At 41.8% G+C, this 58,968-nt stretch overlaps 1 protein-coding gene across 2 annotated transcripts; it reads right to left on the bottom strand.

The window, feature by feature from the left end:
- Positions 1–10,869: 10,869 nt before the first annotated feature.
- sdr16c5a (short chain dehydrogenase/reductase family 16C, member 5a) lies at positions 10,870–43,644 on the bottom strand. Of its 2 annotated transcripts, none has more exons than XM_079173881.1 (7): positions 43,551–43,644; positions 40,649–40,976; positions 37,490–37,621; positions 35,773–35,872; positions 29,485–29,629; positions 26,296–26,421; positions 10,870–13,301 (listed from the first exon to the last, which is right to left on the bottom strand). In XM_079173881.1, the coding sequence occupies exons 2-7, from the start codon at positions 40,967–40,969 to the stop codon at positions 13,205–13,207; spliced, it is 921 nt and encodes a 306-aa protein (XP_079030007.1). In that variant the 5' UTR covers positions 40,970–40,976; positions 43,551–43,644; the 3' UTR covers positions 10,870–13,204. The 2 variants fall into 2 exon arrangements, with proteins under 2 accessions (XP_079030007.1, XP_079030008.1); XM_079173882.1 differs by lacking the exon at positions 43,551–43,644 and adding an exon at positions 43,362–43,528.
- Positions 43,645–58,968: the final 15,324 nt, after the last annotated feature.

Raw genomic sequence — 58,968 nt, 5'->3', positions numbered from 1 at the left:
AGAAAATTCACATTTGAACTAGTATTTTTTATTTGTACTTAATTACTAAAACTAACTCATGATTTATTAAAAAGAAGAACTATATTAAACTATACTTTAAATGGACTGACCCATTCATTCCTTCAGCACTGTACCTTTGCAAACAGCGTGGTGCGTGGTCTGCTGTGTTAGATGGATGTGTATCAACATGTAGCTAGATTGGGTCATCCTCGTGTCTTATTATGCTTGTGATGATAAAGACACATTAAAGTCACAGACTCAGCCATCATGCTTCACTGTACCGAGCGTCTGTCCCGTCAGCCAGCCTTGAAGCTTGACTAGCAGTACCCCACTGCCCCCTGTTGGCAGAACATCAGTAACACACTCAGCAATGATCACGAGGTCAGGCTGCACGTTATATTGACCAGTCAACTCCACGTCTATCAGGAAATCATTTCCCTGTAAATATTTCGAGTTTGTGTATGTAGATCAGTTTTTAATTTGACCTCGTCAAGATGCTGGCATTTTCAAAATAATATCACAGATATTTTGTTGTACATACATTTGACATTTAATAGCATTCATAGCCTACATTATATTAATAAAGGTCTCACATGTAGACTGAAGGAGTGGAACATGAAAGCATTACTTTCTCTCTCCCCCTGCTAAGGCTTCACTCCAGATATCCACTCCAGACAAGGAGCGTGTGACGACCGCAGGTGAGATCCTCACTGGACCCTCTGCAGTTTGCATACCAGCCTCATGTGGGAGTGGACGACGCCATCACCTACCTGATGCAACGAGCTCAGTCGCACCTGGATGAACCGGTGGCTCTGTGAGAATCACTTTCTTTGACTTCAGTGCATTCAACACCATCCAACCAGTGCTGCTGAGTGAGAAGCTGCGGGTGGTGGGGGTTGACGCGTCCACCGTCTCCTGGATCACTGACTACCTCACGGGCAGACCACAGTTTGTCCGACTGGGCCGTGTGCTGTCTTATACGGTGGTCAGTGATACTGGAGCCCCAGTCAAAGCCAGAAAGTTATAGAGGTTTTCAGTACGGAGAGGTCACGGAAGGTCAAGCCAAATTCTCATTTTGGAACCAGCTGTTACAGCTGTTCTATTCTAATTTTATATACTATATAACTATATATTTCACTTGTTTTATCACTAATAGTGTTCAATCTAACCTAACACAGCAGTTTGGCATCATTTTGAAAGCCAGAATCCTCTCTAAGGCTGTAAACCATGGATGATTCTCGTCTTAGCTCCAGCCTTCATGTGTGTGTTGGAAACTCAGAAAGCCTATGATTGGTCAATTTTAGAAAATGACACCATACGAATGCGGTACTGGAAGCCTGGTGTTGATTGAGAGTCTTTAGCCAGTAAAAATCGAAAAAACACCGCTCACCCCCGAGCCTAAAATTCCATTTGCCAAAAGTCTGACCCCCTCCCCCCGGGTCCCACAAGTTAGGTTGACCCCCCCCTTCACCAGGAAACAGAGGAGAGACACAGGACATGCATAGGAGCAGTGTTTATCCGGCAAACGGGGAATTATGCCGGTCTTTTCGTGATTCTTCGTAAAGGTAAGGTCCTGCTTGGATTCTTTTTTGGATAAGCGGTTTGTTGTTCTGGCGTTTGTTTGCTCACAGCATTGTACTGGTTTCACGGAGAGAAATTCTGAAGATAGCTCTGGTTTCTGTGTCGAATGCTCTGCGATGTATTGCTCGGCCATGTAGCCGTTAGCTTTGTAATGTGGCGACTTGTGGCGGCAAATACGTGATATTGTGGTATATCTTCTAGTTGCTTATATTAGTTGTGTATAGTTGTTTGGAGTGTGTAAAAAGTGACTTACATGATGGTGTTGCCCAGATGTTGCTGTTTAATCTGGTATATAACATGTATACATGCATTTTTTTAGCTCTCAATATGTACCTTTTTTCGACGGTATATGGTACCCCCTCTGAGCCCGAGAGCCCCCACATTTGGGGGCGTCGTGCAGGAGGTTTTAATAAACTGATTAAGAAGGCCGGCTCCATCATTGGCTGCAAACAAGACTATCTGGAACAGGTGGTGGAGAGGAGGACTGAAGAAATTATTATCCATATTGGATAACCCGGACCACCCTCTCCACCGTCTACTGCAGGGACAGCGGAGCACTTTCTCCAACAGACTGATCCAGCTACAGGAGAACATTCCTGCCCTCTGTAATAAGACTCTATAACAAATCACCTCTGGCCAGATCATCCTCCACATAACTACACACCGCTACACTGTTATTTGCTGGTGGTTGATTTTTGCACTAATGTTTTAAAACCTAGTTAACACTTAACACCATTTCAGTCAGGAACACTCTCGTTATAGATTTTAACCATTTATTGCAACAAATGGAATACAGTTAAACTTGGCGATAATGGCTCTGCTCTTTGAATGCTCCCCGGATTAGCCAGCAGCTACTGAGCTAAGACCGGGAGCACGAGCAATAACCCCCCTGGGTTTACAGGACAGAGGTACATTTTTTAAATACATTTCAAACATTTGCCAGAAGATAAACTAACAAAGAGGTGGAGGCTGGGGTGGAGGAGGCGAAGCTTCGCCAGCAGTGTGGTCTGTAGCAGCGTAGATGTAGAATGAATTAGTGAGAAGGAAGCCATATTTAAATAAACCTCCGTGAGTGAGAGTGGGCTGTGATTGGTGCGTAGCCGATCGGAAGCTATGATTCAATCGGCTGGCTGTCAGCTGGTTACAGCTGGGGCGTATAACTTCCGTGTCCTGCATGAACTTACGCTAGCTTCATTCCATTTCATTGTATATACTGTGCATTTTTGTTATTTTATCTCCTATATTCTGATATTTAATATGTCCTACTCTGTTATTTTAGTGTATATATTGTGCATTTTTTTAAATACTTAATATTTGTTGTTACTCTGTTACTTTGTATGTCTTGCTGCTGTAACATTTCCCCCTGGGGATGAATAACATACATATCTATCTATCTATCTATAATTTACTGAATAAAACAGAATAGACAGAGAAAGGAAACAGGAAAGGGGAATAAACCCGTCTCACTACTGATTTCCTCGCCCACCCAGCACCACTTGAGATTCAAGTTTGTCTTCAACTTGTGTGTTGTTCAAGAAAAATAAATAAATGGTGAACATATTTTAAAAAATCCTTGTGGAGCAGGATAAAAAGTCAGTCTAATTTACAATAGCTGTATGCTATGTTGTGTTTTCAACGTTTTCTTTTTTTAACAATGGTTACAATAGTAAACATGCAGACTGTAGATATAAAAGGATTCGCTGGTGAAATTTGAGTTCAATCAGGAGAGACTTTAGTAAGAGTTAACATAAATATATTGCCATGCTGCAAGTATAGACTACTTTATAATGTTATAACATGATTATTAGGTGGGAGAGATGCCATGAATAGACAGAAAGGCATTCTATTTACTTTAAAACCTACATTACTCTAAATTTCATAGTATTATATTCATGTTAAAGATGTGGTCATTGACTTGATCTTATGTCAAAGCAATGCAATTGTAAAAGAAAACAGAAAAAACAAAACTCCATGCTGTATGGATATATTTTAACCAGCTAATGAGGTTATTATTTAACATCTTCTTTTGTCGCTTGTCACAAATGGTATTCACTCAGTTTGAGTCAAAGTGTGCAGTCAACTCTTCATCCCTGTGGAGAAAGACGAGCTTACGAAACATCAGGCTGACCCAAGACCAGGGGGGGCAATTCTTTTTCCCAAGGGGCCACATGAGAGCAGGGACTGTTGTGGAGGGACCAGTAGACTGACCTGCTCGATATTATTCCACCTCTTTATAAAAAGCAGTAAATGGTTTGGTTTTGATAAAATGAGTGGTAAGAGTAAATATTAGGATCAGTGGTGGAATATAACTAGTATATTTGCTGAAGTACTGTACAAATTCAAGGTACTTTACTTGAGTATTTCTATTTTATTCAACTTTGTACTTCCACTCCACAACATCTCAGAGGGAAATATTGTACTTTTAACTCCACTACGTTTGTCTGGCAGCTTTAGTTACTCGTTACTTTTTACATTACCATTTTTCAAACATTTCCTAACTACCCAACCTGAACAAGAGTGTATAAAGGAGTTCAAATGAGCTGCAGCAGGAATAATGATCCAAACAAATACACATAATGTAATATCCATATATAATAGAAGAATACAGACGGGGATCATGTTTCTGATACATTAGTACTTTTATTACTATTGTTTGTGGTCCAATGAGCTCATTTTCTGTTTGTTGGTTCAGTGAACGAGTGACTGAAGTCAGGCTGAGTGTGTGAGGTGAGATGTGAAGCTGACGGGTGATCTCAGTGAGAGAGGATCTGGATCTGGATTTGTTAAACTCCATCACGGAGAATGTTTGTTCACATATGTAGGTGGATCTAAAGAGAACCAATATCTTCTGAGCATGTTGCTTTAGCAGCTTAGCTACAAAGCCTCAGATGTCCGTGCCGCTCTGCATCACCAACACATCCCAGGAAGCCGAAATGACCTCCGGGGCAAGCTCGGCATGCCGGAAGAAACACGTCGGGCCGACTCGGCTGAGACTCGGGATGAATTACGCCCCAGAATCGTGCCAAATACACCGGCCCGATTCCGGCTGCCGACACTGCTTTATTGGGATAGCAGTGACGCTGCTGCTCACACACATCCACGAACGTTCTAACGTACATAAATTGATATAAAAAAACAGCTGCAGTCGCCTTCAAAATAAAAGTAAAGCAGTTGTATTCCGTGCATGATGTACAATTATTTACATTTTATTCCTAATTTTCCATCGAAGTCCGATCGGTGACAGCCAACAGGCCGGATATGGCCCGCGGGCTGTAGGCCTACAATGACCAGGTCTGACCCAAGAGAAGGTTTCAGCACAAGGTTGTTGTGGAAAAGGTTCCACAGGAGGGCAGTAGCAGTCCAGCTAAGAGACAGAGGGGCTGTACCCCCCCACCCACACCTCTTCATCTGCTCTCAGTCAGCAGGGACCACAGACGGTTTACATACCTCAGGATGAGGAACACCTCAGCTCTGAAATATAGCTCGATACTTTATTAATACTGTTAGTAATGTGGCTCGGTGGGTGGCTGTGTAATAGCTTCTCATTATCCGTGCATGGTGCCACTCATGAGCCAATTTGCCGAATAAAACTCCATGTCCTGGCTCCAGGTGTACGCTGGAGTTCCAACACTGTTTAACATCAGAACCATCACATGGTTCACATTTTGATTGGCTGATCCACATTGAGGGATGTTTGTCAGAAAAATAAATGTATAGCAACAGACCTCCACACTACTTATCAAACAAGGATAAAGATCTTTATGTTACTGAAAGTTAAATCTTCACTCCCTGTTCCTACTCTCTGTACAACGAAACCTTTGCTAAGTCCCGCCCTCAGAACGCAGACTGGCCAATCATAACGTAGCATCGTCCAGCGCCGACCAGGTCCCAACAACTATCCCGCTCTGCTCCATAGACTCTCATCAGTGGTTTCAGATGTTCTTCATCTTCAGGCTGGTTTAGTGGATTTGGAGCTCGTCATGGTTAAACGTGTGATAGTGATACTCGTTACCCGGAGAGGTTGGGAGGAGATTTATGTTTTTAAAACGTTACGTTTTCTATGTAAAAAGCTGACATAACGTTAGCAGAGTACGTTAGCAAATCATTAATTAGCGTTAGCATTTCTATGCTACGTTACCTACTGAAGGTATATTCTGAATGTCTACATGCTGCTTCTGCTTTTTAATGATTGTAACAGTGAATACAGAGGAACAGTTGTTCTTTTATTTCATTGTCGTCTGTCTGGATCACCAGGTGATGTGGTGGTTCACTTTTACACTTTGACATGTAGCTTTAGCTTCTATCTTTATCTTTTTGACCTGTCTTCACTGCTGAATCAGTTTGACATCCTGGATATATCCTTCAAACACATATTGTAGACCGTTCTGTCTGCTTCTCTCTGACATTTCTTTGTTTTGTTTTGGCATAAATAAGACATTTCTTCAGAGAGTGCAGTTAGTGACAGTGTGGGCTCCATGGTAGCTCTGACAGCTTGATGGAGAAGCAGTGGGGGCGGGGCTTAGTGAAAGGTCAAGCTTATGGAGCTAAATCCAGGTCAAAAGTTTTGATCATTTGAAAAAAAAATGTGAACCTGAAAAAAATACAGCAATGTATTCAAAATAAAAATAAGTGAATGAAAAGTTTTTTGGGGTTGAATATAATTTTGATTCAACACTTTCTATACACCATATTCACGTGATTGCACAAATTACGTTAGTGCCAAAGTTCTGTTGAGCAAGCTGTGTTAGCCTCTACTTGGCATGAATCACAGTAAATGAGCAATAAACTATGACGTATTGGGCCGTTATAAATGAACCCTTACCAATCATTTAATGCATTCTAGTGTTCAAATGATAAATGACCTCTGTCAAACTAAATACCATATGTTCTGGCCCCTTTGTTTGTTTGTTTTTAAGTTACAATCATTTAGTTGAGTTTATGTCTTTTTAGTCAGTTTCTCAAACTATATTTAGTTTGATTCTTTTTTGTACTACAACTTTTATTTATTTTAATTTCATAAATTTATATTTTATTTAGTTTGATCAAGTATAAGGATAGGCACGTTTTCAATATGGAAATGTAGTTGTGATGAACAGATCATGGTAAGTTTACAATAACCTGCACCTCCTTATCTAAAATCATGATCACATCAACACTCAACGTGTTGTGGGTCCTGATCCACTGAATTATCAAGCTGCACGGTTTCATTTCAGGGTTTAAGGACCTGCTGCTATGACAACTGTTCCAGGTGAGTTTAAAGAAAGCCTTATGTCAAATCGTACAAAGAGCGTAGAAGAAGAATGGCACGTTGCATAAATGTGTTGTTAAGTCTGCTGTTGACAGAGCAGGGCCCAACCTTTAGAGCCCATATCACATCAAATTATATAATCATCTCAGGGTATATGATGTTTTACTGTTTAGTTGTATTGAATAACACATGAACAAGTGGATCAACCTCTATTGAAACAACTCAGTATTTTTTTACTCCTTTTAAAAGTAGCGCTGGTGTGCAGGCGTGATGCCTCGACACAAAGACTGTCAAAGTGATGTTGTGTAACGTTTCAATCACAGAGAGCCTGTGGAGCCTGCCTCTCCAGCTGAGAGCATCTTTCACTGCCAAATGCACCGTCACACTGTTCAGACCCTCCTGGTAAATTCACTACATGTTACTAAACTACACAGTACAGCTGTACTGTCACGGGACACCCATCAGATGCACGATAAGACCACAACACGTCTTCACAAGTAGGACCTAACGTCCACAAGGGAAGAGGAGAAGAGGCCGGCCAAGACGCACCTGGCGACAGGATCTCCAGGCAGACACAAGAGACTGGGCTACACCTGGAATCAGATAGGAAAGAAAGCAACAGTCTTGGATGATCTTGGATCTTGAATCATTTTGAAATAAAGGGGACAAAAAAATGCAAGTTGGAACCATAATCAGCACTCATTTCATTGGCTGAGTGCTGATCATGTGCTTGCTTGGCTCTATGGATGCCAACAGCACAGTATGCAGGGCTGCAGGGCTGACATATGTTTGTAGGCCAACAGGAAGTTAGCATCACACCGGTTTGTTGAAATCTCTTCAGCTTGTGTTAACCACAGAACCACAGACCTCATGTCAGGCACCTAACCTAGCTATTCTTTTCTTCTTTCAAATTGTTATTCAAAAACAAAGCATTTCAAAACTTTGGGCAGCAGATTAAAATCAGATGTTCTTCTTACATAAACATGATGAGTGTAATACTTCCTTTACTGTGTGAGGGTGCAGTTGATCGGTTGGGACTGTTACCAAGAAGTGTAGTGCCGTGTTTAAAGGGGATGTTTAGGGGCGCTAGTGAGCAAGATATGGAGTAAGACACAAATTTCAGTGCTCCTGCAGAACCGACAATATTTTTTATCAAAAAACAGCTAATGTTACAGAAATACCAGCCTCAACGCTCACCGAGGACAACTCAAAGAGGCCAAAAGCTGATTTATGCAAGCTACGTTGTTTTGAATGACGGAAAAGCTTCAAAAATACAAATATAAACCGACGGTAGCTCATTGCGGCCAACAAGAACCACGAGACAGAGCCCGCCAGGTGACCCGGACCAACCCTCCTCTCTGAACGAATGAAAGCGGACATTTTATTTCAAAAGATTTCAAAAATTATAAGAGAGGAATTTAAAAGTGCGCTAGCGGAAGATTTCAATGCCCTGAAGTACGAATTACAAGCGGCGGTGCAGAAACAGAAGTTGACCACATGAAAGCCGACATGAAGGGCAGCTTATCAACATGGGCCGACGAGGTGGTCGCACAAGAAGCTACGATAACCAGCCTTCAAAGACAGGTGACAAACTTTAACAGACCAATGCGAGAATATGGAGGGGAGAATGAGACGTGTAATATCCGAATAGCCGGCATTCAAGAACAACCGGACTCAAGCTCCCCTAAAACAGTTGCCAAAGATGCTAAAGATGCAGATGGACGGGACATAAAGATCGACCGATCACACCACATATTCGCCACCAGGAGACCAGGAGACCGGGAGAAACCACGAGTGATCTTCACCAAAGTACACAATGATGGAGATGCTGTCGGGGCCTGAATGGCCATTACTCTACACAGTCCTTTTCTGTGTCTACTTTTCTTTTTCTTTCTCTATTCCTTATCTTAGCACACCTATAGCAGAGTCAATTCAATCTCGACTGTGCACCGTTCTATCCATCTTTCTTAAATATCCTTTTCTACCCCACCCCCTCACTCCACATCACAAGATACATGACCCATGTGCTGCCTGTTTGCTTCCGCTTCCCATCTCTCTACACAAACTCCCAAAATAAGCAAGTTGCATACCGTACATAATGGACCCACTAAAAGTTATAAGTTATGATGTCAAAGGTCTCCATAGCCCTGTTAAGAGAAAGAAATGAACAGTTGAAAAGGTCTTGGGCAGATAAAGTATATTACTCTTCACACCGGTCAGGGAGTATCCATACTCATACACATACAAATTAACTTCACACAAACACTAGGACATAAAGACACAGAGGGGAGATATATCTTAGTTAATGGATTAATTGATGGCACAAACGTGTCCCTCATAAATGTATACGCACCTAATGAGGACGAGCCTGGCTCTATCAGGACGTTGTTCAATAAGATCCCCTTCCATTCAAGCAGACATACATCCTATTCAAGGATTGATTATTTCTTCACCACTATGGCAGAGATACACAGGACAGTGGACATTGAGATTCTGCCTGTAACTATATCCAACCACGCACCTGTGGCATTAAAATGGGATAGAGGCCAAAGACCAACATCTAAACAATGGAGACTTAATGCATCTCTCCTCCATGATAAAGAACTTGCCTCCTTTATCACAGCAGAACTCAAGGAATACTTGCATATCAATACCTCGGCCGAAACGACACCTCTTACATTGTGGGATTGTGCCAAAGCATACAGTACATCAGAGGCCATATTATTTCATTTACTTCTGCTAGGAGAAGAGGAAAAGAGGCTAAACAGAGAGAACTGGGAGATAAAATAAAAGACTTGGAACATAAACGGTCTCCTAAACGACCTGAACGCAACCCGGAGAGAACTCAACAGCCTATTATCAGATCAAATTGAGGGAAGTTTAAGATTCACAAACCAAAGACACTATGAACACGGTAACAAGGCAAGCAGGTTATTAGCATTGAGATGAGGAAAACAGCAATCATCTAAAACGGTACAGAAAATCAAATCAAAAGAATCCTTTGCAGAGTTTTACGACTCTTTATACAAAAACACGGATACTCTGATGATGTAGTTCCTAAATCCTATAACGTTAACTGAACTGACAGAATCAGCAGCTAATTAGATGAGCCTGTTGAGGAATGGGAGATTAAGCAGGTGATCAACGATCACAAATAGTCAAAGCCCAGGACCAGATGGATATATTCATGCATTTTATAAAACCTTCAAGGATATGTTATCACCACTAAGAGCATACCACCATGCATTAGAATCTATGGCACCGTCCTGGACTGAGGCAACTATAACGTAACAACTGGAATCATCCATCCTGATCAGACGGGATTCATCACTGGAAGATACTATGGCGATAACTTACGAAGCTTATTAAACAAAACATCCCATCAGAAAGAAGAGAAAACAGAAGCAACGATTATGTCCCTCGATGCTCAAGAAGCATTTGACCGGGTATCATGGCAATATTTATTCCAAACAATAATACGGTTCTAATTTGGCACCAACTTTTGAAATTGGATACAAACATTATTTTCCTCACCGCAGAGTGAATGGACAAGGCTGCCCTCTCTCCCTCCTGCTGTTTGCTGTTAGTGTCGTATTCTTATTCCCGTTCTTCTCTTGGAGTGAGCACCATTTGATGTCTGTGCGTTGTACACTGTACCTGAACACCATGTGCACCAAGACTACATACAGCTGAAAAAAAAACAGCTGTTGATCAAAGTGAAAATCTGAAATAAAATCAATCATTTATCATTGAGGACCTCAAACGGTAAAATTACAATGTAAACACATGAAATATTTTCTTCTCTTTTTGTTGTAAACAGTGAAGAGACAGGCTGGAAAAGAGGAAGAGCGAGAGGAGGTATGACATGCAACAAAGGTTCCCGGCTGCATTTGAACCGTTGAGACGTTGCAGGTGCTCCATGAATTCTTCTCATTCACCACTGAATTCAATTATGACCCAACAAGACTTGACACATTGTAAGCAGAAGGTAACTCACTTCAGCCATGATGCTGAACAAGAGACTGAAAACACAGATGTAAAACATTTGAAATTGGAATTTATTGATCAGAATTCTCAAACAGGCAGTCACATGTACCTTTAGATTCATATCTCCACATGGCTTCTTTCTCCATGACTTCAGCTGTTTGTATGATTTAAGGCAACATATGCTACTCTTAATTAAAACCCATTCCGTACCGATAGAGGAGCTCAAATGACTTTTACAGAAGTTGTGTTCAGTACAAAAACATCAACTACAAATGAGATACACACATATGATGGCAATCTGTTACATATTACATATTAAAAATGGAACATCGTTAATTAAAACAAAGGTTATGGACTCATATGTATTATAACCTTTATAATATCATCATCACGTGGTCGTAAATGACAGGACCACTAATGTGGAAATTATATTTTAAGTGCAAAATCCATACATCGTACTTCAATAAACCTATACTTCGGGTTTGAAAATGTTTTTTCATCCACAGGAAAAAGACACATTACCTTCTGAACATAGCAGTGAGACCGATGCTGTCACACAGCAGCTCCCTGTGTGTTCTCTAACTATTACTACCACTACTCTACTATAGTAGTGCTGCATGTAGCATGTTAAAGCGTTTCAAATTAGCATTAGCTAGGTGACCTGAGGTACAAGAGGAATAAAGAGTTAGCAGATGTAGCTGAAGTTCACCTACTAAAGCTTGTGGTCATGTATTTGTGCTTATCCGCTCCAAGAATATAAGGAAGCAAGAAGAGAACAGTAGAGGGGTCTCCACCCCCCTCTAGCTAGCTGCAGCATGCTAGTACGTGGCTAGCTATTACAATGCTAGCGAGTTACAGCTAATGTGTTAACAGCGAGTATATTTAAGTGGTCCAAACTTTATACGGTGAGGTATCAGATATCTAAAATCGTTTACTTCACTGTTCCTGAATATAAGCGCCTGCTTTTTTCATTTGAAATGACGGACAGAGAAACTCTGAGCAGCGACGAGACGAAAACCTCACGGACGTGATTATTATGGCTACATTCAAAACAGGGTTAAATGACACTTTGCCAGAATATTACTTCATGTCAGCGTTGTCCACGTTATCAAAAAATATCCAGCTTTTTGAATAAGTGTATATAGATAGATCAGACAGAACGTCTTCAACAAGAGTGAAGTGTTTAGTGCGCTGCTTTTTACGTTGCTGAGCGCCTCAAGTGTGTCTGCTCTACACGCCTTGTGTATCTGCAGGCTGTGCGTCTGCTCTACGCACCTTGTGTATCTGCAGGCTGTGCGTCTGCTCTACGCACCTTGTGTATCTGCAGGCTGTGCGTCTGCTCTATGCGCCTTGTGTATCTGCAGGCTGTGTGTCTGCTCTACGCACCTTGTGTATCTGCAGGCTGTGCGTCTGCTCTATGCGCCTTGTGTATCTGCAGGCTGTGTGTCTGCTCTACGCACCTTGTGTATCTGCAGGCTGTGCGTCCTGAGCGCCTCGAGTTGATTACCTTTAACTCAGAGCGGGAAAGGCCCTCAACGTCAACAATACACATTTTTAGGAAATACAGAAAACTGCAAAGGCGCGCTCTGTCTGATGGGGGTTCTGATGGGCATCCTGTACAGTAAACAGGGTTCTGTGGTGGTGAAGACAGAAGCTGTTTCTGGATCTTTGTATCTGTTAATACAAAGACAGTGAGTCCTGTCGACAGTCGGACAACATTGGCAGACTGTCACTGCTATTCTACCAGTCATGAACAGAAGAGAACAGTTGGACCTAACCTACTCTTTCAAGCAGAGATTCCTTTAAATCCCACTTTGTGTTCTTTCCATACGCCACCCTGTTGTGAAGCAGTTAAACTCGAGGCTCTGGTTAGTTTCTTTGGTTTGGTGTTTGCCGTGGAAAGCCACACCACAAAGCACGGACACATTATTACACCGTACAGAAGGGACGTTCCTGTTCCCGCCTTACTGTGCCGTGAGGGTCTGACTGGCTTGTGGAGGCCAATCATCAGCGTTGGTCCTCAGCAAGTAGCAGTAGTAGATAGAAACGCTGGACGGCTGAATTTAAAAGGACATTTCTTATAAGAAATACTATTATATTTATATTCAATTAATAACTGTTATTAATAAAATAACATTTCAATCAACGAATGATAATGCAATTTAAAAACAAGTACATGAAGGAAATTAAAAGACGGATTATACATTGTGAGCTATCGAGAGCTTGTATTCAAGCATGAGCCCTTGAAATGAAGGAGGAGGTAAAGTCTACAGATCCAATCCAACCTTTGGCCTGATCTGTATTATTCTAGGAAGATTACGATTAAAATGCACCTCCTTCCACTTCAGTCCCCCTGGACTTCTTCTCCTCCTCTCCTCTCTCCTCCACTCACTCCTCTTTTTTGGAGCGTCCCCTGAATGTGTCCATGAGGCTGAAGGCTCCCAGGTACTGGCCCAGCAGAATGCCCTGCTTCATGGGGAGGATGCTGTGGAGAGAAACACAACGGCACAGCAGTTTAGCGGAGGAGTTGGGATTGGAAATAGAAATAGAGTCTGTTCACCAGTGTTTCATCAGAGTCACTTAAAGTAGCATGTTTCAGCTAAAGGCACATGTGCAGAGGAAGACTTGGACTCAAAGTGTGTTGAGCCTGGATGCTAAAGAGCCGGTGTGTTTGTTAAGTGCTAGCATGCTAGGTCTTACTTTTATTCACGTCAAGCTCCCTTTTGATTTGTTGGAAAAAAGAGAAATATTTTATCTGTAATTATCTGTTTCAAATGAAATGTTGCCAGTAAGGTCAGGCCGTTTGCTGATGGGTTATCTTGGCAAAGGAGAAGTCCCCACCAACACAGATTTGAAACAAATGTATGGATGTTTGAGAGAAAAAGTCTTCGATCTTTTATCTAATTTCATGGAAAACATGGCTTCTGGATTTTTGCCAGTTGTCTTCTTGATTCTACACAGTTCATTTTGTGTGTACGTCCTCCGGCGTTTCGGTGAACAACGCAACAAACAGCGTAAACTTCCTGTGAAGACGGAAGTTTATTTTGAAAGGACTTTATGCATGTCACAAGCGTCTATTGACGGGTCGTCCCTGACATGTCGTCCCTGACGCATCCAAAACTTTGGCTTGAAACAATAGAAACATCTGTCAGTATAACGCAATAGACAAACAGCAGCCTTTAAACTATCATACGGTCACACTGTTAATAAAATACATCTCTTAGATTGTTTCAACACAAGCATGACGGAGGATGGATTACAGGACTGACAGCTTTAGCTCGCTGTGATGAACTGGACACTGAGTGTGTGTTCTCCATAGACTTTAACTGCACCTTAAGGTGCTTAGACGTCATCCACACAGTATGTGTATGTATGCAAATCCTTCTTTTTAATTTCATATTGTTGTCACATTATTCTATGCTGCATTTCTTATTGATTTTATTTGATGTATTTATAATAAAAAAGCTTTTCTATTTGGTTGGTTTGATGATGGCGTCCTCTCATTAGCATTAGCACACTTGGCTGCACCACAATAAACAGAGATTGCCGTCATTATGCTAAGTTATGTTCCTGCAGAGTGACACATAATGACTGTTTACAGCGTGTAGTTGAGTGGTGATAATGTTTCTGCCTTTCACACTGTCGTAGACGTGACATCATGGCACATTTGTTTCAGTTCATTGTGCAAACACATTTTCATCTGCTTTTGTGGCAGAACCGAACAAACCGACGAGCCACGTTCCTCACATCTGCCACGGTTCATGAGTTTTTGAGCATCTGGTCAAAATAAAACATCGAGACATGTTCTTTGTTTCTTCTTCTGCTTCTTAAATGGGTTAGCATGGTACAGATGCTGTAACATTAAATACATCAGACTGAAGCATGTCTGCGGTCTGATGTTCTGATGAACAGCGTGTTGAAGTGGTTTTCATCAAAACAACCTGTAAACTAGCGACTCCTCCCGCTGCACAGCTCTGTAGAAATGTTGGATTCTCGTCCGAGCCACACATTCAGGATAACTTCTGCATCATGTGACTCTAGCAGGTCCACAAGGTTTTTTTTAAACTATCGCCAAAACTACACCGTTTATCAAGCCAGAAGCTGTCAAACCTGACACAATCAATATCTAATCACAAACACGTTGTTGGACATGTCTCATATAGAAACTGCGTCAAACAAACCGTTCTCTAAACATCCTGTAAAAAACCATTGAATGCTGAGCTCAGAGCCATGAAGCCATGATTGATTTGTCTGAGAGGAGAGGACAGGCTGGAAACACGTCATCATTCCATTTATTTCCACCATTAGCAACACTTCAATGTTGGGAATATAGATTCAACTGATTTCCAGTTTTTGTAAAATAAAAATAAACGAAATTCAACTTGCATTCTTTCTTTTTTTTTATGATGTATTGCATTATAACTGTTTCATACTGCACTTCTAGCCACGACTGTGCTGGACGTATATAAAACGAGGCCACAGACACGATGTGAAAGGAGCAAAAGAACCTGTTGATGGAAGTACCGTGTATTTCTGGAGACGCATTCCAGGGACCGACAGCTTTGTTCGTGTCAACAGTAAGAATGAAGTTCCTAATGGAGCAACGTATTTGTGCTAATGTTAAATCATTTGTTGGAGTCAGAATGCTGCCTCCCTGCATCTCTTCCTAAATGAGCCGGAGTTAGCGGCTTCTGGATGACTGACGACGACTCTTTTGTCTTCAAAGAGCGAGCGGAGACAAGGCTGGATAACCCAACAGCGCATTATTAAAAGCTTGAGCACAATGGCTTTTATGTAAAATGAACAGAGGTGACAGGCAAGGCGCTATCCCTGTTTGTGGGAGCTGTGTTCCAGAGAGGAGAGGCTTTCTAATGGAGAATAATGGCTCTGTCTGCAGACAAATGGACCAGAGACGTCTCTCATCAAACGTACTTAAAGGGCAAAAGGAGTCTGCTGAAGCACCGAGGGGATCACAGATATTACACCGCTTGAATCAGTTTGGGTTAAGTGATGGGAGTGATTCGCACTGCCCTCCTCCTACTGGAGCCAACGCAGAGTCCCATGTGTTGCTTTGTGGGAAACGTAGGCACCGTGACTAAGCCTGCTCTTAAGAAAGCTGCATCCGTTTGTACTGACCTCCAGTCAATGATGCATTTGCTGGTATACAAACTACAGGTGCAATGTGTAATACCTCCAAACACATAGGGGGCAGCATTTCACCTCTACTACTGCGTCCCACACAATGGAAATAGAAACACATCGGGGTGACGGTGAAGCTTGGTGTTGTAAATATCTGTGCTGCACCAAACAAAGTTACTTTTCGACAATTGTTTCAAAACGTTTATTTCATACAGAACATACGAGCGCTGTGACTAAATCAAGTGTAATGAGTCAGTGGGCTGTTTGAGTGTCATTTGTAGTTCCGCCACAAGCGGAATACAAATACAACATTATTGTAAACAACCACAAAGCTGCAGCACGTGATGATGTGTACTGTGTGATGGAACATTTCTACGTAATGTGTAAATGCTTAAGAACTTGTACTTTTGCTCTGAACTCAGTAGATCTTCATCCTTTGTGTTAACATACGTGCTCAAATGTATCTTACTGTTTGTGTGATAGAAACTTGATATTCTTATGTGTATTTCATATTCTTATCAAATACAACTGTGTTATATAACTTGTGGAACAACGCCTGCATGGGATGGAACAGGCCCCCCACCCTTTGATCCTTCTCTTTATAACTGTACGAACACTCCTGCAGACTCAAGAGTGACTCTGTGTAACTGAGAATAAATACTTTTATGTGACAAGTTTTGTTTGACAATATTCTTCATTTCAGCTTTTTAAAAAGACTCAACAGCGGGTCAATTAATTTTTCCACCACAAATGTCCAATCATTCGCTTCACTGTCCAAACATCTACAAATGTACGTGGGCATTGTCAAAGTTAACATTCAACAGGACTTTCTGGCTGTTCCCCAGCTTTAGAAACAGAACAGAGGTCAGAGTTCACCTTCACATTACATTTTACACTAAAAGAAGTCAACCTGAACTTCAAAGACCAAATTGTAACTTTCAATTTGCACTGAAAACATCACTGGCTCAATTCCAGCCGGGGACCTTCGCTGCATGTCACCTCCCCGCTCTCCCCCAGGGTTCAGCCTGTCTCTTCACTGTCAACTGCCCAATGAAGGCCGACATGCAAACCTCTTCACTCTGCTGGCATGATGACGCACCACATGGTCGGAGGGATTCAAGTAGCATTTATGGTCATTATGCCACACAGGGTTGCACAACAACATGTAGTTGTAGCCCATTTGCTACACAAGAAAAACATGACAAAAACAAAACCGTAGAGCCTTCCTGCCGTGCATCAGGAGGAATGTAACGTTGTAGCAACACAACAGCTGCCACCACACCCGGAGATTGTGCCGTATACTTCACTGCAGGTTTCCAATGTTTGGGGAAAGACCGAACCAGCAGGTAAGATATTGAAGAAAACGATACGCAGCCACACAAATCCTCAACATGATGCTTAACCACAGCCAGCTACTGCCATCACTGTTTGTCCCCACCAAAAAAAACACTTTGAACTGTCCCTCTGCGTTTTATCAAGGATCATTTCAGAAATGCGCATCTCCACAGCTGCACCATCAAGTAACACAGTACATCATCTATGAAAAACTGCTACGAGAGGGAGATTTGATAAGGTTGGAGCAACGTTTCCGCTTAAAGCCAGAGAGCTGCAACCCAGCCGCGGTGGAAAAGAAGGACCCTTTTAAGTGTTTCTACCACCAAGAATGACGAATAAACTGATCATGATGTGTATAACCAGAAGAGTAAACCTTTAACTGACAATGTACACTCTAACTGATCAGAGTCAAACAACGACACGGCCATGTTGTAGGTACATTTAAAACCAGGATGGTCAGAAGGCTCATTAACAGCGATGAAGTGACATTTCTGACCCGGATTACCAGTATCAGCTCCATAAAATGCTAATCTTAATTGATCTATCTGTTTTAAACACCTGTTTCATGCATAAACCGGCACATAAAACAATTGCAATCACTATTGTAGGTGGGGTGTACTTGTTCAGCTAAAAAACAGCTCCAGAGAGGAACATTATCATGCTTCATAAGTCGCATCCAGCGCCATAAAGACACCCAGTGTCTCCATAAAACGGACGGCCCTTGATGGTTGTATGAAAGGCAGCTTGAGGCCTGTGCTTTGTTTGACTGAAGGCCAGAAACACAGAGCAGAAACATCTGATTTACTTCTCATATTATGTCTCTGTTCTTTGTAAATGTATCACCTCCTTAGATGTGCTCTTGGTGTGCTGCAATGTTGTTCCCACAGACATGAATCCATCCATGTGCTTTTCATCCGTCAACTCTTCTGTTAATATAGGGGGACAGCAGGTAGAATATTTAGTGGTTCTTCCTTGTGTAACAACTGGCAACTGCTCTTAGAAACAACGGTGCAAACTAGAACCATATAGGGTTCTTCGGCTTCTCCTGATAGGAGAACCCTTTTTGGCTCCTGGTTGAGCCTTTAATAAAGATTCCATCTAGAACACAACATAAAGGCTCATACCTAGAACCATCTGTGAAAGGTTCCACTTAGAACCCCCTGAGGATCTACAGAGAACCCTTCTATGGTTCAAACTTTCTGGAGGTTCTAGAACCTTTTCACCCTCTATTTGGTGTTCACACCAAACACGATTAATGCGGCGCGAATCGTGTTAATCGCGTCATTCGCACCACCGGTCTCGCCGAGGACTATTTGTGTTCATTCACGTGAATCGCGCTGGACGCGCCGGAGAGGGGGCGCGGCTTATCGCCCTGAAAGCCGTTCAACTGGCCGCCATCAACCGTGGGAAAAATAACCTGTATTTCTACTTAGTACGTGTTGTGGAAGTCCCAGATATCACGGAGAACTAAACGCCGTCATGTCTGGGTAGTAGTAACATAGTCCAGAGGAGCACCGTGGATTTTATCAAGCTGTTCACTGTGTCTAGCAAGCCACACGTCGGCTGTTTACTGCAGCTGTATGAACACAAAATAAACTGATTTGGCTGTGATTTAACGGCAATCAACCGACAAAAAGGGACTCCGAAATAACTACGTAATGATGCCGATTTGTACTTGTTTTCTCAATGGAGCTTGGATCGATCGGTGCTAGGCTATGCTAACATTGTAGCAGCTCCATCAACACTCAACATAACGTCATCTAGACGTAAATACGGCAGTGTCTATTCATTGTTTGCGCCATATGATTTACACACACACATGTATACACATAGTTTGGTCTCTATTGATATGAGGTATCGTAGAGCTCTGGGTGAACACAGATGGCTACAGTATTTGTATCCTGATTCAACAACGGCAGGACGTCAGTGATGACAGGAGAAACATCTCAACTTGTTTGAGTCCACAAAATGAAGACAAGCCACACTGTAATTAAAGGGGAAGTACACCAATTGTGTCTGTCTCCAGGTGTTGGGTTGTTCTACTGCATATATTAAAAAAAGTAGTATAAAGCATTTAATGTCTCCAGTGATATCATTTGAGTCTGGAGGTGTAGAGTTAAAAAGAAGTATTTGACCTCTCTGCTGGAGGATCCAGGCTAAATTAGTTGCTATCAGCACAACACACCTAAATCTCCAACCGAACTCTCGGCAGCAGAGTTGCATTGTGGGTAACGTAGGCGCCAGGTTTAGATAAGGAATGCATGAAATAAAAAAGATGATATCCCTGGTTCTTCACGTGTCCATCAAAGTTGTAGTAAATTGATGCTTAAGCCAAGGACATTTTTTAATGATGTGAAAGAACCAATTTTGTGAATCTGTGAATCGTTTCAGAGCAGAAGACGATAACAGCCTTGATTCATTCACCCCACCACTTAAAGATGATCTTTTATATGACCTTAATGGCACTTGATGTACTTTGAAGATGGAGCACGAAGGTGAGATGACGCATCTTTGAGAGAAGGTTATGGTGCTACTGCAAAATCATGGAGTGAAGAGATTCTTTCTCGACACTCAACGCTGGATTACCATGTGTGCCAAAGGCCCAAAGTCCACCAGGACTAAGGACTACTTTCTGTTCCGTCAACATAGCAAGGTTAACCATAATGTAATCAATAATGTACAAATCTGTGAATTCATACACACAGATATAGATCCTCACATTCTCACCAGCTGTGAATGCTTCCATTACCTTTCCAGCCATTGGCACCAGCCCATGTTCCACATTAATTCAAGACCAAGTTTCCAGCCCCATATGCTTTCACTGATTGCCACTATCCACATTTCATCAACCCTAATGTTCAGCCCAGCCCCCGCTGTTCTCTCCGTCAGCCTCTGCCTTTCACTTCAATCATCCAGGCTTCCTATTATTTGGTCCCTCATAAAAGCATTTGTATTCTATACATGCTAAAATTGGTCTGTTATTCATATTTTGTTCTGTAGTTTTGTGATTCATTGGATCTGGGTGGGTTGCCTTTAATGTCTTCTCTGTTTATGTCCCCTCTATAATTGTGATAAAAGATTGTATAACTAAATTAACCTGAACTCTAAATGTGTACAACAATGATGAGGGAAACAAATGGCTGGCATTTAGAAAAGACAAATAGACTAAATGGAAATGCTTTTGAAAGTGAAGTGATAATTGAAAAATGTCCACCACACTGCCCTTACACCGCCCAGTGAATCACTGCACACTGATGAAGTCAAAGAAAAGGTCCAGCTGAGATGGCCTCAGGTTACGCTTTGATAAATGAGGACATTTATCAAAACTGCCTACGCACAGTTGTGCCATAACTGTGCTCGTGGCCGTTTTGAAAGCAGGATGTGGGATCTATCAGTTTGTAGTGATGCTTGAGAATGTGAGTCAATGTCAGCAGACACAGTGTCAACCAGAATTATTCACCGCACTGAGAGGAAGTAAAAGCAAAGACCATACACACGGAATGGAACTGGAGAAATACTGTTTTTCTGAACACAGATGCTCCTTAACATCAAACAGCAAGAGAAAGGCTTAGTCATATGATGACATGCTAGGCTACAAGAAATGTATTATTTATCACTTAATGGAAGCAAGTATCTTTGCCGCACTCCCGATCGATGTTGAGCTACCATCAACAGAACCCCCGGATGCTTTGTTCACATTAAAAGCCTAGAAAGGGACGGCTGCTAGGAGAGGTGGAACATCGGACATGACTCTGTACCGACGGACATTATACTGAATTTATCAAGACAACAGGTAAACATGGAAGAGCTGTGTTTGCATTGACTGAGGAACAGGGGAACTGGATAATACTAGTATAAGCCTTTCCCAAATAAAGGCCTACTGTAACTATCTCTGCCACTGGGGGAATGAAGGACCCAGACCTTTCTTTAGAGTATACCTGGAACATCTACATGCATATCAAATGCATGTATAAATGTATAAATGCAATGTAAAAATAAGGGATGACTACATGTAGCCATTTAAAAAGGTGCAATGTGTAAGATGCAGCCATCATTTTTAGTTAAAAACATTAAAAACATGAGCTTACATTATCAACAGAATGTGAAGAGGTTACAGGGTTGACTATATTACAGATGTCTATGTTTGGTGATGCAGAGGCGTCTACTGAATTGAGCATGCTGAGCAGATCGCCCCGGCCCGTCCTGTAGTACCACTTGTACCTCGGGAGGCGATAGTGAGTCACTGTAGCGTCCAGTCTGTCCTCAGTCCACCATGAGAGGACCGAGAAGTAGAGCTGCCCCGAGAGCTCGGCATTATGCATCCAGGGTCCGTGTTCGTTCTGAATGTTTGTTTATTGGATGAAATCCAAAGTGGAAGAAACGAGAAAACGACTCACAACCCTTAGCTCGTCCTCCCCGCCATCGGGAGGCTGCTTCGCCAGGAGGACATGGGCAGACGTAGCAACCCCCGCTTAACAGTTAGCTTGATAACACATTTCATATTTAGAGGTAAGGCGTATGTAGTTTTTTTCCATTTATTTAATTGGTTTGGATGTTTTATCATGCTGTTTTTGTGTGTGTGTGTGTGGATGAACCATGGTTTGCCTGCTGGTGAGCACGATGTATGAATATGGTTTCCACTTTTCTAATATCCTGACCTGACGAAGAAGTCTTTAACAAACGTCTGTGGTGTGCAGGCGTTACCTTTTGCCTTTTTGATGCGTGTGTGTAATTAATCTTATTCAACTTCAAGTTTAAAAATGATAGAATCATTACAAAGTGAAGTGCACAAGTCTTTCAATAGCATAGAATCACGATGAAACCATATATTGAGATATCGTGATACACAAGAACAGCATCTAAATTGATACCAACTGAAATTTCTCAGAAAATCTGATTATTGTGCACTTAAATTCTTGATTATATGAGAAAACCCTCTGTATTTTATTCACGCTAGGGTGTAGAAAACCATGTTTCATATAGATGATTTATTTAACTACCCAAAAACATGCAATTTTGTGATAAATATTGTTATTGAAATATGGAATGACCTGTATTGTAAGAAGATGTTGGCCATTTTGCCCAGCCCTACTTCCAATTAGCCTCAGTGATAGTAGTGCTACAAACCACTTCATCATAAACACACATGCAGATTCATGAAAGAAGAAACAATCTTTATTAAGCACTTAATATCACTCAATATGTGCTTTTGCAGGGACAGTTGACCAACACGGTGCATTCATTTGGTGCATTTTAGTGAAGCATTACGTTTGTCATTTGATACTGAATATAAAAAATAACACCTTTATTCAATTGACACTCATATTCGATCAACACCTGTACAAGCTTTTGTCAAACTACAGAACTTGTCTGCCCAACTACTCTTCATCTATCGATGGCATTACAAACGGGTTCAGTTGTGTCTGGGAAGCAGTGCGAGTCGTTCATGTTAAAAGCAGACTAAAGTGTCTGAGGTCAAAGGTAAGCTCGCCGCCAGCTTTGCTCTCCAGTGCGTTGTCCCCGGTAATCAATAGACAGCTTTCAGGCTGTGAGTGCTGCATGCTGGAGCCACAACCACCAGAAGAACAGCGCCAAGTAGTGCTCCTGGATAGGTCCTTTCTCTGTGTGTGTGTGTGTGTGTGTGTGTGTGTGTGTGTGTGTGTGTGTGTGTGTGTGTGTGTGTGTGTGTGTGTGTGCGTGCGTGCGTGCGTGCGTGCGTGCGTGCGTGCGTGCGTGCGTGCGTGCGTGCGTGCGTGCGAGAGACTGCAGTGTTTATACAGTATTTTGCTTTACCTCAACTTGTTTGCGTTCATTTTTAATCTGAAGTGAACTGTAGTAAACAAAGAAAAGAGACCCCAACACACTAACAGTATGGCACGCCCTAGTAACTAGTAATAGCATTTGTAGATATTAATATTTGCTTTTTGATTAGATTTCCAATATCCATCATGCGAGTAGCAATTGTAATTAAAAGCGATCTACATGTCTCACTAGTCAAATTGTTCTTTCTTGATACCAACAATTCATTTCTTACTAATGGAAATGTTGATTGTAGATATCTTGAACCAATTACAACTTTTATCATCGACTTCTATTCAAACTCAATTACAGATTTCTGAAATGTCATTTTGACATGTTATTCCAAACCAACATATCCATAATGTAACTTCAACTATTTGCACTTCTGATTAAAGATGTGTACAACTCAATTCTCACCAGTCAAAATGTTAGTTGTGGATTTCAACAGTTTAATTCGTATTTGTGGTAATGACGATGCGTAGAATTGCTCATATATTACAGATATCATAATGGAATTCTAAAATTCAAGTCAAAATGTCATTATTGGATTGTCAGCTTGGAGTTCTACCTCGTGTCTTGTAGAATTACATTTCATATATCTGAAATACAATTGCAACAAGTGGAAATTATATTCTTACAAGTAATAAGTGCTTATATTTGAGATATCTACAATTGCTTTTATAACTAGTAAGATATCAAAAAAGTGAAATGAATTTAAAGATATCTGTAAATCAGTTTGGACTCGACGAAATGTCATTTCTACATGTGAACATATATTGTGACACATATTGTTTTACAGACATCATAAATTGCTACTCGTCAGCTCTACTGATTAAATGTTACAAAGGCTGGCCGTATATATATCAAAGCTCCCCATGGCCCGGTACACGGTGAGGTGGCTGCAATATAAGAAATGTAACGTGTGCACTAGTGCTCCTGGTAGTGCGCACTTGTGTTAGTGTGGCAGTCTACTTGGACTGACATCCCCAGGTAAGAGCTGAGGAGGTAGGTCAGCTTCCACTGCAGAGCACTGAAGAGGATGACGGAGGGACAGGATGAGAACATGTTCAGCTCAGACGTCTTCTAACTGCTGCAGGCAGCGCATTCATTTACCTCATCAGTACATAGGATCCAACGCACTGGTGTCAGTACACACACACCTGGTGCCTTCTAATGTTCTGACACCGGTAATGTTAGTACAAAACCTCTCTGCCTCTCGTGTCTTTTCACTTTGTGATCAACGATAAACACCCTAATGGTGACCTTTCCCCCCCAACTTCTGGTATTGTTGGAAACTCTGAATCCTTCAGGCTGATTTTGCACTCAAACCAAAGCTTGCCGAACATTAATTTGAATAACTTACATTAGTGGCTCACAAGATCAAATGCAGTGTACGGGATTAAAGGCACGTGCAGGGAATCGGATAAACGAATCACGGACGACGTGTATGATGCGTTTTAATGGTCTTATCCTTTGGTCTTCATGGAAACATGGTGGACTGCCATGTTACACAAACACAATTATCTAATTTGTCAGGAGGACCAATCTCAATCATCCTCACAGGATACACCAAATACGGGCTAAAAGAGCGCTGCTAACCAACAGAAGCTCGTTGTTCTAGATGATTAGTGCCACAGAGGTAAAAGCTGGAATCAGCGCCTCTGTGACCCCCCTCGCAATAACATCTGTACGCCTGAACAGCAAAACAGAATTCATGGGCACGGCTTGCCATTACAAGACCGAACGTAACCAAGGCCACCCCTCGTCACCGGAACACGGATGAGTCATCCTCCACCCTGGAACAGAAGCTACTTTGGATTTTGCAGAAAGATTTCATAAGTTATTTCTCAATTCTCACTATTCATTGAAGTGGCTGCTGTATGTATCAACTACAGACGCGTTTCCACCAAGACGTTCCTCGTCCTTTGGGTCCCGGGACTACGTTTCAAGTAACTATGAGGTTTACGGCTCCAAAGTGTTAACTGATGCATGTTGTAATGAATGAAGGGGAGGAGGAAAAAGTAAGAGAGTCTGTCTCCACGGTTATTTATTGGAAATAACTTTGAATTCTGTCATTGACAGCACCGCCGCGCTGTCTCTCTCTCTCTTCTCAGCTCGCTCACACAATCTCTCTGTAGAGAAGGCGACAGCAAAGCCTCACTTTACTTTGATGTCATCAAACAAAGACAAAAGCTCTCCCCTCGTCCTAAGTCGATACTAGCGCACTCCCTTGTTTTATGAATGAAGCGGCACTGTGTGTGTGTTTGACCAATCACCGACGGGAATTCCTGCCAACCCCAAAGTTCCTGTACTTCCAGAAAGTAGTGTATCCCGGCCAGAACCTGTTTGGAGGTAAAAATGTCCCCTAAACTTAACTAAGACCCTGGTCCCTGTGGTCCAAACGCAATGAGTTCCTTATTAACTTCCTAGTCCCTTGGGAAAGTTCCTGCGGTCAGAAAGAGGCTTCACACAGTGAGCACCATTACAACCTACTTTGAGAATGGGATTCTTCCCATGCTGCCAGAATAGTACCTGATTGAGACTGGTCGCAGCAGTTACTCCTGAGAGAGCTAGAGCACTACTTTGACTGCAGCGTTTGCCAAGATCCCCCTCCTCCCTTCAAATGTTTGACCTCGACTATACTGATTTGTCTCTGGAGGGGTGTTTTCACATTCCTGTTCTGAAGCAGGAGATGTCTGTGCTCTTCCCTAAAATCTGAGATTCAAAGTCAGAGATTTGTGTATTTTTTACGTTGTGTGGGAAAACCATGTTAGCAGAGTAGTTTTATATCCTTTAAAAAGTGTCTGGAGGGGAGCTTTACAAACCTTTTCCATTATATTTCCAGACAAACGTATCAAAGCAAGAACAAGGATTTACAACCTGAAGGCTAAACGCTCAACAGACCACCTGTTCTAGTCAGGCTGACCTCTGACCCTTCATGTGACCTCACGTCAGGGAGCAGGGCGACCAGTCACACTCTATACTGTCACTGTGGTACAACCATCAGTACGATGAAGTTAAGTACGACATATCACTACTGTCAAACAATAGCAAGAGACCTGATATGGCATATGTGTTGGGAGACATGAACCAACAATGGACAAACTTGTGTTCTATGCACTGCTGACTCAGTAGATATGAACTACCCTGTGTGTAATGTCAGTGCAGTCATGAGGAAGAAGACAGAAAGGTAGGAGGACACTCACTTCTTGAGAGCAGTGATGAGGTAGATGCTCTTGGGCAGCAGCAGGAAGACCTGGTCTGTGAGCACAGCATTAATGATCTTCTTGGCCACATACTCTGGATTCAGGATTGGCAGCAGCGTTGGCCACCTGATGAACACAAGAAAAAGGATTCAGAGAGAAAATAAAAAAATACAACTGTTAACAGCACTGAACCACCTACAAACAGTTATTACATTCACCTTCTCTTTGAAATATTACTACATGGCAAAGACATTTGAATCCCTCCTAAGCAGCTCAGAGTGTGTTGTTGTTGTTCTGTGTTGTTTAAAAGGGTACAAGTGTGAGGGGTGGAAAGTGACAGGACAGGTGCTGGCGTAAAGCATGTGTCCAGCTGGCTTCAGGGGCCTGTTGGACGGATGAGGGCAGACAAGTTTCCAAACACCTGTAAAACCTGACCCCAGGGCATCCGGATGTGTGTGTGTGTGTGTTTTTGTGTGCATGCATTTGTGTGTAAGGGCGGGTAAAAAAAACACAAAGACACTCAGTCCCAGTGTCTACAAGTCTCAGTGTCACCACAGAGACCTCGGGCTGGTGGCTCCTCTCTTGTTAGAGCGAGTTCTGTTTTGTGTTACTCAAAAGTAGGAAATTAGAAGATGCATTGGTTTCTAATGAGACATAAAACACCTCACCAATGTAGAGTTTCGGGAATAAGGGAGCGACTTGAATATAGGTTTGTGAGATAATAAAAGCTGTCTTTGCGACAGATAAGTCGTGACATCATTATAGGAGCAGTGCGGATTCCGTCCCGGCCGTGGAACAGTGGACCAGCTCTTTACCCTCGCAAGACTACTGGAGGGGTTCTGGGAGTTTGCCCAACCAGTCTACATGTGTTTTGTGGACTTGGAGAAGGCTTTCAACCGGGTCCCTCGGGGTTCTTGTGGGGGGTGCTGCGGCAGTATGGGTTGCCGGACCCGTTACAACGGGCGATCCGGTCTCTGTACGACTGCAGTAGGAGCTGTGTCCGCATTCTCGTCAATAAGTCAGACACGTTCCCGGTGGGTGTTGGCCTCCGCCAGGGCTGCCCTTTGTCACCAGTCCTGTTTGTGACTTTCATGGACAGGATATCTAGGCACAGCCGGGGGGTGGAGAATGTCAGGTTCGGGGGTCTCGGCATCGCCTCTGCTGTTTGCAGACGATGTGGTCCTGTCGGCCTCCCCGGATCGTGACCTCCAGCATTCACTGGGGCGGTTTGCAGCTGAGTGTGAAGCGGCGGGGATGAGAGTTAGCACCTCCAAATCCGAGACCATGGTGCTCTGCCGGAAACCGGTGGATTGCTCCCTCCAGGTGGGGACGGAGTGCCTACCTCAAGCGAAGGAGTTCAAGTATCTCGGGGTCTTGTTCACGAGTGAGGGTGAGATGGAGCGGGAGATCGACAGGCAGATCGGTGCGGCTGCAGCAGTAAAGCTTGGTGAAGAGAGAGCTGAGCCGGAAGGCAAAGCTCTCAATTTACTGGTCGGTCTATGTTCGAAAGACAAGTTTTGCACCACATCATAACGTCACCCCCTCTCACTCGCCTTAATAGTAAGTAAAGTCTCTTCTGTCTGTGTATTCTAATCCTACTGCTCTATGTCATGCTCCGTTACAATCTTCCTCTCGGTCCCTCTCCTTCTATACAGTCAGTTTCATTTCCCGGATTTATTTTGGTTCCGGTTTATTCCGTTGGAGGGTCCCTGGTCTTTCAGGGCTGTCATTCTAAATAAGACTGCTCCTAATAGACAGAAAGGAACTCTTACACCTACTCTGCCATGACAAGTAAGTTCATCTCACGGCGGTCTTCTGAGCTTTGGTCATCACAGCCGGATAATTAAGCCCACAGCCAGCACCGCTTAGTGGCAGATACACACACACACACACACACACACACACCTCAATGAACAAAATCTATAGGGAGCTATAAACGCTAAAGCCGAGGACTGACCATGATCTCAGAGAAAAGGGAGAGTTGAAGGAAAAATACATTTGAACCATTTGCATGATTCCTTAACAGTGACATGGCATTTTAAAAGAGCAGAACACAATAAATGGTGGAGGACAGTGTGATCAGAGCGAAGAAAACATAAGTGAGGGGAGATGGAGAGAACTTGTGTGATTGGTTGATTTGAGCTGAGGTGATGATGGCCAAACGTCTGAAGTCATCAGAGTGATGCAAAGAGAGACCAGAGACCTTCATCGTTATAGTCTGAGATGTGATTCGTGCGGATGGCTGCAGCTCTCTTCATAAATAAGGTTAGAGGTCACGTCCACGGTTGACTGCGTTCATCACAACTCGCCATTTTTAGGGTGCCAATACACGTTAACACAACTATGTTAATACAACTGTAATACTGTAACAGTTCGGGATGTCACGAGAACCGTTACTTTGGCACCAAGTCGTTAAAAAAATGATTCCGTAGCTAAGAACCGTCAGGGCTCCAGACTAAAGGTGTCGATAGAAAACGTGTGTGCAAAGCTAAATTATAACGTTATCATGTGTTCAGATGTAATCTTGTAAAATATATATTTTTTTGTGTTAAACTTGAATAAATCCAGTTGTTTGAAGGAGACGTTTTCACAGCAATATGAAATAGATATTAGTGAGGGAATTAGAAGAAAAACCAGTAACCAAAGGGGAATAAAGGAGTGTATGTTGGGACTTATGGGATTTATTGTTTGACTTTGTTGTTTTACCGCGTATCGAAATGTGACATCCCCAAAAACAATAACACTATAACAGTTCTAAACCCAAGTATACAGTCCTGTATTTCCTCACCACCTCCACTGGCATTTCTACAGGTCATGGTTTGATTGGTCCAGTTTGACATTAAATGTTGTCATGTTGTCAGTCCAAAATGTCTTTACCTCATCGTTTTCTCCTAGTAGACAATTTGTGTGAAATTGTAATACACATGAATTCTTGAGTTATGGCTAAAAAAAAAAAACGGTTTTGTGAGGCTACAGTGATCTTTCACCACCGAGTTCTACTCCGTTCATCCTGGAGTTCAGGTGCACTTTGGTGCCAATGTGAAGAAATTCCCTCCAGGCGGTCCTGAGCTATCTCGTTAACGGGAACGGACAGACGGACGGACAACCTGAAAACGTAACGCCTCCGGTCACGGCTGTCTCCAGCGTGGAAGCACAAAAAACAGCCAAACATCACGTGAAGAGACCTACTTGGTTTGACATCCGTCGAACATTCCAGTGTTGATGAAGTACGGGCACACAATGGTGGTCTTGATGCCATCCTTCCCGGTAGCCAGCAGCTCCAGACCCACAGACTCTGCAAATCCTACTGCTGCAAACTTACTGGCACAGTAGTCTGCAGGGAGAGGAGCAAAAAGTATTTTTACAAGTTAACAACTTATTCCCAGATACACTTGTGCTCACTCACTTGTGAAAGAACTATAAAAGCACACTAGATGTGAAAACACTAGGGCTGCTTGATGATGACAAAAAAAGCTCAGAATCATTTTTGATTAATACTGAGATGATTATACACACGACTACTCATTGACTATGTAGACTTCATGCATTCAGAAAGAAAAAAACATGTTTGCACATTTAGAGATAACGCATCAATCTGGTGCACTTTGAGCACAAAAAGAACAACTTTGACCTATTTAATCATAATCACACTGGTTGTATAGATATGAATGTTGATCAAAAAAAGTCACACCCACAAAGCAAAGTACGGACTTGTGAACTTTTAGAGTCTGGACTTGAAGTCTGGACTCCCAAGTCCAGAGAACGCAGTATGGACAGTTGGAACAGCAGCTTACTTGATGACATTACCACCTCAGCTGGTCTTGCTAAAGAGTTTAATCAAGAGCAAGAGAGGCAAAGTTCAAGGTGCCATGTTATGTAGGAGTAGTAGTTGTAGTAATTTGAATGCATACTGCATGCAATGGTACATACTTTGCGTCATCGTTTGCATCATCGTTTCAAAGAAAGCTGTTTTCCACAGACAGGACCGACTCGTGCACATTTACAGCCACCACGTAACGTGTGCTTATCAGAATACAGCATTTAGAGGTTAAGAAGTATCTTGTGCCGTGGTTACATCTATTACACAATCACTGATAAGGCACTCACATCTCTCTGACAAATATGGGTGAGAGGGCGACTCACTCAGAGTGATCTATTGACAGTAATATTCTCTGGTAAAGAACAGCTCGTCTGATGAAGTCAGCTGAAGCCTACACGCTGACAAATTCTCTCAAGATAAAGTTCCATAAAAGTCATTAAAGAGACAATTCTGATCGGGAAACAAAACTAGAACTGATGAAATAACATTTATATTTACAATCAACACTTGAAATGAAGACGGCACTTGCAAACACAAGGTAGTACAAAACGTAAACCATACTTTGGTGTTTCATTTTTACTTTTTGTTATTTTTTACAAAATGTACAAAAACACTGGCAACGCGGAACGTCTCGGGTAGATAAGAATAAATATGAAAAAAAAGTAAATCATACCCTCGAAACTAAAAAGGCAATCTTTGAATTGACATCAGTTACTAAACTTGTGTACAAGATATTTAGCTAAAGCTGAACTATAGAGGGAAGGTCCCAACATGAAGATGATCATGTTGAAATGTGTTCACATTCAATTAACATACCTTAGAGCGGTGGCTCTCAACCTTTTTCCACTGATGTACCCCCATGTGAAATATTTTTTCACCCAAGTACCCCCTAACCAGCGCAAAGCATTTTTGGTTGAAAAAAAAGCTCATCAGTGTCTGATTTATTGTCAACACTGAAGATTGCATTGTTTAGTTCAGGGGTCGGCAACCTTTACTATCCAAAGAGCCATTTTATCCTATTTTCACCAAATAAAATGGGTCTGGAGCCGCAGAAGCTATTTGATGTCACAGCTTCTAAAGTTTTGTATATAGTTATATTATATATACAAAAACTATAGTTTGTTGTATTTGTGAAATTATAGAACAAGAATAAAGACAATTCTTGACATTTTATTGCTACCTGTTTTGGATTTGTCTATTGATAGGGTAGCCGAGGGTTAATGTTGCACCAATAGCCTACTTTATGATAATAATAAAATAATAAACACGGGCCGTAAGCAGAGAACACTAGGCAACTTGCACCAAAACTATCTCGACTGATAAACAGCACTAGTGGTAAGACAAAACTATTATACATTTTGGGATGAACTGTCCCTAAATCATTAGGAAACGGGTGATTACTTTTCTGTCCATCGATGAAATCCTGCAAACTGACGTCATAACACAGACCCGGAGTTACAACATACACATGTAGCACAGCAGAGTTAGAACATATCTATCTGTACAGGAAGAACGGGACACAGACTGTTTCACTATAATAAAGATAGGATAAACGGTTGAGATCCTCCTTTACACAGAAAAACTAACTACAGAGTTGAAGAGACTAAAGACACACATGCTCCAGTGTACAGACACTCTTGGAGGGACTGATCACACAGAAACGCTTCAAAAACGTCTCGGGCAAAGCGTGTCGGGGAGCAGGGATGCACCTCATATGTGATCAAGGGAAAAGATGTTGGTCAATGTCTCAGTCTGTCCTTCTAGACAGTAGCCTACCTTAAACTACCACGCCATGAGATATGAATACCCCCTTCCCTCTAACAGTCCAACAGCTAACTAGCTAGCCACCCCTACCACATCTACTGGCATGAAAACAGGCAGGAGGCGCTAAATTAGTTAAGTCTGCGTCTTGCTTCAAATCATTGTTTGTCTGGGCCAAGTGGGACATTGGCGCTGAAAAGGCGACGATAACTTTTATGTATCTAAAAACCAGGCCGTCATGTGTCGGGGACTAAATGGAATCAAGCCGATGTCAAGCTTTTGCTTTTATGTTGTAATAAAAAAACGTTAATAAACTTTCGACCACATTTGTCGTGACGCGGCATCAAAACAGGAAGGCAGTGGTAAAGTAGTAAAGCCCGCCTCTTGTTTGATTTGATTGGTTGCCTGGGCCAAGTGTGACATTGACGGGTGATGCGACTCTGTGCCTGGCGCCGAAAAGTTGAGAATATCAATGTGATCTTCTATGTGCATCTAAAAAAACAGCAGAAAATTGCAACACGCGGGAACAAAAGAGGGACGCTGGGCCATAAGTGGATCGGGGCCTACCATAGCGTAGTGTGTGTGTTCAGCCACTCAGAGGAACACCAAACTACAAGCTTTTATCAGCTCATTTCAGCCAATGTCATTTTACAGGACCGTTCATGCCGTCTCTCTCTGAATACACGATGCAGCACGAGGGATCAACCATCATACTAAAGCATAAATAGGCCTACATGGTCTCATTAGTGAGAGGCGTCACGTCGGAGGACCGCTCTGCATACATTGGTCAAGTGTCCAACACTTCTCTTTATTAGTCAGCATATCCTGGTCTAGTTATATGAATCTTACCCACTGTGTCTGTCTCTTTCATATTGTTTGGACTTGGGATATTTCTTTCTTCATTTTGTTTTGTAAGTTTCCAATTCCCAAAAGTAACACCAGGCACTTTATACAGAGTATTATAGATGACTGTTTAATACCATAGAGTTTTCATATTGCAATGAGCAATGGCTCCAACCAAGTGCAATTATTCTATGGTGGCGTTTGTTTATGCGGAACATTTAATACGTTTTTAAAACGCAGAATAATCTGCTTATTAGCAGTTCAATCAACCTGCTTCCTCTAAAATTGGGTCGCTATAATTTAAGTAATTTCATCTTGAGTATCAACAAAGTCAAGTCTAATGCAATATTCATATTATTCAAATATAATTATACAACATATCATTGTATAATACAGCTACAACGCACAGTCAGTGGTAAACGGACGTATGAATTATAGCCAGTATTATAGAAATATATTTATAGAAGTTTGTTTCATAGTTTCCTTAATTGTGTTTCCATCATAAAATATGGATGGTTCACTCAAGTAGTCTTCAACTAAAATAAAAAATAAAGTGCCATCAAATATAGGAAGCCATCAGTTCACCAGCTATATATCCATTTATGAACACATAACTTTAACTATTTTCTGGTTGAGACCAGAGGAGAACTTTTAGGATGGATGGTAAATAGAGTGCATTTATTTCAAGATTTTCTACCTTACCAGATATCATTCACACACGCCACTATAATGAACGCCACTAGTGAGGTTGTTAATTTGAAATTATAACAAATATCAGTCGTGTCTGTTATGTGAATTTATTCACAAACAACATTTGTTACATTGTTGACCTGAAACACAACAGATGTATTAACTTTGAATGAAAGACGTTTGGGACGTCATGATAGCAGAAATGTAGTGGTAGATACCAATACCAGTGAAACCCCATGATTCTCCATTCCAAATTTGTTACCAAGGTAAACAAACTAAACAATCAATACTCATGTTATGCAGCTAAAGAGGCATAAGAGTCATAATTCCCTCTACTATTTATTTCATATTGCTGTGAAGACAACTGTATTCAAGTTGCTCCGGAGCAGAACAAGCTACGTAGCTAACTAGCCAGCCTGCCGCTCTGTTCCAGGCGAGCTGGGCCAAAACTTCAACATACAAATTTTAATCCAATTTCAATCTTCATATACATAAAAGATGCGGAAGTGTCTTAAAGCTGCATTCTCTCTAATGACCATCAGGGGGCGACTCCTCTGGTTGTATAGAAGTCTATGAGAAAATGACTACTTCTCTCTTGATTTATTACCTCAGTAAACATTGTAAACATGAGTTTATGGTCTCAATCTCTAGTTTCAAGTCTTCTTCAATACAGCATGATGTTCATTTAGTAAATGATGGTCCATTTAGAGTCAAACAGACCATAAAGCAGGGGATGCTTCAGGGCGGGGCCCCTGGGGTCCTGCGATCGCTAATATAGAAACAAAACTGTTGTGTTAATCTGGATTCTTTTACTTAAATCCCCCTCAGACGCTCTCGTCATGTGCAGCACTCTCCGATCATGAACGTGAATAGACATTTCGTCTGCAGTTATTATGAGTTCTCCATATAAATTATTCATATCTTTTCAGATTGTTGAGAATGCTCTGTAGCCCATTGTACATCCCTGGAGACATTCAGAGCCCAGTGTTTGTTCCGAGGGTCCGTCAGAGTAGCTTCAACTCAGCCTGTAATAACTGTCCCCTGGTCAGTGGATGCTAATCGTAGCTCATTGCGCTCTGGGTACACGAGCTGTAAACTCATCCTGGGGTTTTAAACCAGCAGTGTTGTGAGTAATGCAACCTCTGGGCAGAACAAGGTAAACAAGCCAGCAGGCAGCAGCTCAGGTGAAATATTCCCACCGACGAGAGTGTCAGAGGGGGATTCAGGCAAAAACATCCAGAACAACACAACAGTTTTGTCTCTATATTAGCGACATGAACCTGGTCTCTAATGTCCCGCTGTTATTGTTCCAAACGGCTTTGAAACTTCTGCATTTTGATCATGTTGGGTTTGAAGAGAGGCTGCCTCTCCTCTCCACAGATTTACTAGATGATACAGTAGGACACTAAAGAGCATCTGAACACGTTAAGTGAATAAAAGCCATTTTCACTTCAGTGTTAAGTGCTTCACTTTAGTCGATGCCAGAATTCTGAAAATGTGACGGGACTCGTATTTTTCTACAGCACCACAGGTACCAGGGGGGCTGCATCTAAAATCTGAAAGGAGCCAGTTAACTCTTGACTATTAGTCTTTTGGAAAACCAAACCAATGGGGGTGGTAAATGGACTGCACCTATAAAGCATTTTTTCTAGTCTTAACAACCATTCAAAGCGCTTTTTAACACAAGCAAGCATTCACCCATTCACACACACACACACACATTCATACACTGGTGGTAGAGGTTAGCATACAAGGTGCCTGTTTTTCCGTGTGTAATACATTCACATGCATACTCTCATCAATTTGGGATTTTCTATCCTGCCCTGCCCAAAGACACTTTGACATGTGGACCACAGGGGCCAGGGATTTAACCACCAACCTTCAGATCAGTGGACGACCACCCTAAATCCTGAGATAATAGCAGTACTTAATAAATTTGGCCCCAGCATGCCCCCACCTGACATTTCCAGACAAAGCACCCTAACGCTACATTGTGAAAAACAAATCCATGTGGAAATCAACAGGAGAGCTAGTTAACGTTAGCTGTTGGCAGCAAAGTCCTGCATGGCTAAATAACAAACCTAACGGCTAACGTTAACTGAGGTTGCATTGAGATACATTATGATGTGTTCAAGCTCTTCTTAGTAAAAAAATGTTGTTGCAAAGGTACATTATACTGATATATTCAAATGTAATCTTAAAAAATTAAGTGAAAATGTAAAAAAGCGTTGGACACTAAAAATGGCAGTCTGACCATTAGACTACCAATTTTCACCCTGATTTTTTTTAACTTTTCCTACGAACCAAAAGAAGCTGTAACACAAGTGACATGCATGATATGGTCATTAGGAGGAAACACACACCTGCCAATCCATTGACTCCTATGAGTCCAGCAGAGCTGGAAATGCTGACAAGATGGCCGTGATTGTTGGCGATCATGGCAGGAAGGAAGGCCTTATAGGTCTGAGCAGAGACACAGGAAACACATTAACCATCCGGCTAAATAGAAAAACCTAAACATGGAATTTCATTTGCATGAACTATCTAAATCATTTTACAAAAAAAAATTGTCAAATCTACATTTTGTTTCAAAAACTTTCAACTGCAAATGAACTTTTGCTCAGTTGTCATCATGTGACCTTAGTACAGTGGTTCCCAAACTTTTTCTGTCAAGCCCCCCTTTGATGATATAGGAACATTGTAAGCCCCCCCACCGCACCCGACCCCAAATGGGTCGTACCTTTTTTGTTTTGAATTAATTGCATCATAATATATAAACTCTGAAATATTAGTTTTTCTTTCTAAAATAAGTACATATCACTTCACCTTTCCACTTCAGTTTTTGTTCAGTTTGTTCTACTGAAAAAAAACAATAATAAAATCAATTTCCCAAAAGATTGGACTTTAGATTGCTTTCAAGTAGTAATTTCAGACATATTAATTGCATTACATTCTTGAATATATTTAACTTCAAATGTTAAAATTGAAGTTAGGAACAGTGCAACAACTTACATTTCCCCATTTAACAGGTTTTTCAAACTGAATTAGTGTGCAAGAAAATAAAGAATCCTACATATAGAATAATGATAATAATATTCATTTGTAAATAAAATTAACTTAATTTCTTTTAAGTGCAAACAACTTATATGTCCCCACATTTAACAGCAGGTTGTCTCAAACAAGAAAATAACATATCCAGCAATGATTGATGTGGATTTACTTTGTTCTGATTGCCTTTAATAAAAGCTTTTTGTGACATACAAGAGTGACACAATTTAGTTTACCCAACTCTTAAGTTCTTTAAAACTGAATTATAAACAAGATGTGCAAGCTACTCAAGCTTTTTCTGCATGGATCATATTCTTTAAAAAAATCATATTCATATTCCTACATATCAATCAGTGAGATAGTGTTTTATTTTGAAAAATTACCGGATGCTCTATCCCTTTTTGGTGTCTGACCTCCTGTCTGGGTCGATCTGCTCTGTGCAGCTTGACGCGATAAACCCGACCCGTGGGCATTGCACTTCACACGCTTCATTGAGGCAGAGGTACTGCCTCCTCTCTGTGCTTTATCACTGCCGTTTAATGTCAGATCAGCAATATAATAAGTGTCTACAAATATTACAGTGGTGACAAACAATGAGAAAGCAAAAGGCACGTGCTCAACCCAGTTTGTGAGGGATTGCGCAATCTGAGATGAGGCACATCTTGTCGCTGCCTCACCTCACGCGTCTCCTCTGTTTGAACAGGACATGCGCAAATTCAGCGATTTTGATTATAAAAATGCTTGAAATCTTACAGAAATTACATTTATAGCACAGATCAGTAGAGAAATGTTAATATTTATTTTATAATTATTTGTTTTTTACTTTTCATGATGACATCCCTGACCGCACATCCCTGTAGTTCCACTGCGCCCCCCCCCCCCCCAGTTTGGGAACAACTGCCTTAGTATATAACTAACAGTACAATACTGACTGATCTGCCTCTAAATCCATATGCTTAACCAAGAGAAGGTATCCATGAGAGAAGCTAATGTGTGTGGTGATGTTCTAGCCGTCTGCTGAGTCTGACTGACCCAGAAGTGAGCCATGGTGTTGACCTCCACCGTCTTCTCAATCAGGGAATCGGGAGCGTCCATGAACTTCTTTCCCGTCACGATGCCAGCGTTGTTCACCAGAATGCTGACATCACCCACCTCTCGCTTAACCTGCGTGGAGCAACAGGAAAATGTCCGTCACGTATGATGCAATCACATTTCTGTCAAAAGATGCTCCCGAGGAAAGAAGGAAATCCCAAAACAGGCACATAGAAATGTTACCAAGCTGAAGCCTGTTGAGACCCTGAATGGAGTCACCACTTCTGTAGAAAGAGGACATTGCCCAGTCCCACTATAACCAACTAAATTATAAAATCTGCATCGTTTCCCCTTTGATTGAAAAATGCTTCGACAAAATAAAAATAAAAACACATTACTTGATGTTGACTGATCTTTTTTATCTAAATGTGTACATTTATTTTCCTTGTTGTTGGTCTGCAGATCATAGCTCTGTCTGGTAACTGCATATAGCAAACACCATAACAGACTTTTCAGTCTGTCATCAAGTGACTCACAGAGTTGTTATTGCTCAGCTATAAAGGAGAGGCTGCTACCCGGATGTTTTGTACACTGCCCTTTACTAATAAAGAGGACAGATGTTTGTGTACTTTGTGTGGTAGTGTTGTATAGTTTGCACTACAGCTTTTTACTGATGACTCCCAACAGCTTTGTCTTTGACTATTAATCTTGACCCCAGGGTGTAAAGACGCCCCGTTGTCTGTTATGTACTAAACACAGGAAGAAGACGAGGAGGCGCTCGACACCGACGACGTATTTTACACTGATAGCTGGAAGGCGTTTGCCTCCTAACAGTAGGCTTGTCGAGAGACACTAGAAGTCCGTTTAATATTTATTCATTCAGTTTTCAGCTGATGAATCAGGGCTGTGCTCTCGTTCAATGTTAGTTTTCCCTCTTTTCATTGACACAAACGTCTAGAGCAGACAGGCTGTGCCACACTGTGCCGGTTCATGCTCCTGTCTTTTGTGGACTGAATGATGTCACTTTATGAAAACACCTTGCATGCGATAATTAAGATGCTGCTGTTTTAAGTGAACCGTGTCGGTGGCTGTTGAGATCCTGCTCTCTGTACTCTCACTACAGCCCACATACAGTCAATGAAGTGTCTACGCACGCACACACACACGCACACACACGTGCGCACGCACGCACGCACAACCTGTTCATTGTACAGGAGATGGGCGGTGCTGATAAAGCGTGCATGATTTACATACTACCGAGCATGGACAAACAGTTCACTGATCCTCAGGTCTGGCCACGCCCGTCAGAAAACTTTGAAGCAATGCATGTTGTGGGTTAACCAATAGTTCTAACACTGCATTTTTAGCGGTTAAGTAGCCAGCTTTAGTTCATGCTTATCGTAGGATTACAGCTAGATTCTAGATGGAATTAGATTGTTACAGTTAGCAACACTTTGCTAGCTACCATAACCCGATATCAGCTGTTTACCTCAAGTTCATTGGTTAATGGTTCGTTGGCATACAAAGTTTATCCTCTGTTATTGGACTTATCGTTTAGTTTACTCACGATAACTATAGAACATTTAGAAAAGAAAAGTAATTCTAATTCGTAGTGTGAATCTTCACTGGCCTCTCGAGTCACCTGTCAGCGCTTCAATGCAGCACATCCTCACTATTCTATTTTTTTCATCAGTTAAAACAAGCAGTCCAATAAATCTGAACTTCTCTAGAAAGTGCTTTCAAAAACCAGATCAATCATGTAAAAAGCATCACCTGTTAAATAGCAGTATGTGTGTGAGCATCCTCCTTCTGCACTGCATCACAAGAGTGCTGTAATCTACACAGCAGCTCTATGACAGCACACTGAATGCTGATGGGAGTTTTACACTGCAGGCATTAGCCTAGCGGCTAGCAGACTTTCCCTCACTCGCAGCTCTTTGTACTCTTACCTGGTGCACTACAATCTCACTCAGAACAACACCACGGCTCAATTTCAGCCCAACATTGTTGAATCAGAGCAGCTAATATTGGTAGTGAGAGCAACAAGCTAGTGGACTGCCGAGTGTTTGAAGGTCGTCTCTCTGCTCCGCACACACTGTCCCTCTGTGAAACAGAGCTCAGAGCCTGAGAGTAAAGACATTTCAACACCTCTAATAACAATGCTATGAGTCAAATCTGGTTTTGCCAAATAGATTACTGATTCTGAATATCACGGTTGTCGTCAATACCAGTATTTCGTGGCACTCCTAATCTGCTAACAATGAATGGTAGCTAGCTAAACTAAAAAGCCTGTATCGAGCGAGGTCCTTCCTTAGTTCATTCAGACAATATGTCAGGAAGTGCTTCAGCTGTCTGCAAAGGATACAAAAAGCAATGTGACCGTCTTGGTATGTAGCATCCACAACTTCACGCTAACGCCCCCTTAAGTAGTTGAAGATGTTTGAAGGTATAGTTCGGTCCATGTGTATTTAAACACCGACACTATTTATTCATGATTACAGAAGCCCTGTGATGTAGCATCTCATATTTCTGGAGGAGGGACGGCGAGATGACGGGCTGCTCAGTCTTAGAAAACTACACATTTAAGGAACAACTTCTCTCTCTGGACACATTATATAACACAATCTGTTGATTGCAACTGGTTACCTTGTATATTTTTTGCAATAAAACAAAACCGCCCACGTAATAAGTAATCCTACATTACTCATGAGGCATCAACATGAATTACGAGTTATTTTCAGACGGATAGCGCTGTTTGTTTGATCATTAGACAGTTGGTCTCAACAAAGCCAGGTCTTTTATTTCATAATGTTGCCTAAGCCAACATTCTGTTTATGTATTCATTTGCTTATATCCCCACATATGAACTTATTAGTTTTCATGGGCTTTCACAGTAATATATTTGAGGTGATTTAACATTCTGTCGCTATTTTCATTTCAATAAAAAAATAATAATCTTCAAGTCAGATTTCATTAGACAATAAAAATGTAGTAAAGTACGTTATGTAAATAACGACCGGAGATTTGACTTTTTTTGTAAAACGTACTTGACTTTGTGTACTCCTGACTGAACGGGTTGCAGTGAACTAATGAGGCCAACAGGGGCCCAGTAGGGTACCCAGAAGGCACAGCTGTAATTGGTGGAGCAGACACCCTTACCTGGTCAGCCACTCGGTAGACCTCGTTCTTGTCGCTGCAGTCACACAGGTAGTGGTGGACTCTGCTGGCTCCGCTCTCCTTGGCCAGCCTGGCCGTCTCCTTCATCCCGTCCTGGTTGATATCCCACAACACCAGCACAGTGCCAAGAGCCGCGAACTCCTGAGCCATGAGGCGGCCGATCCCGCTACCGGACCCCGTGATCAGCACCACCTCACCCTCGATGCTCTTTTTCCTTCTGGGCACGAAGAGGTGGACGAAAGATTCCACATTGTACCAGATGGACAGCAGGAGGACTTGGAGGGTCTCCAGGAAGAAATTCATGATGGATCTTGGAAGGAAGGAAGGGAAAGACAGAAAACACGTTAGAGAGAAATAGAAGAGAGTAGGGCAGGGATGACGTATTTTTGTAGGCCAACCAGGAAGTTCGCATGGCACTGGTTCCATCCACAAAAATGGTTTTGGATTACTGCAGAGAACAATCTCTGTGTCAAACAAACGTTTATGATACTCATGTTTCGTTCGTCAAAATAATCTTTACAAATCAAGACAACTTTTATGATTTTTCAAGCGTGAATGCAATCACGCATAAGTAAAATGCTAACGCTAGGCTGTACACCACGGTCGCCTGACGTCACGTCTCCACCACTAAGCTAAAGGAGGACTGGTGTTCTAGTGATGACGTGTAGTCTCAATTAGCCACTCCTTGGTAACCGCCTCTTTTACAACACGTTAAAGCTTCCAAAGCAGGGGTCCCCAAACTTTTTCCTGTGAGGGCCACATCACTGAACATATCGTTTGACCTAGGGCCGCACGATTATGGGGGGGGGGGGGGGGGGGGGGGGGGGGGTGCTACGTGCGTGCTACTCGCAGGTGAGCGACTGTTGCATCGTGCGCGCGGATCGGGGCGGAACACCGCCGTGCGCGATACAGAGAGCAGGGGAATTGAAAACGGCGACCATGTAGTGGCCGACATGACATGCCGGCGTGTAAATAAATTAAGCACAAGTACTCGTCCTTCAAGCTCCCGTCTCTCTGCTCTACTACTTCTTCTACTCTTCTACTTCTACAGGGTGCGCGCATGACAGCTCTCATCTCGTTCGCCCCCTGGTGGTTGGCTGATTCAGGAAGCGTTAAAATTCGATTAATTGTGCAGACTGAAAAAAAATCATAATGCGTCTCTGGTATTGTTCAGGGGGCCGGACCAAATGTGGAGGCGGGCCGCATCCGGCCCGCGGGCCGTAGTTTGGGGACCACTGTTCTAAAGGGAGGTATCTACTGATGTCGAAAAAAACTCTTAAAGTATGCGTTATCCACAAAACATATTTCAGGCATCTAACCAAAGACATTCCGCAGCACTCTATGATGAACAAGTGATACGATTACATTTTTGTATAATAATGATGTTTACTTTTTCTACTCTCAATCAATAATTGTTGATTGTTGTTTTGGTTAGCAATCAATTGCTACTTCCACTGACAATGTACCTTAGTGATGGGTCAAACAGTTTCCCATGGACCATTTTTTGTCTGTGCGGGTTTGTCTACTGGTCTGAGACCAGCGGGGTGTGCGAGAGTAATTTGTTGTTTGGTATCTTATCTTATCTCGTGCTTTGACAAGCGGACGGGAGGAAACTGGGATCAAACTGCCGATCTTCCGATAACAAAAACTGGGCAGACACTGTGGTGTTTTTCCCCACATGGTACGTTGTGTTAGCTAATACGACACATTTGAATCTGGCTTTGAGCGTGGTCAGAACCTGTGAGTGTGCTCACTGTAGAATTAATCAATTGATCAGCCACAACCATAGACTGTATAAGAAGTGGACGTAGTCATCGTGACGTCACCCATTGGTTTGTGGACTGATGTTTTAAAGCCTCGAGTTCAGCGATTTAGTCATCGCCATCTTGGAATACGGTCGTCGCCATGTTGGTTTTTTTCGCAACCAATGAAAAGAAGTTAGCAGATTTGCAATGCGCAGTCGGCTCCATTAGCAGCAGCAACCTGTCAGGCCCACCACTGCACAGTACTGATTAAACTGAGTTTTTGACTGTTGAACTTGGATAAAACAATAAAATGAACCAACTAATGTAAGTGTTAAATAAACTTAAAACAAAGCATAAACTCTCTGGGACATATTTAATGAGAACAGCTGTTATTTAAAATGTTATCTACAAACTAAATTAGAGATGCATGGTGGGAGTTTTCTGTTAATTGTTTATTGTCTTGTCATTTTAGCACTAGAATTAAATATTTGCACGATGGTCTACTAATATCTTAGATGTTAAATCTAGACTTACTTCTGCATATATACATTACATTCACTTATTGATTTAATTCAATCACTTATTACAGGTTTAAAAAAAACGAATTCAGCTCAGAACTAAGCTTAAAACTTGGAATCTTATTGAACCCAATAAAAGCACAGCTCCACAGCAGGCGAGTGATGGGCGTTAAGGTTTCTGTGAATAGCGGTAACTTGAAGTGCTAAAACGCGTGGAAACACACGGTTATTTAAGCAAAAAACACGCACTGAGTGCATGTTCTGGGGAGTTAACCTGGATAATAAACTTTATTTTAATACATTTATCAGTTATCTCTGCGCGATAAACTAAAGACAAACAACGTGTTTTTTTCACAAGAAAGCGGGAGATAGGTGACACAGGACCTAGCTCGATAATGCGTCCGTTTATTCGAAATTGAGATTCTAACTTACCAAGACAGAAGTCCAGAGAGCTGCTGACAATGTCCCGCGGGCAACCAGAGTAACGTTATCGACTTATCAAAGAGACCTTTGCTCACCACATAGGCTAACGTTACGACACACTCCGCTCCAACCAGACGTGTGTGCTTGTTCGGAAGTTGATAAAAGCAACATTAAAGCTCCAGGAGCCGGTGAACGTACCGTGATGTTTGGCTGACTTCCCCGGATAAGGCTCGACCGTTCCTATAGCCTCAGGAGACACAAAGCAGGTTAACACATCAGACACAAGCAGAACGCTCCTCGATGGGGAGAAGCCGGATGTGTCACGTGACATGCAATCAACCACTCCCGGACCCGCGCGTCTCCTCTGCCACGCGAGGTATTCTGGGACTTGGAGTGTGTATGTTTTTTCACTTTTTTTATTTAACACTAGAGCTAAATACAAAACACATGACAGTTATAAATCAGTTTAAGGATTAGCAAACAGTAAAAGATAAACAAACATTACAAGAGTGAACAAATATAACAATTAGTAATCTTTAAGATTGTATTGCTTTTTATGTAGTTACTGATGAAATTTCCTCTGAAACACAAAATAACTTTACAACATTTTACTGGATAATCTGCATTTGTAACTCACATTTGACTGTTAAAATTATAAATAAGTAAGAAATGACCAGAAATGTGAATGTATTAACTCACTGTTTCTAGCCAATAAAACATGATGTGAATCAACCAGCAGGCGTGAAGTTTGCCTCGTGACGTACTTTGAATGACAACCCTCTTATTTGCATAATAAAGAGGAAACACATGAATAGATGTATAAAGAAAATAACACAGAAATAAATATGTTTGGGAAAATAGATTGATTTGAACGTCTTCAGGCTCTTTCCTCACAAGATGAGAAGTCATTTCATATAATCTATTTAATCGTTTTTGTCAAAACAGCTTCAATGACAAAATCAAATATTTGATGAATAAATGAATAAATATTCTCTGATTTCATGTTTATTGTTTGTTCCATCTTTAACCCTTAATGTTTCTGTGTAAATGTAATACTCCAGGCTGAACACACGTGATCCGTCCTCTTTGTTTACCTTTTTTGTCTACCTTTTTTGTTTACTTCTCCATGCGTCCACTGGTTACTCGTGTTTAACGTCACTTTGCAATGATTTGTGGGTAATTCCCTTAGGCTAAGTCAGCATACCATGCTGACTTACGTAAAGGGTTCATAAAGGGCTCAAAATGTCTGCGAGAGAGCCCTCAAACACTTGATGATTTGACAGAGGGACAGTGCTAAACCCTCACGGACTTCGCGGGAGGGCGCCTCAAAGTCCGTGGGTCCGTGAGGGGGGACATGGGGATTGGGCCTAGGTCTCTCTCACAGCAGGGCCTGCTGCACCAGCCTCATCCTTTGTTCATTATATGGCAGTTGTGCAGCTAAATAAACTGTTTTTGGGTTAGATCTCTGTGTGGCCTCCCTTTTTATTGCCAGCCTTGAGCCAGGTGGTAACACCACCCATTGTTTATTTGGACTATGGTTTTGAAGCCTTGAGTTCGGCATTGTGACTGTCGCCGTCTTGGTTTTTGGCCGTCACGATCTGGTTTTGTTGCAACCAGAAGTGAAATGCGAGGTCCATCTTGCAAAAGTGATCTTAAACTCAATGAGAGTACCCGGTTAAATAAAAGGCTAAATAAATACAAAGTACACTTTTATTATTTATTCATAACATGCTTCCTGATTATTTCATTGAACTTCTTCAAATAAAAAAGCTGCTGATCACACATACTTTCACAATGTTCTTTTTTTGAGACAATGATCTTCTTAAAGACCAGTTGGTTAAACTGTGACTCATGTCTCATTTTGCAAATGGTTTGGCACACAGTGTGCTGAAGTAAGAGCCTGAGAATAGCACTCCCTTTCTATTTATTCAATCTCAAACAACCCAAACTGAAAAGTCACACCCTTTTAAGTGAAAGGGCAAACAAAAGTCAACATGTTGGCTACTCAGGGGTGTTGGTTTGTTAGCGGTCGTTCTCGCGCCGATTTGGTTACAACTTCCCATTTAGAAATCTCCAGACATTTGGCAATCTCCTTTGGTAATTAATCTGTGATTGAGATGAAAAACAGTTGCTCAGAGACACAAAAAGACTCACGAGAACTAAAGGGACAAAAAAAAAAAGGCGAAGACGAACAAAAGGACGTTTTTTCTGTAAAGGGCTTTTAGCGAGTGTCGCGCTGTGATCTTGGTATATCCTTATGGCGGCTCCTTGGTACAGCAGCTCGTGGTTCCTCACACTGCGCGACGCAGCTTCCTTCTGCTGGAATCTAGAAAAACAAACAAGGAACATGCGAGGGAATTTGCCTTGGCCAGATCTGAAGGTTGGGGACCGGTGGGCTCTCTCCAGCTCAGGCGGCGCAGGTAAGACATCGGGACCCATCACCTGCGGCAGCAGCTCCGACATAAACTTGACCGGGTCTTTACCGTCCTCGCTGCCTTCTGGTATGTTCAGTACATGGACATTAGCTTTCCGCGATCGGTTTTCGAGGTCCTCGAGCCGATCCATAAGTGATTGGTTTTGGGTTTGGGGTGTTTTAATTGTGTGGACTCTGTTACAGCTAAACGTTCAAAGTTATCACCAGCTACGGACTCCACAGAGGAAAGGCGCGTCTGGAAAGTCTTCACTATTGTCTGCAGTGAATCTAGTGAGGCTTGGAGTGGCTTGGTAGATTATTGAATGAACTATGCCGGTTCTAAAAAGAGGAGCCTTAAACCTGCATTCTCTCTAATGTCCACCAGGGGGCGACTCCTCTGGTTGTATAGAAGTCTATGAGAAAACTACTCTACTTCTCTCTTGATTTATTACCTCAGTAAACATTGTAAACATGAGTTTATGGTCTCAATCTCTAGTTTCAAGTCTTCAGGATCCCTGTCAGACCAGACACCTCCCATGGCCAGACCCCTGATTGGAACACAGCTAGAGACACTTCAGCTGATTACCTCCTGTGGGCTGACACACCAGACCCTGATCCTACTAATGAGATCTGGGCAGTATTTGAACCCTGGTCCTCCAGACCTGTGTTGTCAGTCCGTACAGTCTTCATGCAGGAACAGTCTTTAGACAGACTTGATTCCCGAACCAGCTTCAACCCGGTACCGTCTACTGTCTCGTGCCTGCTTATCTGCCTGCCCTTGGGTGTCGATCTACGGGACATCACACCGGCGATCTGCCTGCCACCCTGTGTCGGACCAAGGGATCCACACAGTAATCCTGCCTGTCTTCCGGTATCTGTCCACGGAGAACCACACCGTCGATCCTGCATGCTCTACCTTATAAAATAAAGTATTTTCTTTTCCTCAATTTCTGTCTAGTGGTCTTGCTATTGGGTCCCGTCCAGAACTCCCTTGACAGCATAATGTTCATTTAGTAAATGATGGTCCATTTAGAGTCATATAGACCATAAAGCAGGGTATACCTTAGGGCTACCTTAGGATTGACAGGTCTCTAGAAGGACTTCTTCCACGGTTTCGTATCATTAAATCAATTTACCTTATCCTTAACTATGTTTTGATTGAACAGTTAATAAAAAGTTATATTGGTGGTGGTGGTGGCTGATATCATCTATCCTAATCCAGACTTGATGGCAAGATAGGAATTAATATTCATTTTTAATGATAATAATTAATCTCTTGCACAAGCTCCAGATGTTATGAAAAGAGAGCTGGCTGGTTGATTTATAAAATACGTTCAGATCTTATATCAACGGATGTCAGAGGACAGGGTGTGTGTGTGTGGGGGGCAGAGAGAGAGGAGAGTGAGTTATCTACGCTTTTTACTCTGTTATACAATAAAACATACATAAAAGAAAAATTAATAATTTCAAACACATTTTACACATGTGACCTGCATAAACTACATGGCAGTGAAAAGGACAAAGATAAGGGAAGGAGAAAGAGACAGTGAACAGTCAGAGGATTGACTCTTTCACCATCGTCTCAGAGACACACTTTGGCAACTCCAGGTCTCCACTCCATGTTGAACACCATCCCATTCCTTCTGGTTTGCAGCTCTGCAGTCGGCTCTATAATAGCTAAATAAACTAGAAAATACATTTCCTGCGTTGGAATGCTGAAAGCAGAAATGAATCGCAAAAAATTTGCTGAAAATACAGAATTTGGAGACCACCTTAAAAATGTTGAAGGCCAAAAGCATTAAACTGCACTGCTGAAAACCCTTCTAGTTGAAATGTCTAACTGGCAGAGTTGGAAGCTAAACTGTATTATCTAAAGAAGCTAAGAGCTAAATTACAATGCAGGAAAAGCTTGTTACTGTTACTGTCAAAGTAATAGTAGTAAAAGTAGTAGTAGTAGTGCTAATAGTAGTAATAGTAGTAGAAGTAGTAGAACTAGAAAATGTCGCAAGAAATTTTGATAGTGTGGCTTCTACTGCCCGAAGACGTTGCAATATATATACACGCCGATGTTACCGGTAGTGTCATTGAGGTTCAATTAAGATAGCGCTTCTCTCTTTTCTGCATTTTAGATTCATACTCTTGGATATGCTCCCATCATTTCTGTATTTGAGAGATATAACTTCGAAAATTACATTTCTGTATTTGTGATGGAAAGACTTGAATTTAACATTTCTTACATACATTAGATACAGTTACTCCAATGGGCTTTTATTTTGAAAGGATGGGACAGTTCAGAAAGTGTAAAAGTGCAAAACGCTTATATCATACAATAATAGTTCAGGGTTTTCTGAAAAAGGTATCTGTAGCTGAAAGTATGAGAAAGAAGAAAGCTTTGAAAATTGAAGAAGTTTGAGAGGATTTGAAGATGTTCTCCATAGAGATCCCATTCCCAAATAAATTGCAAAAAGCTCAATTCAAAAAGTTTAGAGATTAGAAATATGAAAAGCCATAGCAGAAATATCCTTAACGAGCTGAACATTTTGATATTCAAACGGTTTCTGCAGCTTAAAAAATGTAGGAGCCAAGTGCCAAAACACGTACGGAAGAAATGTAATATAAAGAGGAAACAAAGATTTGAAGAACAATACTTGGAATGCTGAAGCAGCATACAATACAATATTAGCTACACTTCCACCAAAAAAATAATGCACGAAGAGTGAAAATTGTGGAATCAGTGGCAAAATAGAAATATTGTTTTTCCACAAGATTCTGAAGCTGCTCTTCACTCTAGCGGTGACATCACTCACTCTGAGCTGCGCAATACACACCCATTATAAAGGCAGAAAAGGACTGAAATAATCGTAAAAGTTCAAATGTGACAGTTCAAAAAGTGTAAAAGATATCAATAGGCTGAATCATGTGGCAATAGATCAGGGGTTTCTCAACGTTTTAAAGTTGAAATGGTGTCTGTAGCTGAAAGTATGAGGAAGAAGGATTTGAAAGTTGAAGAGGTTTAAGAGGATTTGAAGATTTTCTCCATAGATAGATAGAGATCCCTTTAAAAAAAAATTGCAAAAAGCTTAATATTTAAAAAATGATAAGAGGTAGAAACAATACGTGTCAAAGCACCCCTCTCCTGAAAGACCTGGACATTTTGATATTCTAACGGTTTCTGTAGCTTAAAATATGTGGAATGAGAAGCGTGCCAAAAAAACGTACGAAGAAATATAAGCGGACGTTGAATAAAGATTTGAATGCTGAAGCAGCATTCCAACAATTACAGTTATCTGCCGCTATGGTTAACCGACGACATTAACAGTTAATTTACTCGCGAAGGATGAATTTTTAAATGTATATTAGTTATTATGAAATACTGTAAAATACTGTTATAAATCATCCAGTTCATCTAAGTGGACGTTTGTGCTAAATTTGAAGAATTTCCTCCAGTTGTTTCTGAGCTATCACATAGCAGTGTAGTGTGTTCGGGCCTATAGTTCAGGGTAGAGTCGGTGAATAAATGCTACAACTCCTCAAAACTGAAGCCACGTTCCTGTGTCACGAGACACTACAGGCAAAATCCGAGTGTTTTCATGCACCAGCTAATTTAACAAAAAATGTGGCTTCCATAACATTTCTTCTTTCAGACTAGTGATCACATTTCACTGGAACAGGGCCAGTGAACGAGTGAGGACTGACGGCTTCTAATAACGCAACACGTTGAAACAAAAGGAAGCCAAATCTGTCCACATGAGAGCAATAATGAAAAGGATATGTGCTGAAGTATGTTGGTAACGTTTGACGGATGCGTCAGTGCTGCACATAACAAAATATATGCACATAAATTGAAGTTTGGGAAAAAACAACCTGATGTATGATTGATAGTGTATATTACGTTTCCTTATCTTTTCCCTTTATAATACTTTTTATTATTATTGAGTGAGAAAAAGAGGGGAAGGTGAGACAGGCAAGGAGTAGTTGTAGTAGAAGTGATGAAAAAAGTGCTAGGTGGGAATGTTAGAAAGTTTTCTGGTGTGATAGAACAGGAAGCAGACGTGACATTAACTACATTACATTAAAGCAAAAGCAGACTAGCGTGTTAAAGGCTGTTAGTCTCAGCTCTGTTGGTGGGATTTCACAGTCAGACAATAGAAACAATGGTCCTGATGCGTGTTTGCAAATGACAACACGTTCTCACACCAGCGCGTCAAATGCTCGAGACTCAAGACATCTCACATAATCTCAGGTGACTTAAATAAATAAGTAAATATAGATCATGCAACACAGCACGAATAAATAAATCACAAGAATAATAATCACAGAAGATTAATCTAATCACCAACACTGCCATGTGACACACACACACACACACACACACACCTAGCTTGTGTTGTGCGCTATCTGGAGGATTGATTGTTGTTGTGCAGTCTCATTGAAGTAATATGCTTTTCTTTTCCATCTCAACAGAGCTCAATGATCCCCAATTCACAGCTGAAAGCTAAAATAAAGCGAGATGGAGAGAGATGAGGGGAGAGAGAGAGACACAATTATGATGTGTTATTGAAAAACCTCTGTCTCGATCTGATGTTTGGAGCTGTATCATAACAAAATCGAAGCTTTATTCTGTTTCTGACAGCAAACATTGTCTTTGGAGCCTCTACACATCAAACCTTTCACATCACATACACGCCGTTGGCAAGGTTTTCATGCAGGAAGTATTGACTATGTAGTACTGTGATGAGGAGGAGAATAACAGCATTTTGCTGTTTATACCCAGGGCCAGTCCTGTCCGCCTGTAAATCTTCTGGCAAACAAGAACTAGTGTGTTTGACAGCTTCACTTTGCTTTGGAGTCATTGAACCGCCTTCAACATCCAGCTGCTGCCATTTCACACTGAAAACTGTCTGTGGATATCGAAGCCACAGATCACACAAGGTACTTGTCACAGAGGTTAGACCAAACCTATATAATAGCTGGTGCACGTTGTAACGCCGTCGCTTTTGTAGTCCTCTCCTTTTCATACAACTCGTGTATTCTTCTTGCAGTGGTGGGTCATCAGGGCCTGCAAAGACAGAATCACAAAGTTAGAGCTATTCCTTTTAAACCTTTAGGCCTCTGCTCGACAATTGCATACCCATACAAAGGTGTTCATTAAAAAAATCTAACTGCTGCTGGAACGACAGACCGGCTGAGTCGTTCAGTAGAACACTGAGGCATCCTGAGTCTCTCACTACATGAGCTTCTGAGTCTGTGGCGGCTGCAAACTAGCCAAACCAATTATGAACTGAATGATATGAGTAATGTTGAGTTGAGGTATTAACTTTCCTGTCGGTGTGTTGCAGCCGACCATCCTGGCAAAAGACTGAGCCGCTGCATCACACCTCTCTAAGGCAGTGTTGTTCAACCGTCTCTGAGCCGCGGCACACTTCTTACATTAAAAAGATTCCGCGGCTCACCAACAACCAAAAACGTTACAAAATGACACATTTTAGCATAATACAGCATCTATGCCATGGTGTTAAACTCAATCCCAGAGAGGGCTAAAACTAACAATAGGACTACGTTGAGGGCCAAATAAATCACCATTTAATAAACAGGATAGAAGGGATATTGGACAAAGTGCAAAAAGAATACATGTTTAGCTACATTATTTTATGCATATGTACCAGAGTCAGATGTTTGGCATCTTCTCTTGGCTGCCAGTTCATTAATATCTGGGGTTAGGTTCTGTGGAAACCCTCAATGTAGAGTGAAGGTGTGCATCAGTGAGAGGACTCCTGTGTGAGTTTATGTTCATCTTCATCACAGAGAAAAGCTGCTCACACAGGTATGTGCTTCCAAACATGCAGAGCGTTTGAGCAGCATGTACAGTAGGCGGAGTTAAGGCATCGTTTCGGGGATGAAGCTTGGAACCTGTGCAGCGCCCACAGAGTCACACTTTGCCTTGAGTGTCATTACACTGGAGGTCTATCAGCTCCATGTGGATGTGCACAGGTGCTCTTTCCACTTCAACTGCAAACGGATTGCTGAGCAGTCCAAATTTAAATTTCTGAGCTGCAAAGTCATCAAATCGCCGAGTGAACTCCGTGCCAAGTGCGCCCAGTTATCAGCAAAATGCGCAGTCGAGAACACAGCGGAGGAGACTTTTACTGCATCACACATGTCTGTGATCACACGTCCCTCAAGCTGGAGGTTTAGCGCAGTGAGATGCTTCGTTATGTTGCACATAAAGCCAGCTCACATCGCCACGTTTCGTCCCGGAGCTCTGTGGTGTGGTGGCCAGTTATGATGAACAATGATATGTTCTGGTGGGCCGTCGTACCGAGGGCCGGATATATGCTGACAATTTAATGACAAGTCTCTCAATGTGTTGATCCTTACGAGGCTTTTCATCTGGGTTAGAATGTTGTCCAGGGCCCAGTTCAGAGTCTGCATTTTTCTTTTTCAAATATTATATTTCTGTAAATATCATTTAGCCTACAACTTATTCTCATTAGTTTCCTGCTGGGCGCCTGCAGACTTTAGTGGTGCGCCCAGATATCACAAGCTCCGTTGTGATATCTGTATAAGTTCCCTTTTGTCCGTAGAATTGTTTCGATTATAATTTCTAGGGAAAATGTTTTTTACTGCTAACTTATTTAGCATTAGTAGCATGCTAACAAACAGCTAGCTAAAGCGTTTGTTTCGTTGCTTTGGCAGTTCCCGGAGTTTGTGATCACGAGGTGGGCTGTGAGACACCCTAATGTGCTTCTGTTAATTACCAGATGTGCTACATATATGCTGTCCTATGAATAAACGGCTGGTTGGAGCCAAAAAGACATAATGTGTAGCTGAATCAAAACACAACACAAAGCTGCTACAAACGAAAAAGAGGCTTTAGCTATGCTTTGGGCCCTCCAGCATTTTGAGGCTTCTGTGGGCTCGACTCCGCAGCCAGTAATCGTGTTCACAGATCATAACCCTCTGGTTTTCCTATCACGGATGTACAATAGCAACCAACGACTCATGCGTTGGGCCCTTATGGCTCAAAACTTCAATCTTGAAATCCGTCACAAAAAGGGGCGTGACAATGTTGTCCCTTTGGTTTTTGAATCTAATTTGGTGTTGTGTCCCTCCTTATGTTGCGACTTCTGAGCCGGTCGTAGCACTGGCCACCCAAAATATAATGCAGTTTGCCATATTATATTAATAATTGATATCAACTGCATTGAATGTGTTGTAACTCTGTTGTGTTCATGTATACAACTTGCATTCTCTCTACTGACCAGGAGCGACTCCTCCGGTCGCAAAAATAAGTCCGATTGAATAGAAGTCTATGAGAAAATGACTCAACTTCTCTCTTGATTTATTACCTCAGTAAACATTGTAAACATGAGTTTATGGTCTCAATCTCTAGTTTCAAGTCTTCTTCAACACAGCATGATGTTCATTTAGTAAATGATGGTCCATTTAGAGTCAAACAGACCATAAAGCAGGGGATGCTTTAGGGCGGGCTTACTGTGACAGGCCGCTGCCAGAGCCGTATCCGGCATCTCTAGGTCACTCCTCCGCATTCTAAATATGGAAACTTCTGTTCATCGGTTGCAAAAAACAACAACATGGCAATCACCGTATTCCAAGATGGCAACAACGGAATTGCCGAACTCGAAGGTTTCAAAACATCAGTCAAATCTGTTGATCATCCTGCATCCAGTGCTTGCATTTGACGTGACAGTGATGTAGTCGGATGCAAGAAAGAACTTCAGCCGGATCTCTGGTCCCTGCAGCAATGAAAATGGTGTTCCAACATATGAGTGCAGAGGATGTTATGGAACGGGATACATTTGATAGTGTTTTGGCTGACTCGGATATTCAGCTGCATTGCTTAGTGCCAGAGTAAAATGGCTGAAGAAATGCAGGCGAGAGGTCGTGTAAGAGGATCTGGCCAGCGGGACAAGCAACAGAAGCTCGTGCTTAAAGCATCCTGATACAGACAGGAAAACGACTTCCTCAGTCAATATAGCACACACCGAGGAATTTATTGCTTCAGTTCACTGCATTTATCATCAACACTCATTGGGCATCCACATAAAAGGTGGCAAAATTCCCCCCTAAAGTATTCAGGAGGAATGAGAAGCTGTTGGGGAGTAATCGGGGACATTCAGAGCAGCTGTGATTAAGGCGATGCACTTTCTGATTTATTTCCACTTCATGGTTTGGACGGCGGTTGGTTTAAACTCGACTTGTATAATCACTTGTGAGGTTACCCCACTCACTCGTTTGAGAAAGTTTTAAGGCTGTGTTTAGCCGGGTGATGAAGTCACCAACACAAAAGACGGCAGGAAAAATAAAGACTCATTCTTTGTCATGAAGTTGTGTGTTATCAGATAGACGGAGGGAGATGTGTATTCCCCGGACACGCCTCTTATTTCATCTCATTTACATTAGCAACTGATTCAGATAATCCTAGAGATGGAGTGGCCATGAAGGATGATATGCATAGGGAAACTTAGATGTAAAAGAATCTCATTTAATTGAAAAATAAAATTACTCAAGGAATAAATATTTCTGATTTGGTATAATTTGCCATCAGGCTAGGATACGCAGGAAATACTAGTGCCGGGGACATAATCATCCTTTACGGACACCACAAGGGAGGAATTGATATTTGGATTAAATTGAACAATTAAGTGATGTTGAAGGTGAAGGAAAAAGTTTTAATACGCAAGTTTTCTTTAGTGTATAATCACCTGAAAGTGTTTTTGTTAGTTTAGAATGAGCTGTTTATATCTGTGTATGGAGCCGGTCCTCGTCACAGAGTGCTACATGTTGCACCACTTTGTGTCTAGTGTAGAACAGAACATTTTAAAACTCTGGGTTTTTGCAGCTGCTACCGTAGTTCTCCTACACCAGGGGTATTCAATTCAAATTCAACGAGGTCCATTTAAAGAGAATTTCCTCATGCAAAGGTCCGGAACATCACAATAATGTCTAATGATTTAGTCCCATATATATTGAAGTAGCCAACAGTTGTATTAACGGCTGTATGTAGTCAACAACTAGTCAGTTTTCAAATTGAATGAATTATAAATAATACATAATCAAATAATTAATCAATATTCTCTCGTTTCAAGTAAAATAGGGGATCCATTTAAGAATAAATTAAACAAAGCTTTAAAAAAAAACCAAAACAAAACAAATATATTACATATATATTATAGACTAAACTAACCAGCAGTATATAAAGTGATTCAAATGAACTCCACCTTTACCAGCTGCAACTTTAAAGTGAGGAACATGGTAATGCATCAATAAATATAATTCAATAATATAACATTACTCTAGCAAAAGCCAAATGACCTGGCCGCCGATGGTGAGGAGGGAGCTGAGCCGGAAGGCTCTGAATTTATTGTTAATCTACGTTCCGACCCTCAGCTATGGTCACACGCTTTGGGTAGTGACTGAAAGAAGGGGATCGTGTGTTCGGCCTTAGAGAAATGTGCTCAGACATCCGGAGGGATTATATACCTCATCTGGCCTGGGAACATCACAGTCCCCTAAAGCCAGCCTCGTTTAAAAAAAGATGATGTGTGCACCCGTTACCTCGGTTACCCGGTGTTTAGAATGGAGACTCAGGTGAAAGACTGACAGGAACGTGCGGTCCTGAGGGAGTTATAAGTGGAGCGAGAAGTTTTAAGTGATTCAAAATTCTCTGTGAAGACTGGGTGGAGATGGGGAGGCGGAGGGGTGCGTAACAGCAGCATGAACGTACTGAAGGTAAAGAGAAAATCATATTTAAATAAGACAGCAGCAAGATGACTGGCTAACCATGTCATTCTGCTATTGGATAGAAGAGACCAGCTGATCTAAACAGCTGATCTCATGATTGACAGCCTCGAACAATGACAGCAAGAACATGAGTGAACATGCCTGAGGAGTGAATGGCAGATGTATGAGAAATAAACTAGCCTAAGCATACAAGAGTGTATTCTTCCTGACCGGACATAGAATAGAGCTTCATTTTATAACTCCCACTTTCGTCAAAGTGTCAAGGGAGTTCTGGACAGGACTCAATAGCAAGACCACGAGACAGAAATTGAGGAAAAGAAAATACTTTATTTTATACGGGACAGCATGCAGGATCGACGTGGTGGTTCTCCGTGGACAGATACCGGAAGGAAGGCAGGATTACTGTGTGGATCCCTTGGTCCGACACAGGGTGGCAGGCAGGCGAGTAGGCATAAGGTAGAAGCTGGTTTGGGAATGAAGTACCGGCATGAAGACTGTACGGACTGACAACACAGGTCTGGAAGACCAGGGTTCAAATGCTGCCCAGATCTCATTAGTGGGATCAGGGTCTGGTGTGTCAGCCCACAGGAGGTAATTAACTGAAGTGTCTGTAGCTGTGTACCAATCAGGGGTCCGGCCATGGGAGGTGTCTGGTCTGACAGGGGGTACATCCCAAGTCTCTTAATTGCATCCCCGTTTCCCTCACTTGCGTCCGAGAGGAAACAAGGAAATATGTTTTACCCTTCTGGACCCGAAGTACCCCCATTTGGTCGTCGTTCGGTTCCGAGATTCGGTTCCGAATGTCGTAGAATGGACTTGTCATAAATAAACATTATTAATGCTACACACATGCTATATACCAAATTAACGAAGAAATTCTGAGCAACGTAATCATGTAAACCATTTTACACACTGCAAACACAATTATACACCATTATACGAACTAACTAAGAGGATTGTCCACAATATCACGATTTTTCGCCCTGAGTCGGCGAGCTTCGCACTCCGGAGAAGGCCACAAACAAAGAGGTAACAACTAGCATGGCCGACCAATACCTCTACCAGCAAGAGAATTCGACCACGAATCCAGAGATATCTTCAGAATTTCTCTCCGTGAAACCTTTCCAGAGATACAAGCCAACAAGCACCACAACACCAGCCACTCAACAGCAGAAAAAAACGTGAAAGTTTCTTACTTTGAGAAGAATCATGAAGAAAAAGGTCCAATAATCCGTTCCCAGCTAAACTACAGTGTTGCTATGTATGTCCTGTGTCTCTCTTCTCTGTTTCCTGGAGAAAGGGGGGTTAACTTAACTTGTGGGACCCAGGGGAAGGCGGGCAGGCTTTTGGCGAATGGAATTTTACGCACGGGGTTGGAAGGCATTTCTTCGATTTTTACGGGCTAAAGACTCTGTCAATCAAAAGCAGGCTTCTACCACCGCATCACTGAGACTCTGACGCGTCTAAAATTGTGTCATTTTCTAAAATTGACCAATCATAAGGCTTTCTGAGCTCCCAACACACACATGAAGACTGGAGCTCAGATGAGAATCATCCATGGTTTACAGCCTTAGAGAGGATTCTGGCTCTCAAAATGATGCCAACCTGCTGGATTTGGATGTATTGACACTATTAGTGATTAAACAAGTGAAATATATAGTTATATAAAAGTACAATGGAACAGCTGGAACACCTGGTTCCAAAATAATGATTTCGCCTGAACATTTTTTTTAGAGACTCCTGGCCTGTTGTGCTATGAGTTTTTAGGCTAGCCAGGGCCTCATAAAAAAAAATGTTAACAGTAAAATTGCTTTTTTTTTCAGGCGAACCTGACAATTTTCAATTTGGGCTGTGTGCATCTTCATTTACTATTAACCAGTAACAGTTACACAATATTTACCAATCTCACGTGTTTCTGTAATAAAAAAAAAATCTATCTACACTCTCTTGATTATGGTTGTGCAACTTTCGAGCAGAGGCCTAAAAATAGGCTTAGGGTTCAAGAGGAGAGACATGAGACGTCCTTTCCTCTGTTGCGTCACGTGAAGCGACGTCTGTTTCTGATGACGGAGGATCAGATCACAGCTGATCATTCTAATAAATGAAGAAAGTTGTTTGTGGTCCTTTTGTTGTTCAGTCTACAATGAACATATATTTAAACCAGACGGTGAATCAGAAAACTAATCAAATATAAACTGGAGTTTAATCTGATCCGTCATCACTGTTTACATTTTGAACAACATCTCATCAGTCCAATCGGCTGCAGCGTCCAATCACATAACTGATGAACAATGAGGGGGCGTGTCGGCCGTTAAAATACTTCCTGGAAGGCTGCTCTTGTGGGTCCTCGCTCATGGCTCCTCCGAGCTAAACAAGAGCTTTGGGACGGCCGTCAATATGGCGGAGCAGAACAACTTCCGGTTCGAGCGAGGAGCGAGGAAACGACAATTAAGAGACTTGGGATGTACCCAGGGATCCTGACACAAAGTGCTTCCTTAACCAGAGAAACCTGAATGGAAAGGTTTCTTTGCATAGATAAAACAGTTCAGGATAGGCTAAGTATACAGATTAATAGAATCTAAATATATTAATTAACTACTTGCTTTCGCTATGTGACTATGCCACAGTTCTCTCCAAAGTCACGAGCAGAAACATTTTTGAGTGAGAAAACTAAATATGAAAAAGAATGTATTTTTTGGAGCAGGAACCACACAAGAAAGAATTACAATCTTGGCATTGTTATCCCTCAACTGTTTCATGTTTTCCTTTATTTTTATACAAAATTGCCTTCATAGCATTCGGTTGAATACAGAATGTCAATCATCAGATGAAGTAGATGTAGTTTTAGGCCTCTCTCACTTGCTCATAAAGATAGCCTGAGGAAAAGCCTGATAGAAATTGTTGTATTGATCTCCCCGTCTGACTTATACTTGCCTCTCCTTTTCTACATGAATAGACATCCGCTATTATTGCTCACTATATGGATTTTATGTATCCAATTATTTCAGAGATACAAAAGTGTCTCCTCTGGCTCAAAAATGGACGGATAATTGAAGACTCAATAGAGGCTGTTGTGGGTTACTGCAATCACATGGGCCTGCTTGCATTTAATGGGAAAATCAACTTCTCTGTTCAGATCTCACTTTGATTCAGCTGATCAGACAATGATTTAAATAAAGAGGACAGGAGGTTCACCTTCAAAAGAAGCATCAACGCTTTACTGTTGTGATTGGCGCCGATCAATTCAGAAAAAGGACAAAATACCAAATCAGCAACTTCTGCAAGTCAACAAAGTCAGGCAGGCAAAATGTTGCGTATTTGGTATGAAGTCGCGTCGAGGACAGAACACCTGCTTTTCCACATTTAATATTTGACAACAAAAAAAAAAGTCTCGGACTACAGTTCATTCTGGTTTGGGTTGATGAATCCAATGAAGCC

The sequence above is a fragment of the Pholis gunnellus genome (assembly GCF_910591455.1).
Source record: "Pholis gunnellus genome assembly, chromosome: 14".
In the NCBI taxonomy this organism is placed as follows: domain Eukaryota; kingdom Metazoa; phylum Chordata; class Actinopteri; order Perciformes; family Pholidae; genus Pholis; species Pholis gunnellus.
This window is presented reverse-complemented; position numbering and strand designations above follow the sequence as displayed.

What these genes read in the sequence shown, in the direction of transcription:
- sdr16c5a (XM_079173881.1), bottom strand. Translation starts at nt 40,969, where the DNA reads ATGAATTTCTTCCTGGAGACCCTCCAAGTCCTCCTGCTGTCCATCTGG. An exon ending in TCTACCGAGTGGCTGACCAG is followed by an intron (nt 37,622 to 40,648) that starts GTAAGGGTGTCT and finishes TGCTCCACGCAG; the next exon opens with GTTAAGCGAGAGGTGGGTGA. An exon ending in AGGAGTCAATGGATTGGCAG is followed by an intron (nt 29,630 to 35,772) that starts GTGTGTGTTTCC and finishes CTCTCCCTGCAG; the next exon opens with ACTACTGTGCCAGTAAGTTT.